At 37.0% G+C, this 72,089-nt stretch overlaps 3 protein-coding genes and 1 pseudogene across 3 annotated transcripts; all 4 read right to left on the bottom strand.

Moving 5' to 3' along the window:
- Positions 1-19,918: 19,918 nt before the first annotated feature.
- LOC102395821 (olfactory receptor 52N4-like) lies at positions 19,919-20,902 on the bottom strand. Its single transcript, XM_006053586.3, has one exon. It carries the CDS (start codon positions 20,900-20,902, stop codon positions 19,919-19,921), a length of 984 nt encoding a protein of 327 aa, XP_006053648.2.
- A 13,699-nt stretch (positions 20,903-34,601) lies between these two features.
- Positions 34,602-35,567, bottom strand: LOC102391401 (olfactory receptor 52N4). The gene has a single exon (XM_006053574.3). The coding sequence runs from the start codon at positions 35,565-35,567 to the stop codon at positions 34,602-34,604; it is 966 nt and encodes a 321-aa protein (XP_006053636.3).
- A 14,432-nt stretch (positions 35,568-49,999) lies between these two features.
- On the bottom strand, positions 50,000-50,975 carry LOC102396140 (annotated as a pseudogene).
- A 16,041-nt stretch (positions 50,976-67,016) lies between these two features.
- LOC102391729 (olfactory receptor 52N4) lies at positions 67,017-67,982 on the bottom strand. The gene has a single exon (XM_006053575.2). It carries the CDS (start codon positions 67,980-67,982, stop codon positions 67,017-67,019), a length of 966 nt encoding a protein of 321 aa, XP_006053637.1.
- Positions 67,983-72,089: the final 4,107 nt, after the last annotated feature.

Here is a 72,089-nt window from a genome sequence, read left to right as displayed (position 1 = left end):
GAGAGGGAGAGGGTGGGAAGATTTGGGAGAATGGCATTGAAACATGTAAAATATCATGTATGAAACGAGTTGCCAGTCCAGGTTCGATGCACGATACTGGATGCTGGGGGCTGGTGCACTGGGACGACCCAGAGGGATGGTATGGGGAGGGAGGACGGAGGAGGGTTCAGGATGGGGAATACATGTATACCTGTGGTGGATTCATTTTGATATTTGGCAAAACTAATACAATTTTGTAAAGTTTAAAAAAAAAAAATAGGCAGAAGACCTAAACAGACCTTTCTCCAAAGGAGACAAAGATGACTGTAAACATATGAAGAGATGCTAAATATCACTCATTATTAGAGAAATGCAAATCAAAACTACAATAAGGTATCACCTCACAACAGTCAGAATGGCCATCAACAAAAAAACTACAAATAATATATGCTGGAGAGGGTTTAGAGAAAAGGGAACTCTCTTGCACTGTTGTTGGGAAATTAAATTGGTACAGACACTATGGAGAATAGTATGACAATTCCTTAAAAAACAAACAAACAAAAAAAAAAAAAACAAAAAACTAGGAATAAAACTTTAGAGGTTAAAACTTAAGGCCCTAAAACACCTTAAGACCCTAAAACACCTTAAGACCCACAATCCCACTGCAGGGCATATATCTTGAGGAAATGATAATTGAAATAAACACAGGTACTCCGATGTTTGTTGCAGCACTATTTACAATATCTAGGACATGGAACCCACTCCAGTGTTCTTGCTGGAGAATCCCAGGGACAGGGGAGCCTGGTGGGGTGCTGTCTATGGGGTTGCACAGAGTCGGACATGACTGAAGCGACTTAGCAGCAGTAGCAGCAGGAGGACATGGAAGCAACTTAGATGTCCATTGACAGATGAATGGATAAAGTAGTTGTGACACATAGATACAATGGAATATTACTCAACCATAAAAAGAACACGTTTGAGTCAGTTCTAATGAGGTGGATAAACTTAGACTCTATTAAACAGAGTGAAGTAAGTCAGAAAGAGCAAAATAAATATCATACACTAAAGAATATATATGGAATCTGGAAAGATGGTAATGATGACATTTACTCAGGGCAGCAGGGGAAATGCAGACATAGTGAACAGACTTGTGGACACAGTTGTGGAAGAAGAGTGTGGGATGAATTGGGAGAGTGATATTGAAAAATATATGTTACCATATGTAAAATAGTTAGCCAGTGGGAATTTGATCTGTGATGCAGGGAGCTCAAACCTGATGATCTGTAACAACCTAGAGAGGTAGGATTGGGTGGACGGTGGGAGGAGGTTCAAGAGGCAGGGGACATATGTATACCTATGGCTGACTCATGTGGATGTATGGCAGAAACCAACAAAATATTGTAAAGCAGTTATTCTCCAGTCAAAAATGAATTTAAAAAAGATGACTGAAGTGGGTTGACATTTCCTTCTCCAGAGGATCTTTCCAACCCAAGGATTGAACCAGCATCTTCTGCATTGGCAGGCAGATTCTTTACCACTGAGCCACCAGGGAAGTCCAAAGCTTGATTAGGAATGTGCTAGATCATGTTTCATTCTGATCTGTTTGCTCTTTCCAATTTATATCAGATTAATAGTTTTAACCTTGTGATTTACCAATCAACCCTGTATTCTGTCTTATGCCTTTCCACCAACAAATCTGACTTCCATCTGTGCTTCTTTAGAACAACTCATTTTCATAGAGGACAGAAACCCACTTCTTGAATCTTTTTAGCATGATATCATTGGAACTGTGGCAGGCATTGTAGGGAGGGAATAAATTTATTGATGCCGCCTATATATATCTCTGTGTGTGTGTGTGTGTGTGTGTGTGTGTATTTTAGTTTTAATGCCATAGTAATATAAAAACCCTTTGTATTTTTTAATCAACCACAGTTTATCCAAACCCTTAATATTTGGATGTATTGTATTTATATTTACAATATCTAGCAAGACATCATGGATATATTAGAATACAGTCCTTGTAAGAGAATAAATAGCATTCTTAAATTTTATAATATCAATGTAACAATGCATTTCATATATATGTGCCTATATATTGTGTTTTGACAAAAACTTTAATCATATGATATTAAAACATAAATTTGGCTATTTTCAAATGACATAAAATTAGTCCATTCTAGCAAGGATTATTTAGCATTCAGTTCAGTTCAGTAGCTCAGTCGTGTCTGACTCTTTGCGACCCCATGAACTGCAGCACACCAGGCCTTCCTGTCCATCAACTCCCGGTGTTCACTCAAACTCATGTCCATCAAGTCAGTGATGCCATCCAGCCATCTCATCCTCTGTCATCCCCTTCTCCTCCTGTCCCCAATCCCTCCCAGCATCAGAGTCTTTTCAAATGAGTCAGCTCTTTGCATCAGGTGGCCAAAGTATTGGAGTTTCATCTTTAGCATCAGTCCCTCCCATGAACACCCAGGACTGATCTCCTTTAGGATGGACTGGTTGGACCTCCTGGTTGAATAAAAGTTCATAATATGTATTTAACAAGTTTTTCACAATTTTCCTCTTCTGTGAAGTTACTTTTATTTCACAGGAAATGAAAGAATAAATATATATTTAAATAATATTTTAGCAATCAACTTTTGAACTTCTTTTTAAAATTATATTAACACAACATAAAATTAATAATTTTAACCGTTTAAGTTGTACAACTGAGTGGTTTAAAGTACATTCACAATGCAATTAAAACATCATTGCTATATAATTTCAGAACATTTTCACTATCTCAGAAAAAAATACTACTAAACATTAAACAGTCGCTTATGATTGCCCCATTCCTCAGCTCCTAGCAACAGCTATTTTCTTTATATTTCTATGGATTCACCTATTATAGACATTTCATAGAAATGAAATGATGTAATACATATCCTTTGTGTCTGGATTTTTTCCCTAGCATAATTATTTCAAAATACATTTATGCTGCAGCATGTATAAGTATTTCTTTTCTTTTCCTGGCTGAATAATGATCCGTCTTATGGATAGGCTTCATTTTCTTTATCCATTCAGCAGCTGATGGACATGTAGTTTCTTTGTACTTTTTGGCAAATGATGCTACAAGTGATCCTCTAAATTATCATATAAATGATTAAATATGTACCAAAATAATATTTATTATAACATCTGTTTTCAATTATTTTGATTCAATACTTAAACACTAGGTGGCTACACCACTCAGTAATTTTATATGCAACTTCTGAAAAACTGCCACATTATTTACCACACTGGTTGCAGCATTCTACATTTTCACCAGCAATGTATGAGAGTTTCAGTGTATCTACATCCTTGCTAACTCTTGTCATTTTATATTTTTTTAAGTTATTGTATCCATTCTAGTGGTGTATTATTATCTTATTTTGGTTTTGGTTGACATTTGCCAAATGATTAACAATATTAATCATTTTATGTATTTATTGGCTATTTGTATTATTATTCTTTGGAGCATACTTACAAAAGTTATTTGCTCATTTAAAAAGATAAGAAACATACTAGCCAAGCCAACAGCAAAATGACAGAAGTCAGTCCTTCCAGAGAGTAATCACATTGTATGTAAATGGGGTAATGTTTATATGTTTATATATAAAAGGGGTAATTTAATGGGGTAATGTCTTTTATACTAAGGAAGTATTAAATTTGTGCACTGATGACCAAAAAATTATGAAAAGAATTTAAAAAACCTAACTAAATGGAAAGACTTCCCATGTTTATGAATTATAAGACAATATTATTAAAATGACAATATTATCCAAAATATCTATAGATTCAATGCAATTCTACAGTTTCAAGAAAATGTAAATTGCCAAAACAATCTGAAAACAGAATAAAATTGGATGACTCAAACTTTCTAATTCTAAAACTTAGTACAAAGCCATGATAAGAGGGATGGTACGGGGAAAGAGGAGGGAGGAGGGTTCAAGATGGGGAACACATGTATACCTGTGGCGGATTCATGTTGATATATGGCAAAACCAATACAATATTGTAAAGTTAAATAATAAAATAAAATTTAAAAAGATGAAATATTGGCATGAGGATAGGCACTTCTGGTGTAGAATTAAAAGTATAGAAATAAACTCATACATCTAAGGTATACTTGTTAGACTCTAGCCCCTAGACTTTTTTATGAGGCAAGTATTGTCTCCAACAGAAATGCTGGGGTGGCAGGATCCCCACATGCAAAAGAATGAATTTGGACCTTGACCTCACACCACATAGAAAAATTTACACTAGATCAAATACTTAAATATAAGCTAAAACAATAAACCAATTACACACACAAAAAAAGAGAGGTAAAATGTCATGACCTTAGATTTGGCAGTAGCTTATTAGATATGAACATATTGCTTGAGGACCAAAAGAAAAAAAAATAAATTAAACTTTATCAAAATTAAAAAGCAAAGTTTTTTTTTATATCAAAGAATACAACCAAGAAAAAGACAAATCACAGGATAGAAGAAAATACATGCAAATTACAGATCTGAAAAGGATCTAGCATTCAGAACACGTATGAGTTCAGTTCAGTTCAGTCACTCAGTCATGTCTGACTCTTTGCGACCCCATGAATTGCAGCATGCCCGGCCTCCCTGTCCATCACCAACTCCTGGAGTTCACCCAAACTCATGTCCATCGAGTCATTGATGCCATCCAGCCATATCATCCTCTGTCGTCCCCTTCTCCTCCTGCCCCCAATCCCTCCCAGCATCAGAGTCTTTTCCAATGAATCAACTCTTTGCATGAGGTGGCCAAAGTATTGGAGTTTCAGCTTTAGCATCAATCCTTCCAAAGAGCACCCAGGACTGATCTCCTTTAGAATGGACTAGATGGATCTCCTTACAGTCCAAGGGACTCTCAAGAGTCCCATACCATACCAAGTCCCAACACCATAGTTCAAAAGCATCAATTCTTCGGTGCTCAGCCTTCTTCACAGTCCAACTCTCACATCCATACATGAACACGGGAAAAACCATAGCCTTGACTAGATGGACCTTTGTTGGCAAAGTAATGTCTCTGCTTTTGAATATGCTATCTAGGTTGGACATAACTTTCCTTCCAAGGAGTAAGAGTCTTTTAATTTCATGGCTGCAATCACCATCTGAAGTGATTTTGGAGCCCCCCAAAATAAAGTCTGACACTGCTTCCACTGTTTCCCCATCTATTTCCCATGAAGAGATGGGACCAGATGCCATGATCTTTGTTTTCTGAATGTTGAGCTTTAAGCCAACTTTTTCACTCTCCTCTTTCACATTCATCGACAGGCTCTCTAGTTTTTCTTTGCTTTCTGCAATATGGGTGGTGTCATCTGCATAACTGAGGTTATTGATATTTCTCCCAGCAGTCTTGATTCCAGCTTGTGCTTCCTCCAGCCCAGTGTTTCTCATGATGTACTCTGCATATAAGTTAAATAAGCAGGGTGACAATATACAGCCTTGATGTACTCCTTTTCCTATTTGGAACCAGTCTGTTGTTCCATGTCCATTTCTAACTGTTGCTTCCTGACCTTCATATGATTTTCCAAGAGGCAGGTCAGGTGGTCTGGTATTCCCATCTCTTTAAGAATTTTCCACAGTTTATTGCGATCCACACAGTCAAAGGCTTTGGCATAGTCAATGAAGCAGAAATAGATGTTTTTCTGGAACTCTTTTGCTTTTTTGATGATCCAATGGATGTTGGCAATTTGATCTCTGGTTCCTCTGCCTTATCTAAAACCTGCTTGAACATCTGGAAGTTCACGGTTCATAGACTGTTGAAGCCTGGCTTGGAGAATTTTGAGCATTACTTTACTAGAGTGTGAGAGGAATGCAACTGTGCAGTAGTTTGAGCATTTTTTGGCATTGCCTTTGTTTGGGATTGAAATGAAAACTGACCATTTTCAGTCCTGTGGCCACTGCTGTGTTTTCCAAATTTGCTGGCATATTGACTGCAGCACTTTCACAGCATCATCTTTTAGAATTTTAAATAGCTCAACTGGAATTCTATCACCTCCACTAGCTTTGCTCATAGTGATGCTTCCTGAGACCCATTTGACTTCACATCCAAGATGTCTGGCTCTAGGTGAGTGATCACACCATCGTGGTTATCTGGGGTCATGAAGATCTTTTTTGTATAGTTCTTCTGAGTATTCTTGCCACCTATTCTTAACATCTTCTGCTTCTGTTAGGTCCATTCCATTTCTGTCCTTCATTGATCCCGTCTTTGCATGAAATGTTCCCTTAGTATCTCTAATTTTCTTGAAGAGATCTCTAGTCTTTCCCATTCTGTTGTTTTCCTCTATTTCTTTGCATTAATCACTGAGGAAGGCTTTCTTATCTCTCCTTGCTATTCTTTCGAACTCTGCATTCAAATGGATTCTACTTTGTTTTTTGCTTCTCTTTTTTCTCAGCTATTTGTAAGGCTTCCTCAGACATCCATTTTTGCTTTTTTGCATTTTTTTCCCTTTGGGAATGTTCTTGCTCCCTGTATCTTGTAAAATGTCATGAACCTCCATCCATAGTTCTTCAGGCACTCTGTCTATCAGATCTAGTCCCTTAAATCTATTTCTCACTTCCACTGTATAATCGTATGGGATTTGACTTAGGTCATACCTGAATGGTGTAGTGGTTATCCCTACGTTCTTCAATTTAAGTCTGACAGCTCCTGGTCTTGTTTTTGCTAACTGTATAGAGCTTCTCCACTTTTGGCTGCAAAGAATATAATCATTCTGATTTCGGTGTTGACCATCTAGTGATTTCCATGTGAAGAGTCCTCTTGTATTGTTGAGGGCAACATAACCAGGGGGGGGAAAAAAAACCCACAGAATACTTGCCTAACTACACTCACAGCAGAGAAGTAGCCCAGATGCTCACATCCACCACTAGCGAGAGGGGGCTGGACAGGGAGCCTCGAGTTGCATGTTTAGGGTAAGAACCGGGCCTGAATGCCCTTAGGACAATCTGAGGGAGCTAGCATGAGTTAGCAACCCAAACTGTGGGATAGCCAGAGATAGAAAAAATAAAGTAAAAAAGAGAGACAGAGAACTTTTCCACGGAAAATTCTAACCTAAGGTGCATCCTGGCATGCTCACAGAACAAAGGATTGAGTGAATACCAAAGGAGAGCTAGCCAGCTGCAGACTGGCCCCTCCTCCTACTGGAGGCAGAGAAGCAGGCATGCGACAGCCCAGAAGGTAAGGGGCAATCTCGGCCCCAGAGACCAGCATCCTCCACCAAACTGTGAGCAGGCTCCCAGTTGCTAACCAAGTCTTTCTGGTATCCTGGATGGTTGACATCTGCCAGGAGGGTTACAGCCAGAGATCAGCTCCCCAGAGGAGACACACGGCACACCTGAGATGGCGCTCCCATGGTTCACCCTGAAAACAAAGCAGCTGGGACTAGCATGATAAATGCCACCAAACCAAACAAAAGAGGGGGAGATAAGGAGTCTACCTGAAAAAAATTCAGGATAATGGGATAATGATAGCAAAGATGATCCAAAATCTTGAAAACAAAATGGAGTTACAGGTAAATAGACTAGAGGCAAGGATTGAGAAGATGCAAAAAATGTTTAACAAAGGCTTAGAAGAAATAAAAAAAAAAGTCAATCAGTAATGAATAATGCAATAACTGAGTTCAAAAGCAGTCTGGAGGGAAGCAACAGTAGAGTTACTGAAGCAGAAGATAGGATAAGCAAGGTGGAAGATAGAACGATGCAAATAAATGAAGGAGAAAAGAAAAAAGAATGAAAAGAAATGCAGACAACCTCCAAGACCTCTGGGACAATGTTAAACTCCTCAACATTGGAATCATAGGAGTCCCAGAAGAAGAAGACAAAAAGAAAAGGCATGAGAAAACACTTGAGGAGATAATAGTTGAAAACTTTCCTAAAATGGGGAAGGAAATAGCCACCCAAATCCAAGAAACCCAGAGAGTCCCAAAAAGGATAAATCCAAGGCAAAACACCCCAAGACACATATTAATCAAGTTAATGAAGATCAAACTCAAAAAGCATAGATTAAAAGCAGCAAGGGAAAAGCAACAAATAACCCACAAAGGGATCCCCACAAGGATAACAGCTGATCTTTCTATAGAAACCCTTTAGGCCAGAAGGGTATTGCAGGACATATTTAAAGTGATGAAAGAGAAGAACCTACAACCCAGATTACTATATCCAGCAAAGATCTCATTCAAATATGAAGGAGAAATCAAAGGTTTTACAGACAACCAAAAGCTGAGAGAATTCATCACCACCAAACCAGCTCTTCAACAAATGCTAAAGGATCTTTTCTAGACAGGAAACACAGAAAGGGTTTATAAAGTCGAACCTAAATCAACAAATTAAATGGCAATGGGACCCCCCTTATCAATAATTACCTTAAATGTAAATGGCTTGAATGCCCCAACCAAAAGACAAAGATTGGTAAGATTGAACAAAAATAAGACCCCTATATATGCTGTGTATAAGTACCCACCTCAAGCCAAGGGACACATACAGACTGAAAGTGAAGGGCTGGAAAAAGATGTTTCATGCAAATGGAAACCAAAAGAAAGCAGGAGTAGCAATACTCATATCAGATAAAATAGACTTTGAAATAAAGGCCATGAAAAGAGACAAAGAAGGACACTACATAATGATCAAAGGCTCAACCCAAGAAGAAGATATAACAATTATAAATATATATGCACCCAACATAGGAACACCACAACATGTAAGGCAAATGCTGAAAAGTATGAAAGGGGAAATTAACAGTAACACAATAATAGTGGGAGACTTTAATACCCCACTCACACCTCTGGATAGATCAACCAAACAGAAAATTAGCAAGGAAACACAAACTTTACATGATACAATAGACCAGTTAGACCTATTAATATCTAGACATTTCACCTAAAAACAATGAATTTCAGCTTTTTCTCAAGTGCACACGGAACATTCTCCAGGATAGATCACATCCTGGGCCATAAATTTAGCTTGGGTAAATTAAAAAAAAAAATGAAATCATTTCAAGCATCTTTTCTGAGCACAATGCAGTAAGATTAGATGTCAGTTACAGGAAAAAAGCTTTTAAAAATATAAACATATGGGGCCAAACAACATGCTTCTGAATAACCAACAAATCACAGAAGAAATCAAAAAAGAAATCAAAATATGCAAAGAAACAAAGGAAAATGAAAACACTACAACCCCAAACCTATGGGATTCAGTAAGAACAGTGCTAAGGGAAAAGTTCATAGCAATACAAGCCTACCTCAAGAAACAAAAGAAGAATAAAATAAATGGCCCAACTTTACACCTAAAGTAACTAGGGAAAAAAAAAAAAAAGAAATGAAGAACCCCAGGGTTAGTAGCAGGAAAGAAATCATAAAAATTAGGGCAGAAATAAATGAAAAAGAAAACAAATGAGACTATAGCAAAAATCAACAAAACTAAAAGCTGGTTCTTTGAGAAGACAAATGAAATAGACAAACCATTAGCCAGATTCATCAAGAAAAAAAAGGATGAGAATCAAATCTACAAAATTAGAAATGAAAATGGAGAAATCATAACAGACAACATGGTAATACAAAGGATCATAAGAGATACTATCAGCAATTATATGACAATAAAATGGACAACTTGGAAGAAATGGACAAATTCTTAGAAAAGTATAACCTTTCAAAACTGAACCAAGAAGAAATAGAAAATCTTAACAGACTCACCACAAGCACAGAAATCAAAAATCTTTCAACAAACAAAAGCCCAGGACCAGATGGCTTCACAGCTGAATTCTACCAAAAATTTATAGAAGAGCTAACACCTATCCTACTCAAACTCTTCCAGAAAATCGCAGAGGAAGGTAAACTGCCTAACTCATTCTCTGAGGCCACCATCACCCTAATACCAAAACCTGACAAAGATGCCACAAAAAAAGAAAACTACAGGCCAATATCACTGATGAACATAGATGTAAAATTCCTCAACAAAATTCTAGCAAACAGAATCCACAACATATTTAAAAGATCATATATCATGACTGAGTGGGCTTTATTCCAGGGATGCAAGATTCTTCAATATTCACAAATCAGTGTGATACACCACATTAACAAATTGAAAGATGAAAACCATATGTTTATCTCAAGAGATGCAGAGAAAGCCTTTGACAAAATTGAACATTAATTTATGATAAAAAAAAAAACCCTCCAGAAAGCAGGAGGAGAAAACATAATAAAAGCCATATATGACAAGCCCACAGCAAGCATTATCCTCAATGGTGAAAAACTGAAAGCATTTCCCCTAAAGTCAGGAACAAGACAAGGGTGCCCATTCTCACCACTACTATTCATCATAGTTTTGGAATTTTTAGCCACAGCAATCAGAGAAGAAAAGGAAATAAAAACAATCCAGATTGGGAAAGAAGAAGTAAAACTCTCATTGTTTGCAGATGGCATGATCCTCTACATAGATAACCCTAAAGACTCCACCAGAAAATTACTAAAGCTAATCAATGAATATAGTAAAGTTGTAGGATATAAAATTAACACACAGAAATCCCTTGCATTCCTATAACAAACAATCAGAAAACAGAAAGACAAATTAAGAAAACAACTATATTTACCATGTGACGAATATAAAATCAGATCAGATCAGTCGTGTCCGACTCTTTGTGACCCCATGAATCACAGCACCCCAGGCCTCTCTGTCCATCACCAGCTCCTGGAGTTCACTCAGACTCACATCCATTGAGTCAGTGATGCCATCCAGACATCTCATCCTCTGTTGTCCCCTTCTCCTCTTGCCTCCAATCCCTCCCAGCATCAGATTCTTTTCCAATGAGTCAACTCTTCACATGAGGTGGCCAAAGTACTGGAGTTTCAGCTTTAACATCATTCCTTCCAAAGAAATCCCAGGGCTGTTCTCCTTCAGAATGGACTCGTTGGATCTCCTTGAAAATAAAATACTTAGGAATAAATCTACCTAAAGAAACAAAAGACCTACATATAGAAAACTATAAAACACTGGTGACAGAAAACAAAGATGACACAAATAGATGGAGAAATATACCATGTTCATGGATCAGAAGAATCAATATAGTGAAAATGAGTATACTACTCAAAGCAATGTATAGATTCAATGCATCCCTATCAAGCTACCAATGGTATTTTTCACAGAGCTAGAAAAAATAATCTCACAATATGTATGAAAATACAAAAAACCTCGAATAGCCAAAGCAATCTTAAGAAAGAAGAATGGAACTGGAGAAATCAACCTGCCTGACTTCAGGCTATATTACAAAGCTACAGTAATCAATACAGTATGGTACTGGCACAAATACAGAAATATAGATCAATAGAACAAAATAGAAAGCCCAGAGATAAATCCATGCACCTATGGACACCTCATCTTTGACAAAGGAGGCAAGAATATACAATAGAGAAAAGAGGATCTCTTTAACAAGTAGTGCTGAGAAAAGAGGTCAGCCACTTGTAAAAGAAGGAAACTAGAACACTTTCTAACACCATACACAAAAATAAACTCAAAATGGATTAAAGATCTAAATTTAAGACCAGAAACTATAAAACTCTTAGAGGAAAACATAGACAAAACACTCTCTGACATAAATCACAGCAAGATCCTCTCTGACCCACCTCCAACAGTAATGAAAACAAAAGCAAAAATAAACAAATGGGATCTAGTTAAACTTAAAAGCTTTTGCACAACTAAGGAAACTATAAGCAAGGTGAAAAGACAGACTTCAGAATTGGAGAAAATAATAGCAAATGAAGCAACTGACAAAGTAATAGTGAAGTCATTCAGTCATGTCCAACTCTTTGCAACCCCATGAACTGTAGCCTATCATGCTCCTCCCTCCATGGGATTTTCAAGGCAAGAGTACTGGAGTTGGCTGCCATTATCTTTTCCAGAGTATCTTCCCAATCCAGGTGTTGAACCCAGGTCTCCTGCATTGTAGGCAGATGCTTTACCATTTGAGCTACCAGGGAAGTAAGTGACAAAGAATTAATCTCAAAAATATACAAGCAGCTCATGCAGCTCAATTCCAGAAAAATAAACGACCCAATCAAAAAATGGGCCAAAGAACTAAACAGACATTTCTCCAAAGAAGACATACAGATAGCTAACAAACACATGAAAAAATGCTCAACATCACTCATCATCAGAGAAATGAAAATCAAAACCACAATGAGGTACCATCTCACGCTGGTCAGAATGACTGCTATCAAAAAGTCTACAAATAATAAATGCTGGAGAGGGTGTGGAGAAAAGGGAACCCTCTTACCCTGTTGGTGGGAATGCAAAATAGTACACCACTATAGAAAACAGTGTGGAGATTCCTTAAAAAACTGGAAATAGAACTGCCATACAACCCAGCAATCCCACTGCTGGGCATACACATGGAGGAAACCAGAATTGAAAGAGACACGTGTACCCTAATGCTCATTGCAACATTGTTTACAATAGCTAGGACATGGAAGCAACCTAGATGTCCATTGGCAGATGGATGGATAAGGAAGTTTTGGTACATATACACAATGTAATATTACTCAGCTATAAAAAAGAACACATTTGAGACAGTTCTAATGAGATGGGTGAAACTGGAGCCTATTATACAGAGTGAAGTAAGTCAGAAAGAAAAACTCCAATACAGTATATTAATGCATATATTTGGAATTTAGAAAGATGATAATGATGACCCTACATGCCAGACAGCAAAAGCGACACAGATGTAAAGAACAGAGTTTTGGACCCTGTGGGAGAAGGCAAGGGTGGGATGATTTGAGAGAATAGCATTGAAACATGTATATTACCATATGTGTAATAGATTGCCAGTCCAGGTTCGAAGCATGAGACAGGTCGCTCAGGGCCGGTGCACTGGATGACCCTGAGGGATGGGATATGGAAAGAGGTCGGAGGGAATTTCAGGATGGGATACAAATGCACACCCATGGCTGATTCATGTTAATGTATGGCAAAAACCACTACAATATTGTAAACTAATTCACCTCTAATTAAATATATTAATTTAAAAAATTTAAACACAGAATTACCATCAGTTCAGTTCAGTTCAGTCACTCAGTTGTGTCTGGCTCTTTGCAACACCATGAATCTCAGCATGCTAGGCCTCCCTGTCCATCACCAACTCCTGGAGTTCACTCAGACTCAGGTCCATCAAGTCAGTGATGCCATCCAACCATTTCATCCTCTGTCGTCCCCTTCTCCTCCTGCCCCCAATCCCTCCCAGCATCAGAGTCTTTTCCAATGAGTCAACTCTTCGCATGAGGTGGCCAAAGTACTGGAGTTTCAGCTTTAGCATCATTCCTTCCAAAGAAATCCCAGGGCTGATCTCCTTCAGAATGGACTGGTTGGATCTCCTTGCAGTCCAAGGGACTCTCAAGAGTCTTCTCCAACACCACAGTTCAAAGGCAGCAGTTCTTCGGTGCTCAGCCTTCTTCACAGTCCAACTCTCACATCCATACATGACCACAGGAAAAACCATAGCCCTGACTAGATGAATCTTTGTTGGCAAAGTAATGTCTCTGCTTTTGAATATGCTATCTAGGTTGGACATAACTTTCCTTCCAAGGAGTAAGCATCTTTTAATTTCATGGCTGCAGTCTCCATCTGCAGTAATTTTGGAGCCCCCCAAAATAAAGTCTGACACTGTTTCCACTGTTTCCCCATCTATTTCCCATGAAGTGATGGGACCAAATGCCATGATCTTCATTTTCTGAATGTTGAGCTTTAAGCCAACTTTTTCATTCTCCACTTTCACTTTCATCAAGAGGCTTTTGAGTTCCTCTTCACTTTCTGCCATAAGGGTGGTGTCATCTGAATATCTGAGGTTACTGATATTTCTCCTGGCAATCTTGATTCCAGTTTGTGTTTCTTCCAGACCAGCGTTTCTCATGATGTACTCTGCATCTAAGTTAAATAAGCAGGGTGACAATATACAGCCTTGACGTAACTCCTTTTCCTATTTTGAACCAGTCTGTTGTTCCATGTCCAGTTCTAACTGTTGCTTCTTGACCTGCATACAGATTTCTCAAGAGGCAGGTCAGGTGGTCTGGTATTGCTGAAGCCTGGCTTGGAGAATTTTGAGCATTACTTTACTAGCATGTGAGATGAGTACAATTGTGTGGTAGTTTGAGCATTCTTTGGCATTGCCTTTCTTTGGGATTGGAATGAAAACTGACTTTTCCAGTCCTGTGGCCACTGCTCAGTTTTCCAAATTTGCTGGCATATTGAGTGCAGCACTTTCATAGCATCATCTTTCAGGATTTGAAATAGCTCAACTGGAACTCCATCACCTCCACTAGCTTTGTTTGTAGTGATGCTTTCTAAGGCCCACTTCACTTCACATTCCAGGATGTCTGGCTCTAGGTCAGTGATCACACCATTGTGATTATCTGGGTCATGAAGATCTTTTTTGTACAGTTCTTCTGTGTATTTTTGCCATCTCTTCTTAATATCTTCTGCTTCTGCTAGGTCCATACCATTTTTGTCCTTTATCGAGCCCATCTTTGCATGAAATGTTCCCTTGGTATCTCTGATTTTCTTGAAGAGATCTCCAGTCTTTCCCATTCTTTTGTTTTCCTTTATTTCTTTGCATTGATCGCTGAAGAAGGCTTTCTTATCTCTTCTTGCTATTCTTTGAAGCTCTGTATTCAGATGCTTATATCTTTCCTTTTCTCCTTTGCTTTTCGCTTCTCTTCTTTTCACAGCTATTTGTAAGGCCTCCCCAGAATTACCATATGATTCAACAATTCCGCTGTAAGATATTGTTTTATTGTTCACGTCTCTCAGTCATGTCTGACTCTTTGCAACACCATGGACTGTAGCATGCCAGGCTTTCCTGTCCTTCAGCATCTCCAGGAGCTTGCTCAAACTCATGTCCATTGAGTCAGTGATATCATCCAACCATCTCATCTTCTGTTGTCACCTTCTCCTCCTGCTTGAAAACAGATATTCCCAAAAAATGGTATATAAATTTTTATATCAGAACTTCTCAAAGAGATGCAGTTTGTCTCTCATATCTAACCACTGTCCCCAGCTTCTGTATCTGCTTCTACCCTATGGGATGACTCTTCAGGGCAGGCTGGACCCTTGTGGTTTTTCTGCCTATATGGGGGCACAGGTGTGAGTTGTTGTAGAGTGGCTATTGTGGGAAGTCTTGGCTGCTTCTGGGGTCCCACTTGGATAAGTGTCAGCAATGGCCAACACCACCTCACCCAGACTCTGCCCCAGGAATGGGTTGCATCTGCAGCCTGGTCAAATCTTTTCTCTGGTTCTGGCCACCTCAGATTCAGCACCATGTTGCAGCTCGAAATGAGTCAGTCCAGACAGTTCACCAGGCCTGGGACTGGAGAACGTGACAAGGCAGTTGCAAAAATCCCAATGGCTGCTAGGACAGACTTTTTCTGCCCTTTCTGGGGAAAAACCAGTAGGCACATGCTTTTCAGGAGCAGAGTCCAGGCTTCTCCAGCCTTTCTACCTGTTTCAGTCATTCTCTTATCCAGCCAAGAGGGTTTGTCTCCTCAGCATAGGACCTCAACAAATGACACTGGGAAAACTGGATATTCTCATTTACAAAAAATAAAATTGGACCATTACCTTATGCCATATACAAAAATTAATTTAAAATTAGTTAAATACTGAAACATAAGAACTGAAAAATAAGACATAGGGAAAACTCTTCATGATAATTGTGTTTGAAAATGGTTTCTTAAATATTACAACAAAAACACAGACAACAAAAGCAAAACCTAGAAAAATGGATTATATAAAAGCTAAAAACTTGTCTGCAACAAAGGAAACAATTAATAGAGTAAAAAGGAAATCCATGGAATGTGATAAGTTCTGTTATTTGCAAAGTATATATTGATAGGGGATTAATATCAGAATATATAAAGAACCCCTTCATCTCAACAAAAAAAGACAATCTAATTTTAAAATTGTTAAAAAAAAAACTTGAAAAATGTTTCTCCAAAGAAGATATACAAATAAACAGCAAGCACACAAAAATATGCTCAACATCATTGATTGTTGTTGTTCAGTTGCCAAGTCACGTCCAACTCTCTGCAACCTCATGAACTGCAGCAGGCCAGGTTTCCCTGTCCTTCAATATCTCCCTGAGTTTTCTCAAACTCATGTCCATTGAGTCAGTGGTGCCATCAAACCACCTCATCTTCTGTCCCTTCCTTCTCCTCTTGCCCTCAGTTTTTCCCAGCAACAGAGTCTTTTGGAGTAAATTGTCTCTTTGCATCAGGTGTCCAAAATATTGGAACTTCAGCTTCAGTATCAATCCTTCCAATGAATATTCAAGGCTGATTTCCTTCAGAATTGACTGATTTGATCTCCTTTCTGTCCAAGGGAGTCTCAAGAGTCTTCCCCAGCACTGGAGTTTGAAAGCATCAGTTCTTGACTAGGAAAATACAAATCCAAACCACAATATGATATCACTTCACACATGGTATAGTTGCCAATATAAAAAACAAACAAACGTAAAATAACTAGTGCTGGTGAAGATGTGGAGAAATTGATACCCTCATGTATTCTTGTTGAGAATGTAAAAGGGTGTGGCATCCATGGAAAAAGAAGAGATTTCCTCCAAAAGTTAACAATAGAATTAATATGAAATTCAGTAATCACAGTTCTGGATGTATATCCAAAAGAAGTAAAAACAAGATCTTGAAGAGATATTTGCACAGCAATGTTCATTTCATCACTATTCACATTAGCCAAAAAGTGGAAGCAAGCTAAATGTCAGTAGACTGCTGAAAGAATAAATAAAATATGGTATATACATACAATAGAATGTTATTCAATCTTAAAAAAGGAAGAAATCATATCATATGTCACAACATGAATGAACCATGAGGACATTATGCTGTGTGAAAAAAGATAGTCATAAAAAGACACACAAGAATTACACATATATGAGGCATCTATAATAATGAGACTCATAGAAACAGAAAGTAGAATGTTGGTACAAAGTGATGAGAAGAGGGAGAAATGGAAAAACTGCTGTTCACTCTGTAAAGAGTTTCTTCTTTGTAAGATGAACAAGTACTAGAGTTCTGCCATACAGCATTGTAAATACATTCAACTCTGCTTAAATGTACCTGTAAAAATGGTTTATATGGTAAATCTTATGTTGTGTGTATTTACTACCCTTAAAATAATTTGTTTAGCAACCAAACTCTTAGAAAGGGGAAATAGAATGGTGGTTACCAGACATGTGGAGAAGGAGAAAAAGGGAATAGTTCAATAGGTATATAGTGTTGGTGTTGCAAGATAAAAGAAAGTTCTAGAGATCTGTATACAGCAATGTGCATATAGTTAATACTACTATGTGTGTACATGTGTGTGTGTGATCAGTTGTGTCCAACTCTTTGCAACCTCATGGACTGTAGCCTGCCAGGCTCATCTATCTATGGAATTTTTCGGGCAAGAATAATGGAGTGGATTGTCATTTCTTCCTCCAGTGGATTTTCCTGACCTAGGGTTCAAAACCACGTCTCCTGGGTCTGTAAATTGAAAAATCCTTTAAATGATCATTTTTTTTTTTTTTTCTTCGTAATTTTTTTATTTTTTTTTATTTTTTTTTTTTAATTTTATTTTATTTTTAAACTTTACATAACTGTATTAGATTTGCCAAATATCAAAATGAATCCGCCACAGGTTTACATGTGTTCCCCATCCTGAACCCTCCTCCCTCCTCCCTCCCCATTCCATCCCTCTGGGTCGTCCCAGCAAACTAGTACAGCCACTATGGAGAACAGTGTGGAGATTCCTTAAAAAACTGGAAATAGACATGCCTTATGATCCAGCAATCCCACTGCTGGGCATACACACTGAGAAAACCAGAAGGGAAAGAGACACGAGTACCCCAATGTTCATCGCAGCACTGTTTATAATAGCCAGGACATGGAAGCAACCTAGATGCCCATCAGCAGATGAATGGATAAGAAAGCTGTGGTACATATACACAATGGAGTATTATTCAGCCATTAAAAAGAATACATTTGAAGCAGTTCTAATGAGGTGGATGAAACTGGAGCCTATTATAAATGATCATTTTTATGTTATCTTTCTTTACCACAATAATATAAAAGAATGGGTTTAAATTTTGTCATCCTTTTCCCTTAACAATTGTATGATAACATGATGGTTATTATTTAACCTGTTAATGTGGTTGATTTTTGAATACTGAAACAATCTTGAATGCTGAGAATAAAATCCACTGGACTAATTATTTAATAATGGTATATAATTTTTGTGCATTTTTGAATTTTATTTGTTGGGTATTTTTTAGGAATTTTTCCATCTGGAGTCATGAGAGATATTGTTTTATAGATTTTGTTGCTGTTGTTCTGTCTTTCTCCAGTTTGGGTATCAGAATAACACTAACTTAATAGAAAGAATTGTGAAGTATTCCCTTCTTTTCTATTTTCTAGAAGATATTGCATAGAATTGGTGTTAATACTTCAAAAGTTTGGTAGAATTCTGCAATGAAAATACATGGCTCTGGAGATTACTTTTTTTAATAAAAATTCAATGTCATTAATGGTAACAGAGCTATTTAAATTGTATTTTTCATATTGAGTACATTTTTGTGTGTTTTCTGAGCAATTGTCAAGAATTTGTTTAATGTAGTATTTCCATGTTACCCTTTCATTTTTTCAGAGTCCAACATGATATTCTGTTTCATTCCTGGCATTGTGTATTTGTTTCTTCTCTTTTTTTCCTTATCAATATTGGTAGAAGTTAGTCAGTTTAATAGTCAAGTTAGTTAATGATATTTTCAAGTAGCAAGCCATATGCTTCATTGATTTTAACTTTATTTTTCTGATTTTAATTTCATTATCTTCTCCTCTTTATCATTCACTTTCTTCTACTAATGAAATAGTAGTCATTGTAGGAGTTATCAGTTCAGTTCAGTTCAGTTGCTCAGTCATGTCCAGCTCTTTGCTACCTCATGGACTGCAGTACACCTGGCTTCCCTGTCCATCACCAACTCCCGGAGCTTACTGTCATTCTTTTTCTAGATTTGGAATATTGCTTGGATATTTTTCCTCTTTTATAATGTATGTATTGAGTGCTCTAAATTACCTTTCAACAATACTTTAGTGTGTTCCAGAAATTATGATACATTGAATTCTATTTTTAGTCAATGTATTTTTTTAATTTTCCTAGAGACTTCCTCTCTGACTCATGGATTATTTACAAGTGTCTTGCTTACTTTCCAAATGTTTATAGGTTTTCCTGTCCTTTTAAATTTTTTTATTTATTGTCAGATTCTGTTGTAACTGGAAAATGCACAGTATATGCTTTTGATCTTTTTGAAATATTTAGGTTTCTTTTATGGCTCAGGATAATTCTTGTTATAGGTATATGTTTCATGTACACATGAAGAAAAGAATGTATATTCCAGTATTGTTGGGGAAATTGTTTTATAAAGATCTACTAGATACTGTTAATTGAACTTCTATTGGGTTTTATATTCTTGTTGGTTTTCTGTATAGTTGTTATATCCATTGTTGAGAGAGGTATGTTGAGATGTCCAACTGAAATTTTCAATCACTATTTGAAAAGAAGACTGGTATCTACGGCAGACATCTGTTCCTAAATTATTCATTTCTTAATGATTATCCTGATTTCCACTATGTTTTTATCATTGTAACTTGGGCTAATGAGGAGACTAGTCTTTCACAGAGGTGAGGAGATAAAATAATCATAAGACAGTGTGTGTGCGCATGGGGCAGGGGTGTGTCAAGGCTTTGGGCATTCTGAAGACATTGCCTCAATCAGCACCTTCACTTGTTATAACCCAAATGTTACACTTAAAAAGATAGTTTTAGATCCTGCCCAAACATCCAACTGAAATATCACTTTGTTTCTTTCCCTTTGGCCTTTCATCTTTTCCCTGAAAGATATGTGATATAGGATTTTGTATTCTTAGAATCTGAAAGGATCCTTAGGACACAATCTCGTATCTGCTTGGTTTTCACCCCGTAGACAATAGGGTTCATAGTGGGAGGTAGGAGCAAGTAAATATTGGCCACAATGATGTGACAAGATGAAGGAATTGTATGGCTCCCAAAGCGATTAAAAAAGAAACAGAAGAAGGCTGGGCTGTAGGAGAAAACTATAGCACAGATGTGGGCAGTGCAGGTGCTGAAGGCCTTCCGCCGAGCTTCTGCTGATGATAGACTGACCACTGCCCGGAGGATCATGGTGTAGGAGATGGCAATGCACAGGATGTCAAAGCCTCCAATTAGGAAGGCAGCCATCAGACCATAGACAACATTGATCTTGATATTTCCACAAGATAGCTTGGCCACAGATAGCTGGTCACAATAGGTATGGTGTATTAGGTTGCCTCTGCAGTAGGGTAGTCGCTTGGTGAAGAAAACCAAGGGAATGATGAGAAATACTGCTCTCAGGAAAGTGGCAACCCCAACTTTTGCAATGACAGGATTGGTGAGGATAGTTGAATAGTGCAGAGGGTAGCAGATGGCCACATAGCGGTCCAGGGCCATAAGCATGAGCACCCCAGATTCCATCCCTGTGAAGGTGTGAATAAAGAACATCTGGACCAAACATTCTTCAAAGCTGATTTCCTTGAGTTGAAACCAGAAGATGCAAAGAGCTTTAGGGGTGGTACTAGAGCACATGACAAGGTCAGTTAGGGAAAGCATGGCCAAGAAGTAATACATGGGTCTGTGTAGTGAGTCCTCATAGCGAATGAGGTAGAGGAGTCCACAGTTCCCTACCATAGCTACAACATACATGGAGCAGAATGGGAAGGAAATCCACATGTGCATGTCCTCCAGTCCTGGGATCCCATTAAGAATAAAACAGGCTGGTGTCACATCTGTTTGGTTCAGCATTATCATGATCAGGCTGGTATAGTCACTAAGAAGCTTATATGGTTTCACGTTTATTTTTTGTTTTGCTTTGCTTTTTTGATCCTTCTAGATTTGGAAAAAAGAAAAATAAATCTCAGCTGCGGTTCCTCTGTCTGTTCCTTGTCTCTGCTAAATTTGCATTTTAAATCAAAGAATCAAATATTTTAATGCCAGGAAATATTTGTTTACACATAGCTTAAACCAGGTATATAGTCTTTGTTAATTCATTAAATGATAAATTCATTCAACAAATATATATGTATCACCTATTATATGCCAGGCACTATCACATATATTGCAACAACATTATTTTAAACAAAAGAAAAAATTCCTATAATTGATAAATAAGAATCTCAAAATAGATAAATCTTCATAAATTTTTAATTAATTGGTTGCAGTCTTTCTAACTAATTTTTGTTTAATCCTATTTAAATGTTAATTACTGTACACATCTCCTTTTGGATGTTTTCTTAAGGAAAATTTCATTAATTACTCATCAGTGACACAATAGACATGGTTAGGATGCATTTAATATTGCTCTTATTTCTAACAAAGTTCATATCTATGCTTACTGTAAACCAGGCACAGTTCTAGGATTTTACAAAGATTAACTCATTTAGTCCTCACTACAAGCTCAGAAAGTAATCTTTTATTAATCTGTACTTTGCTGCTGTTGTTATTCAGTCTCTAAGTCGTGTCTGACTCTTTGTGACCTGATGAACTGTAGCACACCAGGCTTCCCTGTCTTTCACTAACCCAAGTTTGATCAAACTCACATCCATTGAGTTGATGATACCATCCAATCATCTCATTCTCTGTCAACCCCTTCTCCTCCTGCCCTCAATCTTTCCTAGCATCAGGGTCTTTTCCAATGAGTCGGCTCTTTGCAGCAGGTGGTCAAAGTTTTGGAGCTTCCACTTCAGCATCAGTCCTTCCTATGAATATTCAGGGTTGATTTCCTTTAGGATTGACTGGTTTGATCCCCTTGCTGTCCAAGGGACATTCAAGAGTCTTCTCCAGTACCAGAATTCAAAAGCATCAATCTTTTGGCTCTTAGTCTTTTTAATGGTCTGTATTTTATAAATGAGTAAATGGAAACCCTTGGTAGAAATTTTCTTCATACATAAATGTCATAGGTTTTGTTCAGATTCTAGCCTCAGGTATAGGTATTAAGAAGATTTTGATCCTTTTGACATGTATACCTCTCCTTCCTTTGTTTTTCTTCATTTACTTACTTTCTGGCTCTGAAATAGTTAAGAAAATTTTATAGTTTCTGTGCTTTCAAGTTTAGTGCTGATAATGGTGATGATAGATGAATAAAGGGAATATTTCATCCAAAGATGAGCACAATAAAGGACAGAAATGGTATGGACCTAACAGAAGCAGAAGACATTAAGAACAGTTGGCAAGAATACACAGATGAACTATAAAAAAAGGGATCTTCATGATCCAGATAACCACAATGGTGTGATTTCTCAACTAGAACCAGACATCCTGGAATGTAAAGTCAAGTGGGCCTTAGAAAGCATCACTATGAACAAAGCTAGTGGAGGTGATGGAATTTCAGTTGAGCTATTTCAAATTCTAAAAGATGATGCTGTGAAAGTACAGCACTTAATATGCCAGCAAATTTGGAAAATGCAGCAGTGGCCACAGGACTGGAAATGGTCAGTTTTCAATCCAATCCCAAAGAAAGGCTATACCAAAGAATGCTCAAGCTACTGCACAGTTGCACTCATCTCACACACTAGCAAAGTGATGCTCAAAATTCTCCAAGCCAGGCTTCAGCAATACGTGAACTGTGAACTTCAAGATGTTTAACGTGGATTTAGAAAAAGCAGAGGAACCGGAGACCAAATTTCCAACATCCACTGGATCATGAAAAAAGCAAGAGAGTTCCAGAAAAACATCTACTTTTGCTTTATTGACTGCCAAAGCCTTTGACTGTGTGGATCACAACAAACTGTGGAAGATTCTGAAAGAGGTGGGAATACCAGGCAGATGGAAATATCTGCCTCTTGAGAAACCTATATGCAGGTCAGGAAGCAACAGTTAGAACTGGACATGGAACAACAGACTGGTTCCAAATAGGAAAAGGAGTATGTCAAGGCTGTATATTGTCACCCTGCTTATTTAACTTATATGCAGTGTACATCATGCAAAATGCCAGGCTGGATGAAGCACAAGCTGGAATCAAGATTGCCAGGAGAAATATCAATAATCTCAGATATACAGATTACACAACCCTTATGGCAGAAGGCGAGGAAGAACTAAAGAGCCTCTTGATGAAAGTGAAAGAGGAGAGTGAAAAAGTTGGCTTAAAGATTAACATTCAAAACACTAAGATCCTGGCATCTGGTCCCATCACTTCATGGCAAATAGATGGTGAAACAGATGAAACAGTGGCAGACTTTATATTTGAGGGGTCCAAAATCACTTCAGATAGTGACTGCAGCCATGAAATTAAAAGATTCTTGCTCCTTGGAAGAAAAGCTATGACAAACCTAGACAGCGCATTAAAAAGCAAAGACATCACTTTACTGACAAAGGTCCATCTAGTCAAAGCTGTTGTTTTTCCAGTAGTCATATATGGATGTGAGAGTTGGACTATAAAGAAAGCTGAGCACCGAAGAGTTGATGTTTTTGAACTGTGGTGTTATAGAAGACTTGTGAGTCCCTTAGAGTTCAAGGAGATCCAATCAATCTATCCTAAAGGAAATCAATCCTGAATATTCTTTGGAGGGACTGATGCTGAAGCTGAAACTCCAATACTTTGGCCACCTGATGGGAAGAATTGACTCATTTGAAAAGATCCTGATGCTGGGAAAGATTGAAGGTGGGAAAAGAAGGGGACGACAGAGGATGAGATGGTTGGATGACATCATCAACTCAATGGACATGAGTTTGAGAAGGCTCCTGGAGTTGGTGATGGAGAGGGAATCCTGGAATGCTGTAATCCATGGGGTCCTAAAGAGTCGGACACAACTGAGCTACTGAACTGAACTGACTGATACCTTGTTTTGTGAAGTCATTTACTGGGCATTGTGAATCTGGAAATCTATGGCCATGAACTTTCATTTTGGAAATTTTCTTCTATTAACTTTTGATCATTTCTTCCCATCCATGGTCCTTGTTATTTTACTACAATTACTTTTTGCCAGATATTGAATCTTCTGGGCTTTTTCTTCTCTTTGTGTTTAAAATTTTTTCTCATCTTGAGTCAATTCATTTTTTGGATTCATTTTCTAGAAAATTCAACTGTATTTTCCAAAATCACACTAACACTACACCACTGTGTAGTGCTGTTGTTGATGGATTTTACAAGATCTTACTTTCTCTGAGTTTTGTGACTCTGAGAACAATATTTTTATATATACTTAATACACATATGTTATATATTTGTATATTATAATATATGCTTCAAATGTATTATTTCGATAATGCCTGTCTCAATTTTTATTTTTAAAGATTTTTTGCCTTTCATTTGAAAGTGTTACTGAAATGTATGATAACCATTGACTATTAATTTACGCTTAAGAAAGAGGTTGTGGAAAGTTTCTGATTCTAAATACCAGTGATTGGTGAGTCTCATCAACTGGTAGCATTTATTTTGAGTCCTCAGGTTGGAACCTCTGCTTCGTTGGAGACAGTTATCAGGTTCATAGCTTTTTTCCTGAGGAGCTTTCATGTTTTGCTGAAAAAAATCCAGTAATCTACACCCTGGAGGGTTACATAACAGGCTGCCAGTGATCTTGAAGTGACATAATGGAAAGACTGAGGCTCTCACACTTCAATGTGAATATGAGATTCAACCTTCCCATATTTAATGATGCTTCATTCTTGACCTTTGTCACACCTGAAATATATGCATTTATATTACCTGTTAAACTTTCTTCCCAGAATAAACTTCCAGTCACCATAAAATAAAAGAACCAATGTTTAAAATGGTAGATGTATTAGAGCTATCAGATTGTTCCTTAGTCAGTTTTTCTGCCTACATTTTGGTTTTATCTTCGTGTATTCATACAAAGATGACAGGTTAAACCACTGCAAAAGGAAAGTTTTGGGAAATAGTAAATCAATATAGGATAATCATGTTTCTTAAAGCACTCTTTAAATTACTCTTCCTATGCCATTGTGAAAACCTTCAGTTCAGTTCAGTCTCTCAGTTGTGTCCGACTCTTTGCAACCCCATGGACTGCAGCACGCCAGGCCTCCCTGTCCATTGCCAACTCCTGGAGTTTACTCAAATATGAAAACCTTACACTAATATAAGAGCACATAGAAATGAAAACTAAGTAAACTTAGAGTTACATCAAGAAAACTTTCTAGGAGAAATGGACAATTTCTCTTAGACCTGAAGCAAGCTTATATTTCTGGCAGACCAAACAGGTAGAGCAATATTTTCTCTTTTTTGCTTTTGCTTTTTCCTATTCAAGTCATACTGACATTTTTAGCTTTGTGAATTTACAGTTTTCTCTCCTTTTTTTCACTCCCCCATCCTTTCCAAAATAACCTCTAAATAACATTTTTCATGAGGATTCAACTCTCTTGGACAGGTTAGAGTGCCAATCTCTAAAGCCTCTTAATATGATATAATAGCAACATACTTGGCTTATAGTCACAGAATGAATTTGTAGATGAAATCATTTTTTCCACTAGCTTAATATCATGATATTTATAAAATCTTATTATATTCTTGAGTCATACACAATATAATAAAATCCATAATACTAATATTTTACTTCATACTTGCATTGTATAGCAAGACAGTACATATTAGATGTCAATATTTTTAATGAATTAACATATTATGAATTATACTTTTATACTTGACTTTAAACATTGTTAAACTAAATGCTGTAGTCCAAACATTATTATTTGGAAAATATAAAGTAACCACCAGAAGAAACAAAATATAATATGTATCTAATGTGAGTGAAGTTGTTCAGTCCTGTCTGACTCTTTGAAATCCCATGGACTGTAGTCTACCAGGCTTCTCTGTCCATGGGATTTTCCAGGCAAGAGTATTGGAGTGGGTTGCCATTTCCTTCTCCAATATGTATCTAATAAATCACCAGAAATGGTACATGCCCAAAACATACATAATAAAGTGGAGAAAACAAAAGAAATCTCAAGAAAGCAAGAAAAATAATGTAATAGACAAAATAAACATATTTGTTTCCAAATAGGATCAATCGTTTAAACTAAAGCTTTATTTTTTAAGATGCATATATTTAAAAAGAGGCATGTCAAAAAGAAAACCATGCTGAAAGTATGCACAAAAGTTTTATGGGAAACAGAAAACACCAAAATAATATAAACACATCAAGAAATTTGGGAGGAAATACTGATTTCAGGCAATGCTGAAATGTAAGCAAGAAAATGTTGGATTAAGATCACTTTTGAGAAAAATAGACAAAGGCTTGATACAGAGCAGTTAATGTATCAAACTGTTCCCTCTTGAGGTACTAAAATAAATTCTCCTGCTCAGTTTGTTGAGCCACTGGCGAAGTTTCAAAATTGGGCATCATTTAAATCATGTCACAGGCAATGGCAGCCCACTCCAGTACTCTTGCCTGGAAAATCCCATGGATGAAGGAGCCTGGTAGGCTGCAGTCCATGGGGTCGCTAAGAGTCGGACACGACTGAATGACTTCACTTTCACTTTTCACTTTCACGCATTGGAGAAGGAAATGGCAACCCACTCCAATATTCTTGCCTGGAGAATCCCAGGGACGGGGGAGCCTGGTGGGCCGCCGTCTATGGGGTCGCACAGAGTCGGACACGACTGAAGCGACTTAGCAGCACAGCTTATTAGCTTATTAGCTGATCCTCCATTTCTTATTTTAGTGCCATTGATGTTGCTTTAAATTATTAAGACCGAGAGTTGTAAAAGCTTTACACGTCACACTTTGGAAATAAAGAATACTATGGATTTACAATATAAGAGTTGTGTTTTCATGAATACCAAAATTTCAGTCAACTTTCCTTCTGTCAGGCTTGTAAAAGTACATTTTATGTTTGAATATGATATTATATATTTTCAGATTACTTTCACAGATGTTACTAAAAGAAATAAAAATGCTATAAAAATCACAGGTATGTATATATGTCCACATATATATAATAACCATTGAAATAAAATAGACACTGAAATTTGTTTTTGATAAATATTTAGCTAGTGTGTACTAAATTGCCATAAAATGTTGGAAAAATAGTATCAGCATTCATTTCTGTTTCTTAACACATTTGAATAGTAGAGAAATCAGGAAGAGTATAAATATTCATAACTGAAAAATAAACAGTGTATTACTGACTTGCTGTATTCTGAAGACTATTTTCCCTAAATATCAGGTAAATATCCTGTTTTAACTTTTGTGTGTTCTTTACAAAGATATGTGTTTTTAATTACCAAAACTTTCTTGTTACAATTAAAAATTGAGTCCTGTCTTCAATACATCTGCAACACTGTCAGATTCACACTTATATCAAAGTAATATAGTATTAGCCACAAACTAAATAAGACATTTTCCAAAACAAATATTAAATTATTTCAATGCATCATAATTTATTTTTCCTCGTAAGGAAAATTAACTAATATTATGCTGTGAATGTAGACAGATATATTGATAGTAACTTAGCACATGAATACCTGTTGTTTCTTCTCTATCCCAAGCCCTGTAGACAATTAGATTGCTTTCTCACTAGCTAGTCCTCAATCTTTAAAACCCTTATTTTCTCTCCATATGACAGTGGACTCTTCCAGGGATATGTTGTTATCTAAATTGATTGAAATATCATCATAACTAAGTCTTTATAAAAAATGAACCAAGAAAAATTAGATGTTCATTTGAGAACGAGGAGAGAGAAGGTAAAAAGCTAGACTGTTCTGACCATGACTGAGTAATACTCTCAACCTATTTCCCTATTTCTTCTTGTTGTGAGGGTGATTTATACCTGATTTCTAGTGCAACTGAACAAATCATTCCTATAGATAAGCTATTCATAAACATGATGGAAGTTTACATTGAAGTGCAATCTGAGAATTGGAAAAATAAACATTTTCCAGCCTCCCAACCTTCAGAATAATTCTGCTTTCAAATATTGTTATCTGCATTTCTAAAAGTATCGTAAACCATTTATATGCATTCAAAACTCTCTCCACTTTATCTTATTACCCTAATAATATCCTATCACTACTCCCACTGTTTATTTCCTTATATACCTTAGCTCTGGATAGCAGAACAGTGAACTGAATATGAACTAGTCCAGGTGTTCAGAATCCTGGTTAAAAAATATCATGACTGTACAATATATGTACATGCATAGTCTTCAACTTCTAAATCCCTTGATATCTATACTATTGAACTATGGGCGTTTAAGAAAAATATGTGCTATATGTCTCAAGGGGATATTTCAGAACATTGAAGGCAGGGATGCTTGTATAGCAATCAAGCTAACCTAATGGAAGGAGGAAAAGAGTAAAAGTTTTCCACTCTTATAGCTACATGATAATAAATAAAGGGTTTATTCCATAGATTTGTATCTATGCATGTGTTTATGTATAATAATGTATTCAATGGAGAGGAATTACAATGAACATAAATCAGTTTTAGTAAAAGTGAATGATTTCAGTATTGTTTCTTTCCCTGGAAGTCATTCTAAGACACAAGTCAAAAGCTCTTCAATACAGAATGTTTCAATCACTCACATATTCATTAATTTATTCTTTTATTTGCTTTTTTTTTGTCAAGTCTAAACCATGAGGATCTAGTACTCCCCAAATAATACTGGGAACTCTGCAAAAAGCAGATAACATGCACCCTGATTTTCAAGACGTTTTCTTTCAACAAAATTTGTTGTCCAATTGCTAAGTCATGTCCGATTCTCTGTGACCCCATGGACTACAGTACACCAGGCTTCCCTGTCGTTCATCATGTCTCAGAGTTTTCTCAAACTCATGTCCACTGAGTTGGCGATACTTAAGGTGATCAATATTATGGCTTTCTAAAATGACATCAAAAGTTCTGGCTTGTTATGCATATGTGTTAGGTTAGGAATAATTAAGTATAAAATTGATGATTAAGATAGTAGCAATAATAAAATACAACAATTGATTCTAGATTTACACTCCTTCAATTAGACAATAAAGGTAATATCCATATATTTTGATTAGTATGTAAAAATAAAATGACTTTGGAAGGAGATTAAAAACATCATTAAATTCTATAAAATGGAGGTAACATATTTCTCTTCTGATAAATATTTCTCTATCAAACTTCTTAATATACATTAGTCTATGTGTTTTTAACAAAAACTTGGATGACAGCATATTAAATATAAACACTGCTATTTTCTTGGGCAACTAAGATTTTTTATACAAGAAATGATAATATTAAATATACATATAGAAAAAATATTTTGCTTAATGTTTTTACTTTTATTTTTTAAGATGAAACACATAAAATAAATTATTTTGACAATTTTAAAATGGACAATTCAGCACTTGTTAATACATTCACAATGATGTGTAACTGCTACCTCTCTACCCAATTGTAGAATATTTCCATTACATTAAAAGCAAGGCCTATACTCTTTAAGCATCATTTTCTATTGCCTCTTCCCTTCAGAATAGGACAAACACTAATAGGCATTTATTTCTATGACTTTTATTCTAGCCATTTCATGTACATGGAATGACAAAATATGAACTATTTTTATCTGACTTTTTTCATAGGATGTTTCAAAATTCATATTTTGCATGTGTTAATTCCTTTCATTGTGGCATTTCATTTTATGTGTCAACATGATTGCCATGGTGTGCCTAAATTAAACGTTACTTCTGGGTGTGTTTGGAGATTGCACTAACTGGTTAGCTAAGCTGTCTCATAGTATCTCTGCCTCTGCATCCATTTGTTTGGTTGTGGGGTCCTCACAGTAACACTACATCCCCGTGTGGTTGCATGCCCTAGATAACTGCTCACCAAGTCAAAAACAATTGTAAGTTCCTAATGTGATTTTTCCAAAAGTTCTGTGACCAAATCTCTCCCACTTCCCAGGACCTGCCACTGTTCACTCTTAGATAAGACCCCTGTAGAGCTACAAAACTTCTTCTTTATGGTAAAACTGACTGATATATGCATCTGCATATTATTTTGGAAAGAACTGATATCTTCACATTCATGAGCACTGTATATTTTTTAATTTAAATATTTATATTTTATTTCATCAATATCACATAGTTCTTTATATATTATAATATACATATTATTATATGATAACAATCATTGCAGATGGTGATTGCAGCTATGAAATTAAAAGACACTTGCTCCTTGGAAGAAAAGCTATGACAAACCTAGTCCACTTAGTCCACCAGGCTCCTCTGTCCATGGGATTCTCCAGGCAAGAATACTGGAGTGGGTTGCCATTTCCTTCTCCAGGGGATCTTCCTGACCCAGGAATTGAACTGGGGTTCAAGGAAGTCAATCCTGAATATTCATTGGAAGGATTGATGCTGAAGCTGAAGCTCCAATACTTTGACCACCTGATGAGAAGAGCTGACTCACTGGTAAAGACATCTGATGCTGGGAAAGATTGAAGGCAGGAGGAGAAGGGGATGACAGAGGATGAGATAGTTGTATGGCATCATCACTTCAATGGACATGAATTTGAGCGAACTCCAGGAATTGGTGAAGGACAGAAAAACCTGGCATGCTGCAGTCCATGGGGTCTCAAAGAGTCAGTCATGACAGTGACTGAACAACAGCATATGATCATAACATATAAGCATAATCACCATTCTACTTTCAGATTCTTTGAGAAGTACATTAGGTACTTCATATAGTAAATCATGACTTCCCTGGTGGCTCAGATGGTAAAGAATCTGCCTACAACACAGGAGACCTGGGTTCAACTCCTGGGTCGATATACCCCCTGGAGAAAGGAAGATTCCATGGAAAAGGAAATGGCTACCCACTCCAGTATTCCTGCCTGGAGAACTCCATGGATAGAGGAGCGGTGGGCTACAATCTATGGAATCACAGTTAGACACGACTAACAAGGGCTTCCCTGGTGATTCAGATGGTAAAGAAACAGCCTGAAATACAGGAGACCTGGGTTTAATCCCTGGGTTGGGAAGATCCCTTGGAGAAGGGAATAAATACCCACTCCAGTATTCTTGCCTGAAGAATTCTATGGACGGAGGAGCCTGGCAGGCTATAGTTCATGGGGTTGCAGAGTTGGACATAACTGAGGTACTAACACTTTTTCTTAAACATAGTGGAATCATATTTGTCCTTCTGTGACTGGCTTGCGTTTATGCCTGAATATTTCATCATGTATATAAACTACATTGTTTGTGTTTTTGTTTATTTTATTTTTTTAAATTTTATTTTTTAACTTTACAATATTGTATTGGTTTTGCCATATATTGAAATGAATCCGCCACAGGTATACATGTGTTCCCCATCCTGAACCTTCCTCCCTCCTCCCTCCCCGTACCATCCCTCTGGGTCGTCCCATTGCAGCAGCCCCAAGCATCCAGTATTGTGCATCAAACCTGGACTGGCGACTCATTTCATATATGATATTATACATATTTCAATGCCATTGTTTGTTTATATTTAAATTTTTATTTAAGTATAGTTGGTTTACAATGTTGTGTTAGTTTCAAGTGTACAGGAAAGTGAATCAGTTATATGTGTTTGTGTATGTATATATATATATATGTATATATATGTGTGTGTATGTATGTATATATATGGGCTTCCCCTGTGGTTCAGCTGGTAAAGAATCTGCCTGCAATGCAGGAGACCTGGGTTGGGAGGATCCCTGGAGAAGGGAAAGGCTACCTACTCCAGTCTGACCTGGAGAATTACATGGACTCTATAGTCCATGGGGTCACAAAGAGTCGGATATATATATATATATATATATATATACACACACACACATACATACATATATATGTATGATATATCATGTATATATATCAATTCTTTTTCAGATTCTTTTCCCATGTAGATTTTTATAGAATATTGAGTATAATCATGAGTAGAGTTCCCTGTGCTATACAGTAAATCCTTATTATTTATCTATTTTATACATAGTGAAGTGAAGTCGCTCAGTCCTGTCCAATTCGTTGTGACCTCATGGACTGTGTAGCCCACCAGGCTCCTCCGTCCATGCAATTTTCCAGGCAAGAATACTGGAGTGGGTTGCCATTTCCTTCTGCAGGGGATCTTCCCGACCCAGGGATTGAACGCGGCTCTCCCACATTGCAGGCAAACACTTTACTATCTGAGCCACCAGGGAAGCCCACTTTTTATACATAGTGGTGTGTATATGTTAATTCCAATCTCCTTATTTATCACTTCCCCCCACATTTCTCCTTTGGTAACCAGAAATTTGGTTTTGAGATATGTGAGTCTATTTTTATTTTGTAAATGAGTTCATTTGTACAGTTTTTATTAGATTTCACATGTAAGTGATATCATATGATATTTTACTTTCTCAGTCTGACTTACATCACTTAGCATGATAGTCTCTAGGACCATCCATATTGCTGCAAATGGCATTTCATTCTTTTATTTATGGCTGAGGTATTTCATATAGTGAAATCATATTTGCCCTTCTGACTATCTTTTTTCACTTAACATAATTTTTTAAGGTCTGTCTATGATGCAATCTATGACAGGATGTCTTATTTTCATGTATACAAACCATATTTCCTTACTTAGGCATACATCCATGTACATTTAGCTTTTTTTTTTTACATCTTAGATACTGTGAATAATTCAGTGATGAACATGAAAGTGTGTATATCCCACTGAGATCCTATTGTCAGTTTTGGGGGGGTAAATAACCAGAACTGGGATTGTTCTACCATGCAATAATTCTATTTTTAATTTTTTGAGGAACCTACTCTTTCTGTAGTGGCTGCACAATTTTATATTCCCACAGAGGAGTTCACAAGAGTTTCAATTTCTTGACATCGTCACCAACAAACGTTTGCTAAATTTTATGATTGCCATCCTAACGGGATGTGAAAAGATATCTCATTGTGATTTTGATTTGTCTTTTCTGATAATTAGTGACATTGAGCATCTTCTTATATATCTGTTGGCCATTTTTATGTCTTCCTTCACAAGAGTGAAGAAAATCATAACATGTATTGTGCATCTGTAGTTTTAAAATGGTAGTGTTTTGCTAATTGCTTTACATTTACATGTATGTTTTCACCATACATCAACACGAATCAGGGTGTACATGGTTTGGTGTTTCAAGATACTGGAAATGCAGAATTGCATTCTTTATTCCTGAGAGGTAACATTAGATGAACCCATAAAGAACTTGATTTGTTATTGTGGAAGTCCTTAGTGAGATTGACAGAAGCAATTTCAGTTAATGGAAGGGATGACATAAAGAAAAACTAGGGAAAGAGTGATTTCAAGTTGAGGGTGAAAAATGGAGAGAATGTTGAAAACTCGTTTTAGAAGTTTTGAGGTCAAGGCGAACAGAGAAATGAGATGATACAGGGAGGATAATTGCAGTTTGGGGGTAGAGTTGTTCTGTAGGATTTTACAAGATAGTAAAGAAAAACAATTAAATAATTCAATGCAATTTTGTGTGTGTGGTTAACTGAACTGGGGATAGACAATGTATGCTTTTTTTAGTTGAAAAGGGAGATAAAAGTAAAGATTCAGTTTACTCTAAAATTCTTATATATAATTGACTAAGTTCTGAAGAAACTAATAAAAAGTACCATGTCCTTTAGTCCCTCACTTGTTTATCAATTTGGAATAATCTTAATGATTAGTCCCTCACTTGTTTATCAGAATTTTAATTATCTGAAAGATTTCATTTTATTAGTTTTACAATTGGAGATAAGATGAAAACAGTCAATTTTGATCCAATCTCATGCCATTCTTATAAAAATAAGTTATGCTCTTTTTGTAGATTTGCTTGAGACTTATCTACCTCACCTTCCAGATTGTGTGCTTTCAAATACACTTTCAAAGGAAAATGAACACCAAATTAGTCTGTAGTATAATAGTGTGTGTAGTCTGGCTAAGAAAGATCATTCAGTGTAAGTGAAGTGAAGTGAAGTGAAGTCACTCAGTCATGTATGACTCTTTGCGACCCAACGGACTGTAGCCTACCAGGCTCCTCTGTCCATGGGATTTTCTAGGCATTTTATTCAGTGTCAAGTAAGATTCTAATAAAATTCCCAGAACCTTTAAATTCATCATAGGATACTTTCTACCTGTTCCTTGGAAAGAAAGAGATATTTTGTTAGTGATTAAAAGTAGAGAGTATATATTTTCAGGGGAAAGTCACAACTGGCTATCTGATTATTAAATTCACTATTTAAAACAAAATCATGTCCTCCCATTTTATTCACCTTTTTATGAAAAATGGTCTAACTTGTTTGTGTTCAAGAAAACTTGTGTTAGTTATTAGACTAATCTTTCACAACAATGAGAAATAAGAAATTCTTAGAAAGATTGGTGGGTGTGCAGGTGATACTGAGATTCTCATGACAGGACGTGCATTTGGAGATGCACTTACTACTTGATAAGTCCCATTTTAGGGGCCCAAATAGAACTTGCAAAGATTTTGCCAACTCCCACCTAAACAGGTAACTAAAAGTCATCTTTCTCTTTTCTTTCCTGGGAATGCCCACTCATATGTTTTGGGATTTGGTATTCTTAGAACCTGAAAGGATTCCTAAAACACAATCTCTTATCTGCTTGGTTTTCACCCCATACACAACAGGATTCATAGTTGGAGGCAACAATAGATAAATATTGGCCATAATGATGTGACAAGAGGGAGGGACTGTATGGGCCCCAAAGCGATGGGAAAAGAATGAGAAGAAGGCTGGGCTGTAGGAGAAAACTATAGCACAGATGTGAGCAGTGCAGGTGCTGAAGGCCTTCCGCCGAGCTTCTGCTGAGGAGAGGCTGACCACTGCCCTCAGGATCATTGTGTAGGAGACTGTGATGCACAGGATGTCAAAACCTCCAATCAGGAGGGCAACAATCAGACCATAGATGGCATTGACCTTGATATCTCCACAAGACAACTTGGCCACAGACATGTGGTCACAGTAAGTGTGGGGGATTACATTGCCTCTGCAGTAGGGTAGGCGCTTGGTGAGGAAAGTGAAGGGAATGATGAGCAACACCCCTCTGAGAAAGGTGGAGAGACCGGCCTTTGCAATGACGGGATTTGTGAGGATAGTTGAGTAGTGCAGAGGGTAGCAGATGGCCACGTAGCGGTCCAGGGCCATGAGCATGAGCACCCCAGACTCCATCCCTGTGAAGGTGTGGATGAAGAACATCTGGATCAGGCATCCATCAAAGCCAATCTTCTTGAGATGAAACCAGAAGATGAAGAGGGCTTTAGGGACTGTGCTAGAGCACATGACAAGATCAGTTAGGGAAAGCATGGCCAAGAAGTAATACATAGGTTTGTGCAAGGAGTCCTCACAGTAGATGAGGTAGAGGAGTCCACAATTCCCTGCCATAGCTACAACATACATGGAGCAGAATGGGAAGGAAATCCAAATATGCACATCTTCCAGTCCTGGGACTCCATTCAGAATGAATGAGGGTGGGACCCACTCCGTTTTATTCAGCATTAGCATAATCAAATAGATGTAAACTTTATGTGACTTTTCCTAGAGTAAGATAAAGATAAGAGAAAATATAGTTTATGGTTACTTTATCTTTTTCTATGTTTTAAAATTCTGTAGTTTATTTGATCAAACAGTCAACTTTCTTGAGTGACAGTGAGTATATTTTCTGTTTGTTTACTGATTAGTTCATTTATTCACTCAACAAATTTTTATTAAGCAATTTCAAGTTCACATCACAGACACTGATTCAAAATTGTTTTTTAAAATTAGTTTTTCACCCTCAGATTTATAATAAAAAGTAATTCTGTTATATCTTCTCTAAAGAGATTTTGGATAGAAAACTTCATTTGTTAATAAATATATAAATCTCCCTGTGGGTGTGATCTTAGAGTCCTTTGGTCACTATACCCATGAACCGAAAGATATGAGTACTTTAAAAATTCTTATTCTTGCTTAATAGCTGATTGTTGATATTTAATTATTAAGGCACTGTATGAAACCTTTTGTAAATATTAAATTATGTATTTCTCAATGGAGATCGGGGTCTCACAAATCAGAAAAATTGTGTTTGGTCCTTTAACATTTAAACTGACTCATTTTTGCCTTTCCTTATCATGGTCTATGTGCATTTATTAGAATGCTTTTATTTTTTTATTTTTTTTTTATTTTTTTTTTAATTTTATTTTATTTTTAAACTTTACATAACTGTATTAGATTTGCCAAATATCAAAGAATGCTTTTAATTTCTAATCAGAATAAGCTTTCAGTAATAGGTTGTAAGTGGCTAAAATTGTTTGGGATGCATAAATATATCAATGGTAATGAATTTTTTTTTATTATGTCTTTCTACCAATCTTTCTACTTTACCTTTAAACATTGTCCTCTGAGGTTATCTGGTATTTATAGCAAAAACAAAACAAAACAAACTAGTTTTACATTATTATACTTCACTAAAAGAATTTATGTTCTTTGCCTTGATTATGCTTGTTACTCTAGTAATATTTATCATTCAGTAAATACACTGACATCTCTAATTTTTATTGTTTTCTCATTGGTTGTCTCTGATCTTTTGAATGTACATTTTCATATATTTCACAACGGAACACATGTTAGTCGAGTTCTAGTAGGAGACAATATAAATAAATTCAACTTTACATTTGATATTTCTTCAGTTCAGGTCAGTCGCTCAGTCATGTCTGACTGTTTGCGACCCCATGAATCGCAGCGCCAGGCCTCCCTGTCCATCACCAACTCCTGGAGTTCACTCAGACTCACATCCATCGAGTCAGTGATGCCATCCAGCCATCTCATCCTCTGTCGTCCCCTTCTCCTCCTGCCCCCCATCCCTCCCAGCATCACAGTCTTTTCCAATGAGTCAACTCTTCGCATGAGGTGGCCAAAGTACTGGAGTTTCAGCTTCAGCATCATCCCTTCCAAAGAAATCCCAGGGCTGATCTCCTTCAGAATGGACTGGTTGGATCTCCTTGCACTCTAAGGGACTCTCAAGGGTCTTCTCCAACACCACAGTTCAAAAGCATCAATTCTTTGGTGCTCAGCTTTCTTCACAGTCCAACTCTCACATCCATACATGACCACTGGAAAAACCATAGCCTTGACTAGACGGACCTTTGTTGGCAAAGTAATGTCTCTGCTTTTCAATATGCTGTCTAAGTTGGTCATAACTTTTCTTCCAAGGAGTAAGTATCTTTTAATTTCATGGCTGCAGTCACCATCTGCAGTGATTTTGGAGCCCAAAAAAATAAAGTCTGACACTGTTTCCCCATCTATTTCCCATGAAGTGATGGGACCAGATGCCATGATCTTCAGTTTCTGAATGTTGAGCTTTAAGCCAACTTTTTCACTCTCCTCTTTCACTTTCATCAAGAGGCTTTTTAGTTCTTCTTCACTTTCTTACCACACATAAAATTTATTTCTCATTTAAGAGCAAAATTAATTAATTCCAAATTCCATGTTTGTGGCTAAATCTCATTTTCAATTTAAGGATTTGAGATAAGTAAATGCTACCTCATGCTTTTATTAATCTTTTAACTTCTCATATATATGTATTGAACATCTAAAATGTGACAATGTGGAGAACAAGGGTTTCACTCATTAAGGACATCAGAGTTAATGGACAAAGATGCAAACAATTTATCACAGTAAATGTAATAAGAATTAAAATAAAAGTATGTTCAGCCTCCTAAATGAGCACTAGACTATTAAAGTGGATGTTTATTGTTGTTGATGGGGTGTTGAAGGAGGAATTGGTGATTATAAAGAAAGACTATGTTGAAGAGAAGGTGTTTGATACCTATTCAGAAGGAAAAACATGCTGTAAAGGAGACACATTTATAAAAGGAATTCCAGAGAAAAGAATCAATAAGCAAAAGTATGGAAATCAAATGATCAAGTCTGTGAGAAGTCACTGGGGTTGAGGGGACAAGTGATAATTTAGATGCTTGGCCAGGAAGTAAACCACAAAGAATCTTGCAATTATCAGATAATAGGAACTTCACTGATGCTAAATAATAAGTGATAAATAATTCATAAATATCCAGAGAGCCATTAGTTAACTTCATGATTCTTGGAAAGCATTGGGCAGTGAGGAAGCGAGAATCCTCTCCTACCCCTTCCTTAAGAAATACGATCTGCAGTGTCCAGGAGTTAGGTCAGAAGAAGGAAGGAAACAATTTAGTGCTATTGTAGTCTCTGCTAAACAGGTAAGAAAAATGAGCTGCATGCAAGCCTAAGGCTGATTGCAAACAACAGATAATAATTTAGCCAGTGGGTTCTAAATCACCAAAAATGGATGTAAGCTTTATACTTAGAATTAAAATAATTTTGTGACCTATTTTCCAAGAAAAAAATATTGGTTCTATTAAACACCTTCTTAATAACCCTATAATTACCAGAATATGAAACAGTTTATCTGATTTTTCATAGAAACATGGTCAACTATCATGATGGAAAAATCCCACTAATTTATAGGCTAGAAAATTGGATTCTATAATTGATTTTTGTAGTTCACTTAATCTCTTTGAAATTTTATTACATCTCAATTTTTCCAAGATCAGGTAGTACAAGAAGAGCAGTATAGAAGAGAAATATATAGATTTTAGCCTTATCTTTCCATTTCTTAAAGATATGTATGAGGATAATTTCTATAACTTCCTTAAAAAACAAATTACTCATCCCTTTAAATGTGATTAAAAATACTATATAAGAAGTACAGAATCCAGAAACCAAATTCTGAAACACACATTAGGGCCATTTAATTTATGACAAAGGAAACACTATAGCCCGGCTCTCACAACCGTACATGACCACTGGGAAGACCATGGCCTTGACTATATGGACCTTTGTTTACAGAGTAATGCCTCTGCTTTTCAACACACTGCCAAGAAGCAATCATCTTCTGATTTCATGGCTGCAGCCACCATCCACAGTGATTTTGGAGCCCAAGAAGAGGAAATCTGTCAGTACTTCCACCTTTTCCCCTTCTGTTTGCCATGCAGTAATGGGGCTGGATACCACGATCTTAGTTGTTTAATATTTAGCCTTAAGCTGGCTCTTTCACTCTCCTCCTTCACCCTCATCAAGAGGTTCTTTTGTTCCTCTTCACTTTCTGCCATTAGAGTGGTATCATCTGCATATCTGAGGTTGTTGATGTTTCTCCCTTCTGTCTTGATTCTAGCCTGTAACTCATCCAGCCCAGCATTTCTCATGATATCCTCAGCATATAGGTTAAACAAACAGGGTGACAGCAGTCAGTCCTGTCGTACTCCTTTCTGGATCTTAAACCAATCCGTTGTTCCATACAGGGTTCTAACTCTTCCTTCTTGACCTGCATACAGGTTGATCAGGAGACAAGGAATATGGTCTGGTATTCCCATCTCTCTAAGAGCTTTCCACGGTTTGTCGCGATCCACACAGTCAAAGGCTTTAGCATAGTTGATGAAACAGGGATAGATTTTTTTCCCCTGAAATTCCATTGCTTTCTCTATAATCCAGCAAATGTTGACAATTTGGTCTCTAGTTTCTCTTCCTTTTCTAAACCCAGCTTGGACATCTGGAAGTTCTTGGTTCGCATAACGCTGAAGCCTAGCCTGCAAGATTTTATGCATGTCCTTATTAGCATGAGAGATGAGTGTGATTGTCTGATGGTTAGCACATTCTTTGGTACTACCCTTCTTGGGAACTGGGATGAGGATTGACCTTTTCCAGCTCTGTGGCCACTGCTAGGTCCTCCAGATTTGCTGACATAATAAATGAAAAACTTTGAACTGTATATTGCATTGTAAATAGCAGTGCACAATGCAACATTGCAGCTTCTCTTGGAGTAAAAGGGTCTCTTGACAAGAATGAACAATGTCACTTCAGTGCCTTAATAATTTCTCTGCAGAAAGAATAATTACCTGTGTTGAAGAAAATAGGGTACTGGGGTGTGGTCAGAGTTACTGGAATAATAATACAAACACAGGACTATGGCCACTTATAAAATACATCTTTAATATATCTCTTGCTTATATTCATCCTTAAACTTAATAGGTAATAGATGTACTTTCATTAGACCAGTTTAATCCTTGGATTCATATTTTTCTTTTCATTTGAGGTCTGTTTATTCCATGTAATTTTTTCTATCCAAAATCAATGAAACAAAAGTCATAGGTCTGTCTCTGTAGTACATAATCAAGGCAAAATTACATTATAATTTTGAGCAATAAGAAAAGAATCAGGGAAAAATAAGAGCATTTTTACCATCAGACTGAGATGGTAAAAATCAGACATTATGATTTTGAGGAATAAGAAAAGAATCAGGGAAAAACAAGAGTATTTTTACCATCAGACTAATTTTACCATCAGATTGAGAAACACTTTTCTAACTATTCCCCTATTTCTCTTTGTCACAGGAGTGATTTACTTCTAATTTCTCTTTTGATAGAGAAATAACAGAAATACTCATAACCACAATGTTACACTTGGGGAAATGCACATTTTTCATAAATGCCCAATATCATACAACACTTCTACCTTAAAATTGTGTGACTAGAATCAAAGATTTATTTCTGGAAAAATAATAAGCAATTGCTATGTATCTATAGACCTTCTCTACTTTGTCTTACTGCCTACAAGAAAAAAAGAGAGAAAAGTAATCCTGCCATTATCCTTTCTTTTGTATATATTCATTACCTTATGCTTTGCTTTCACAGCAAAACAGTGAGATGAAGGCAATCTGGTTCAAGTATTCAGGGTCTTGGTTAAAAAAGTTCAAATCTTAGAATAAATGTGCTTGCATAGCAAGCAACCTCTTGATTCCTTGCTATCTGTACTATCAAACTGAGCCTTTAAAGGAAAATGTGTGTTAAATGTCCCAAAGGGATATTTCAGAGTATCAAGACACAAGTGTTGATGTGAGAATCAAAACATCCTTTATAGAAGGAAGAAACAGAGTAAACACTTTCCACTTTCAGTGCTGAAATAATGATATACAAATATGTGAATACTCTCATATGTGTGTTTGTGCATTAGCATGTATATTTGTTAGGGGAGAGATTGAAAGTAAACACAAGTTATTTTAATGAAAACTAAGATTAAATATTTTCTTTTAAATACTTTATCTCAAATGTATATTTCCCTTTTGGGTTTTCCTGGTGACTCAGCAGTAAAGAATAGCCTGCAATGCAGGAGACACAGGAGACATGGGTTCAATTCCTGGGCCAGGAAGATCCCCTGGGGGAAGAAATGGCAACCCACCCCAGTATTCTTGACCGTGAAGTTCTATGAACAGAGGACCCTGGTGGGCTACAGTCCCTGGGGTCACAAAAGAGTTTAACACAGCTTAGTAATTAAACAGCAAGCAATATTTCCCTTTTACCCACTGCCCTTTGGAAAACATATCAAAAGCAATTGAGTATGGACTCTCATTCATACCTTGATTTATTCTTTAAAATTTCTTCTTTTATTCATGCATTAATTCATCTCCCCATTTAATAACGTTTATTGAGAATTTTCTACTCTCCAAGCAAAGCTAGGAAGTATATGAACACGGCCCCTGGTTTATAAAGTTTACTTTCAAGTAAGGGAAGTGATAATATGGTGGTCTAGAAAATAAAGTCTTCAACAGTTTAAGCTTATTATTCTTACATATTAAGTTAGGAAAAATTAGATTAATATATGTCCTTAGCGGAGAAGGCAATGACACCCCACTCCAGTACTCCTGCCTGGAAAATCATATGGACGGAGGAGCCTGGTAGGCTGCAGTCCATGGGGTTGCTAAGAGTTGGACACAACTGAGCGACTTCACTTTCACTTTTCACTTTCATGCATTGGAGAAGGAAATGGCAACCCACTCCAGTGTTCTTGCTTTGAGAATCCCAGGGACGGGTGGGCTGCCATCTCTGGGGTCGCACAGAGTTGGACACCACTGAAGCAACTTAGTAGCAGCAGCATGTCCTTAGAATAATAATCATGATAATAGCAGTAATTTTAAAGATAACTGATTCAATTTTTACCTACTTAAAATAGATAATAAAAGTAATGTCAGCATATATTGAATAAGATATTAAAAAGCACCCATAGTCTACAACTTAGAGGAAACTTCTTATGTATTTTATCCTGATTTTTAAAAAATGCATGCATAAAATATAATTATATATATATTTATTATCTATATTTTAACAAAAAAATCATAATATGCTTCAGTATACACTGGTATTTTTATTTAACATTTATGAGTCCATTTTCATCAGAATTATTATAATTGAATAAAAGTTCATAATTTACTTAAAGATACTGTAATCTCATATTATAGATCCTTTTTAAAAACTCTATAGCAATTGACCCATATGTAAAACTTTTGCATTTCTGATCTGATTATTTCCTCAAGACAAATTCCGGTTTTGTATTGGAGTTCTCCTCTTCCATTCCAAAAGTTATGTGCCAATTTGATAAGAAACTGCTGTCTTATTGTCATTTAATCATACTCTTGGTTACTTATTAAAAATGCTATTTTAAAATTTTATATTACTAGTTTTGATTCACTGTGATGAGAGTTGCTTGTTTTATTTCTCTCTACAGGGCTTGCTGATGGGATTGTGTAATCTCCTTTACAAGAGCATGATATTTTGTTAATTTTTCACATGCCCCTGGGAAGAATGAATATTTTCTGTTATTGGGGTATATGTTTATAAATATTTCATTTATTGGGCTTACTTTTCTTGTGTACTCTTGATTTGTCTTGGAAAAAAAATAGTGTATTCACATCTTCCACTTTTAGTTTTTCTGTTTATTTCTTCCTGCAACTGTGTTAAGCTAGAAAATAAAATGCAATGATGATAGTTATTTAATCCTCAAGAAGGCAAAAAAAAAAAAAGAAGAAGAAGCAAAGGTAACAAAGAACACATGATAAATAAATAAAGCAAGTAAAAGATGATAGACTAAAGTTAACCATTTCAATAATCATTTTTAATAGTTAATGTTGAAGTAAAAAGACACAAATAGATTAAAAGTTAAAGGATGAAAAAAGTTACGCAATGCTAGCACTAGTCAAAAGGGCTTCCTAGGTAGCGCAGTGGTAAAGAGTCTGCCTGCCAAGCAGGAGATGCAGGTTTGATCCCTGGATTGAAAGGACTTCCTGGAGAAGGAAATGGCAACCCGCTCCAATATTCTTTCCTGAGAAATCCCATAGACAGAGGAGCCTGGTGGGCTACAGTCCATGGAGTCGCAAAGAGTCAGACATGACTTAGCAACTAAACAACAACAACAACACTAGTCAAAAGATAGCTGAAGTGACTATTTTAATATCAAATACTCTTAGAGAAAATAATTTTACCAAGGGGATAAAGAAGGTCAATTTCATAATGTTTATGAGTTTAATAAGAGAAATTCAGAATGTATGGAGTAAAAACATACAGATCTGCCAGAAAAATAGACAAATCCAAAAATACAAATGAAAATTTCAATTTCCTCTTTCTGTAATGAATAGAACAAGTACACACAAAATCACCAAGAATGTAGTAAACTTGTAAAATAATACAAACCATTCCAACCCTGGAGAAAGCTCTAAATGAGTACAGTTGCATTTTCCACTTGAATCATTACTATTTCTGACCCCCTCCTTTTTTAAATTAAAATAGTAAATAATTCATTTACCAGATCAGTTGCTGCATATCATGTACCTGGGACTTTGTTAATCTGTTCTAGCATATATACACTCTCAGACCCTGCAATTGCAACTGCAGCTGCTGCTTGATCGAACTTTCAGTAGCCTACAGCCATTCTCCAGGATCTATCTTTTTTTCTGCAAGGGCTAGACTGGAGACTTAAACCAAAATAGGATAGGGACAAGGTAACCCTACTCCAGTACTCTTGCCTGGAAAATCCCATGGACGGAGGAGCCTGGTGGTCTGTCGTCTATGGGGTCGCACAGAGTCGGACACGACTGAAGCGACCTAGCAGCAGCAGCAGCAGGATAGGGACAATCACTAATTTTAGGTACTTTAGATCTTTAGTGCAGCTCTGAGAATGTCTCAACCAGGCTACAAGGGAGTTCACAAGCAAAGTTGGATCATTAAAAAAGCTCCATTTTTGGCAGGAAGGACCTAGCTCAAGTTCCTCTACTTTGTTCAGTCTTGTCTTGGAACAGCCAAGGGAAGCATGATCTTGGTGTGAGTGTCATGGCACATTCCAAGGTGCAGCAATCAGCTGTCATCAACAGGGCTACACAAATCAGCTTCTCTTGAAGACACATGTCCAAGGCCACCACACTATGAGAAAACACCAGTCAATCCCAAATCTAGGGATGTTTTGCAAATGTCTACCATATCTCTTATAAAATATAAAGATCCAAAGTAAGGTGAGGAAATCCTATATCAAAATGAAAACACAGAGAAATCAACTAAAATGTTTGGGATTTTATCCCAAACCTAGAAAGATTTGCTACAAGACCATTGACAAAATTTGGATGTGTACTGTGGATTAAATTATTGTAAAGTATCAGCATAATTTACCTGATTCTGTTGTATGTGTTATGGTTATGCAAGTAAATGTCTTTATTCTTAGAAATACACACTAAAATTTGTAAAAGTAAACAGTCATAGTCTCTCCAACTTACTTCAAAACTGCTCAGAAAAAAAAAAGTATATAAATGTACACACATACAAATGGAAAGAGAGAAAATTGAAAAAAAAAAATTGGTGCAAAATGCAACCTATTGGTGAATCTCTGAAAGAATATGCAGAACTTGTTTTACTTTTACAACTACTCTATAAATATGAAATTATATCAGCAAAATGTATATCTAAATGTTATTGATATTTACCTGGTAATAATTATATTTTTCAAAAATCTGTAGTCTATGTGGAATTTCAGCTATTAAATTTGTGTTACTAATTCTTTCTTAATTGTAAGTAAATATTTATTTTGTGGTTAATTTTTAAGTGGATTCTTAAATTTGCATGTGCTTCAGAATCCGCTGCTGCTAAGTTGCTTCAGTAGTGTCCGACTCTGTGCAACCCCATAGACGGCAGCCCACCAGGCTCCCCCGTCCCTGGAATTCTCCAGGCAAGAACACTGGAGTGGGTTGCCATGTCCTTCTCCAATGCATGAAAGTGAAAAGTTAAAGTGAAGTCACTCAGTTGTGTCCAACTCTTAGCGACCCCATGGACTGCAGCCTACCAGGCTCCTCTGTCCATGGGATTTTCCAGGCAAGAGTACTGGAGTGGGTTGCCATTGCCTTCTCCGGCTTCAAAATCTAGAAAACCTGAATGTACCCCTGGCCACACTCATAAAGAAGTAGAGAAAACTGACCTACATGAAGAGAAAATTGGGCCAGTTCTCTTTCTATGTCTCTCTCATAGGCACAGGGAAGGTAAGAGACCATACTGCTTAAAGGCAGAAAATACTTAATACGGGAATTCAAATTTCTGTATTGGGAAGCCCAGTTTCACTTTCTCCCTGGCTTCTGTGATAAGCCTCTGTACCCTCCTAAGTCACATACTTTTGGCTGATGTTGGTTTAAGGGAGATTCTGCTTCCTAAAACCAAAAGAAACCCTCTTGATTTCCAGTCTCAAGAGTCTACATTTGTATAGAATAAATGCTCATTATATCTTTAATGCATTTGCTTGACTTTCTTTTCTTTATTACATAAATCCTTTATTTTAAAGTAATGCATTGCTGCCAAGTTACCTCAGTATTTAGAGTTAGAGTACCATCATGATTTTGAAAACCACAGCTAACAGCTTGACAATGCAAAAGTACATTAGGTCCTACATATACCAGGTGGCTCAGATGGTAAAGAATCTGCCTGCAGTGTGTGAGACCCGAGTTAGATCCCTGGCCAGGAAGATAATCTGAAGTAAAAAATGGCAACCCACAGCAGTATTCTTGCCTGGAGAATTCCAGGGACAGTGTAGTCCATGGGGTTGCAGAGTCAGGCATGACTGAAGCAACTCAGCACATATGTACATGCAGCATACTTGACTGCTGTACCATGTTTGAGTCTGAGCATAGTCTTGCCTCAAAAGTGTCATGTTCAACACCATTTCAAATTTGAACAGAGTTTGATGACAAAGTTTTAAAATGAATAAGCATGTATCAAATCAAGTATTTTGGAGAAATTATGTCAATTATTTACACTTTGGGTATGAGAGGAAAATGCACATTTAAGGTGCTCTTTTTTCTCTATAACATACATTTTTACTTACTTTTTACATGCCATGCCAAGTTGCTTCTGTTATGTCCGACTCTTTGTGATCCCATGGACTGAGCCCGCCAGGCTTCTCTGTCCATGGAATTCTCCAGGCAAGGATACTGGAGTGTGTGGCCATGTCCTCCTCCAACTTCTTACATAATTGTATGCTTTTACTTATTTACTTTTCCCTTTTAAAAAGTAGGAAAATCTGCACTTATTTAATGTAATAAAATATTGTTAAAGGAACAAAAAGGATCAGGCAGATAGAATATTGTAAAAGTCCACTGATTTTAAGAATTAAAGACTATAAAGAGCTTGCATTATATTCTTCATAGTTAGTGACATTGGCAAATTTTTACTGCTATAACAATAAGCAAAGGACACTCATATCCACATACCCTCTGATCAGGGCTCTCAAGTAAAAAATAGAACACTGTATGGCAATCAAAATTGCTGTCTAATAATATTCATATCTAATCATCTAAACAAGCTCCAAGAGACAGACAATCTAACAGGGAAAATGATATATAGAGATAAAATACAGGCCAATGTAAAGGGCAGCAATTTAGAAGGAGAGCATAAAGTGATTCCTTCACTGGCAGCTCTGAAGATCCTGAGTGCAAATCCATTCTTCCCTGTTAATTGCTTTGTGGGAGATGTCAATTATCACTACTTTTTACCTCTTGGAAAATATAAATAAATTTGTCAAAACATATCTTCCCATACTTATTCAAAAAGCTGCTATCCAACATAGAATTTTGCATAATTTCTGTCATTTAATATCCTGGTATGGCATATTGGCTTCTTTTAGCTTAAGGAGTTCACAGTCACAAATGAATCCATTGCTATTGAGGTCAACTACTGCAAATGACTCTTCAAGTGCATCAAATCTGAGTGGGAATCATCTTGCCCAGTTTAAGAAGGTCTATGACATTGAAATGCCACCAAAGATGAACAACTCTGTAGATAAGTTGGGTAAAAACAACTTTCAGAACTGCTCAGGATGTAGTATCACAGAGTACCAGTTTTGGCCCAGCAGCCTCTGACCAATGCACCAAGACAACTTCTGCTGCTCAAAATCTCTGCAGCTGATTCATTTTCTTTTTTGTAACAAAGTTAATGGGTTATTTTGAAAATTCATGGTCTGCACTTCTTACTATTTCTCATAAATTTTTCTTCATTTTTTAAATGTCTTTGGAAATTCTCACTGTTATTCTTGCATAAATTCTTGACATTTAAATTCTGTTAGACTGTAATGTGTAGGTTATCTCTGTTGGAATGACATGTAATTTTTGTTTTCTTTCATTACACTTTGATGGTGTCATGGTTATTTAACAGAAATACCATCTTCTTGCATCTTTATTGAAAATATCAAGCATGTGTTTACTTAAATTATTTTAATGCTCTGAAATATGTTATTATTAAAGAACGTAGTTTTATGAGTGCATGGAACATTGGGTTTTCTCTTTGTCAGACTCTAAATGAATATAAATAAATGCAAGTTTATGTGAAAAGCCAGATTAATAATGAAAAATATTCCATGCTGTTTTCAGAATACTCAAGAACTGATAGAATTTACTTTTTAATTTTAGCTATAAAATGAGTGACTATAACCGATGTGAAGTAGAATTACTAACATCTGGTGGGCCTTCATACAAATTAGACCTCATTTTTCAAGTGGTGACCCACAACATATCTCAGCAAGTTAAGGAAACATTCTAAGCATGGGCTAATCTAAACCAGTCCAGATCATAATAAAATACATGATGCAAAAAGCCATTTCACTGGAAAAGATTGTGATCTTGGAAAAGATTGAAGGCAAAAAGAGAAGGGGGTGACAGAGGATTAGATTATTAGACAGCAAAAGAAAAAGGGGATGAAACAGGGTGAGTTGGTTGGATGGCCTCACCGACTCAGTGCACATGAATTTGAACAAACTCCAGGAGATCGTGGAGGACAGAGGATCCTGGCGTGCTGCAGTCTATGGTGTTACAAAGAGTCAGACAGGACTTGGCAACTGAACAACAATGACAGCAAGCCTGAGCTCAATGTAAACCAGCCCAGAACGTAATGAAATATATGACACTAATAGCCTAAGCTTTGTTTCTGCTATTCTTTGGTTGTAAGATCATTAAAAAAAAAAAAAAAAAGAATTCAGGGCAAGATTTTTCACTGGGATGAAAATTCTGCATCTGTTTCCTGCCTTACAGATATTTCTAGTTTGATCATCTATAAATTCCTCCCTTACTCAAGCAGCCTATATCCTTGTGTGACTGTTGTCATAGAGGCTGAGAAGTAGCTTCTAGCAGAGGTGTGGTGATAGAGGTAAAGCTGATGAATCAGTCACAAAAATAAACAAAAGACTCACAAACAATGTGAGTCAGAAAAGAATTCAATGAAGTTGATATTAACAGAGTTGTAGGAGGGAGTAAGGAAACAAAAAAACAAATGTTGAGAAAACAATAAATACTGGACTGTTGTTGTTCAGTTGCTCGGTCATGTTTGACTCTCTGCGATCCATGGACTGCAGCACACAACACACAGTCCCGCACCATCTCCCAGAGCTTGCTCAAACTCATGTCCATCGAGTCAGTGATGCCATCCAACCATCTCGTCCTCTGTTGTCCCCTTATACTGCCTTCAGTCTTTCCCAGCATCAGGGTCTTTTCCAATGAGTTGGCTCTTCATATCAGGTGCCCAAAGTATTGGAGCTTCAGCTTCAGAATCAGTCTTTCCAGTGGATATTCAGGGTTGATTTCCTTTAGGATTGACTGGTTGGGTATCCAGAGACTAAGATCATGAGAACTTAATCACTCCCTTGCCCTTAAGGGGAAAAGAGAGGGAAAAAAGGTGTTCTTGAGTAAAAACCATAAGAACTGTAGCCGCAAGCAGATGGTCGGCAAGGCGAGACCTTAAGGGACGCATCAGAGCCCTGATGTCAAAGCAGGCTAAGAGTAAAAGAAAAACAAAACAAAACAAAACAAAAACCCCAAACTCTTTCAACTCATGAACAGTAATCTCCTGCCAGTGAGCTCAATCCAACTGAATGCTAGACAACAAAGGACACTGGGTCATATGGTATATGAGCTTCAGACTTGTAGGGCACAGAACAGTGTAGAAAGGGCAGAGAGCAGATGTGGAGAAACAAATGGAGCAAAATAATGATCCTTTTGAATATTTCTCTCTCTCTCCCTCTCTCTCTCATGCATTCATCTACTGATCTACAACTTTCTCCTCGGTTTGGTCATCTAGCCATATTCTCCCCAAACCTCATTATAGTACAGTTGGGCTTTGCTCATCTGAAGTATTTTCTACCAATGCATCTGCATTCATATTACTGGAATGATGCTTGTTCAGCCAGATTGACTTTGCTACCAAGTCACAGCTATCAGCAAACAGGCAATATTTGTAATTCACATCCCATTCACTTTTATTTATTTGATTGCAAATGTGTATGTATGTGTATACCATTATTATATCCTATTTATTATAGGGGGAAGAGCTAAATCATTAATTACAGTTTTTTTTTTTTCATTTGATTTGTTTGTTAGAAAGTGTTTCCTTTCCTCACATATATTTAGCTCTTGTCCATAATTAGGAGCTACTGTGAAGCTTTCTTTTTTTTTCTTTCAAGTAATTCCATGGTTGTTTATATGAAAATGTGAGAAAGGTATCTCAAAGGCATTCACATTTCCCATCATCTCTGAATGTCTAATATCTACTCTTAAAGATGTTGAAGTACCTAATACATCATGGAGAAGGTCTCGGGTGCCTTATTTTCTTTTCTAAACTCAAACGAAACCCCTTTTGGAAGCCTGCCCTAAGTTTCTTAGTCCTAAGTGAATACACCATAGGGTTGAGGGAAGGGGGCATAATATTGTGCAGCACATTTAGTAGAACTGGAATCAAAGTAGCTTTTGTCTCTGCCAGGTGAGTTACTCAAATTGCTACAACTGTATAAAGGAAGAGGATGAGGATGAGATGAGAGCTACAAGTGCTCAATGCTTTAGATGCAGCTTCAGTTGAGTTCAGTCTAAGTACAGAGTGCAAATCAAAGTGTATGACAATGAGACTTAGATCATTCCCCATTCCAAATGCCAAAACCATTTGGCAAATGCTGTTTGGCCTCCTGCCATCACAAGCCAGGCTAGTGACCACAAGATTAGAGCATAGGCAATGCTCAGTCTCATTCTTGGAGCAATAATTATGCTGGGCAGCAAGCACAGGTACTGGAATGACAAGCAAGCCATTCTGAAGCACCATGAACAAGGCAGATTTGAAGATTAAGGATTGGTGACAATTGATGGATAGTGAAGAGGGTGACAAATAGCTATGTATCTATCAAAAGCCAGGCAGAGGAAGATACCAGACTCCATGCCAACAAAGCAGTGAAAGGCATAAATTTGAGCAAAACACTTAGGGAGGCTAATGACCTTGGACTCAAACCAGAAAATGGCTAGAATCTTGGCATGACAGTTGTGGCCAAACCCATGTCCAACACAAACAGGATGCCTAAGAGTGGTACATGGTACATGGGCTGCTGAAGAGCAGGGTCCTGGCAGCTGGTGATGAGGATGAGGATATTAGCACCAATTGCTGAGAGGTAGAGTAACGCCAATGGTAAAGAAAGCCAGTATTGCCAAGTGTGAATTCCTGGGAATCGCACCAGGATGAACTCAGAGATATGGAATTTAGAGCTATTGGAGACTTTAGGAGATGCAGACATATTTTCCTAAGAGTAAAACAAATATATTTTTAAAGTTGCATTCTCTGAGCCTAATTATATTGAACATCATTTTGAAATGGTCTCTGCATAGCATAGTTTGTAGTTTGCTATTAATGAAATGATTCTGTAGTCCATCTCACAATAAATTACAATGAAGTTCTAGAACTTTAGAAGTGGAAAAGTGAAAGTGAAAGTGTTAGTCGCTCAGTGGTGGCTGACTCTTTGTGATCCTATGGACTGTAGCCTGCCAGGCTACTCTGTCCATGGAATTCTCCAGGCAAGAATACTGGAGTGGCTAGCCATGCTCTTTTCTGGGGGATCTTCCTGACCCAGGAATCAAAGTGGAAAGTAAACATAAAAATAGCAATTATCAATATTGGTTACTCAGAGAAAATTCTTCATGAATCTCAAATTTTTATGTACATTGTCCTCTGTTATTTCAGATTGGGACCAACACATAAATATAGTTCTAGGGTTTGATGTTGGTGTTGTTGCTGATTTGATTTTTAAATCTTTCATTTCCTTTTCAAAAATTCTGTGAAATCAAGCAAATGTGTTTGTTTTCTTCATATTTATCTTTCTTGTTTCAGACTATCATTAAGTGACATTAAGTAGATTTTGTAAATTCAGATTTATTTCCTTTATGTATCTTTTTGGAACATTAGCTATGTTTTCTTACTGTACACTTGAACTTGTAACCGATATTCATTAATATTTTATATACCATTCCAATACTTTGGTATTACAGACTTTTTTCTTTTCTTTTTTATTTTAATTGGAGGCTAATTACTTCACAATATTTTATTGGTTTTGCCATACATCAACATGAATCCACCACAGGTGTACACGTGTTCCCCATCCTGAACCCCCCTCCCACCTCCCTCCCCATAACATACCTCAGGGTCATCCAAATGCACCAGCCCCAAGCATCCTGTATCCTGCATCAAACCTGGACTGGCTATTCATTTCTTATATGATATTATACATGTTTCAGTGCCATTCTCCCAAATCATCCTCCCCCTCCCTCTCCTACAGAGTCCAAAAGACTGTTCTATACATCTGTGTCTCTTTTGCTGTCTCACATACAGGGTTATCATTACCATCTTTCTAAATTCCATATATATGTGTTCAGTTCAGTTCACTTCACTTCAGTCACTCAGTCGTGTCCGAATCTTCGCAACCCCATGAATTGCAGCACACCAGGCCTCCCTGTCCATCACCAACTCCCAGAGTCCACTCAGACTCACATCCATCAAGTCAGTGATGCCATCCAGCCATCTCATCCTCTGTCATCCCCTTTTCCTTCTGCCCCTAATCCCTCCCAGCATCAGTCTTACTGTATTGGTGTTTTTCTTTCTGGCTTACTTCACTCTGTATAATCTACTCCAGTTTCATCCACCTCATTAGAACTGATTCAAATGTATTCTTTTTAATGACTGAGTAATACTCCATTGTGTATATGTACCACTGCTTTCTTATCCATTCATCTGCTAATGGACACCTAGGTTGCTTCCATGTCCTGGCTATTATAAACAGTGCTGCGATGAACATTGGGGTACATGTGTCTCTTTCAATTCTGGTTTCCTCGGTGTGTATGCCCAGCAGTGGGGTTGCTGGGTCATATGGCAGTTCTATTTCCAGTTTTTTAAGGAATCTCCACACTGTTCTCCATAGTGGCTGTACTAGTTTGCATTCCCACCAACAGTGTAAGAGGGTTCCCTTTTCTCCACACCCTCTCCAGCATTTATTGCTTGTAGACTTTTGGATCGCAGCCATTCTGACTGGCATGAAATGGTACCTCATAGTGGTTTTGATTTGCATTTCTCTGATAATTAGTGATGTTGAGCATCTTTTCATGTGTTTGTTAGTTATCTGTATGTCTTCTTTGGAGAAATATCTAATTAGTTCTTTGGCCCATTTTTTGATTGGGTCGTTTATTTTTCTGGAATTGAGCTTCAGGAGTTGCTTGTATATTTTTGAGATTACTTGTTTGTCAGTTGCTTCTTTTGCTATTATTTTCTCCCATTCTGAAGGCTGTCTTTTCACCTTGCTTATAGTTTCTTTTGTTGTGCAGAAGCTTTTAATTTTAATTAGATCCCATTTGTTTATTTTTGCTTTTATTTCCAATATCCTGGGAGGTGGGTCATAGAGGATCCTGCTGTGATGTATGTCGGAGAGTGTTTTGCCTATGTTCTCCTCTAAGAGTTTTATAGTTTCTGGACTTATGTTTAGATCTTTAATCCATTTTGAGTTTATTTTTGTGTATGGTGTTAGATAGTGTTCTAGTTTCATTCTTTTACAAGTGGTTGACCAGTTTTCCCAGCACCACTTGTTAAAGAGATTGTCTTTAATCCATTGTATATTCTTGCCTCCTTTGTCAAAGATAAGGTGTCCATAGGTGCGTGGATTTATCTCTGGGCTTTCTATTTTGTTCCATTGGTCTATACTTCTGTCTTTGTGCCAGTACCATACTGTCTTGATGACTGTGGCTTTGTAGTAGAGCCTGAAGTCAGGCAGGTTGATTCCTCCAGTTCTGTTCTTCTTTTTCAAGATTGCTTTGGCTATTAGAGGTTTTTTGTATTTCCATACAAATTGTGAGATTATTTGTTCTAGCTCTGTGAAGAATACTGTTGGTAGCTTGATAGGGATTGCATTGAATCTATAGATTGCTTTGGGTAGTATACTCATTTTCACTATATTGATTCTTCCGATCCATGAACACGGTATATTTCTCCATCTATTAGTGTCCTCTTTGATTTCTTTCACCAGTGTTTTATAGTTTTCTATATATAGGTCTTTAGTTTCTTTAGGTAGATATATTCCTAAGTATTTTATTCTTTTCATTGCAATGGTGAATGGAATTGTTTCCTTAATTTCTCTATTTTCTCATTATTAGTGTATAGGAATGCAAGGGGTTTCTCTGTGTTGATTTTATATCCTGAAATTTTACTATATTCATTGATTAGCTCTAGTAATTTTCTGGTGGAGTCTTTAGGGTTTTCTATGTAGAGGATCATGTCATCTGCAAACAGTAAGAGTTTTACTTCTTTTCCAATTTGGATTCTTTTTATTTCTTTTTCTGCTCTGATTGCTGTGGCCAAAACTTCCAAAACTATGTTGAATAGTAATGGTGAAAGTTGGCACCCTTGTTTTGTTTCTGTATTCCTCCACCATCTTAGGACCACCTCAGTATTACAGACTTTTAAAGATTTGTAGACATAAAGCATGTTGCAGATTGAAAGGGGAAAGCTTTCTTTGATGTTTGACTTTGTATGGACTTCTGAGGTGGCCACAGAAGAATAGTTTAAAAGAAGTTAAATGATAATGATTAAATTTGTTAATATAAGTATTCATATAGGAAGCAACCTTAGCAAATTATTATTTTTTAGTTGAATCTTAAAGAACATACGAAGACATGTAAAACAGGATTTAGGGTCAGGGAATAAGGTGCTTTTGATTTTACTTAATGAATAAGAATGATTTATCTTCACAGCGGCCACTGTAGATTTAGAATCATGTTTAAAACTAGACTCATTGGCTTTTCTCAGACTCTATTGTTTTTCACGTACTTTTAAAAAATTGGAGTATAATTGCTTTTCAATGTTGTTTTAGTTTCTACTGTTCAACAGCATGAATCAGCTATAGGTATACATATATCCCCTTCCTCTAGAGCCTCCCTCCCATCGCCCCTCTACCCCACCCCTTTAGGTCATCACAGAACACTGAGCTGAGCTCCCTGTGCTATACAGCAGCTTCCCACAGTCTATCTCTTTTACACATGGTAGTGTGTATATATATATATCAATGCTACTCTCTCAATTCATTTCTGCCCTCTCCTTCCTGCCATGTTTTCTATGTCTACATCGTGCCTACCACAGAGTTCTTAAAGAAAAGCCCTGACAGGACTGCTCCTCATGAACTTTTATTCTGTCCAAGGGCCCAACAGGATAAGCTTAAAATTTACTAACTGGGCTTTCCTTTCCACAAATAATTGCTTCCTTACTCTGTTGTTGATATCTTTCTTTTGTTTCACTCATACACCCCTTCTCTTCAGTATTATTGCTTCTATCATCTCACCTGGTCACACCTTCTCTCCCCATGCTTCTCTCTTTTTGTCAACAATCTTACCTTTCTAAAATTGATATTCCCTTGCTTAAAACAATGTATGCCCTTGCATTGTCTTTCAAATATAATTCAAATTCCTTTATAGTGCAGAATGCACTCTCTGACATGAACAAGTCAACTGAGATCATTTCTTGGTTTTACCTCTTTGTATCTTATACTTCAGACAAAATACTTGCTTTTAACTAAATTTTTTTATTTTGCAACACATTTAATTATCAATATTTGACCATGTGAAATGCTATTGCAGATTTATGAGTAAAAAAACAGAGACTGGAAAATTATGTTTTAAAACATTGTATGAGAAAGTTTTGAAATAAAATATTTAAAGTAATTTTAGTTAACCATTTGGGCTTCCCAAGTGGTGCTAGTAGTAAAGAACCCACCTGCCAATGCAAGAGGCATAGGAGACATGGGTTTGATTAGGAAGATCTCCTGGAAGAGGGCAGGGATTCCCACTCCAGTATTCTTGCCTGGAGAATCCTATGGACAGAGGAATCTGGTGGACTACAGTCCATTGGGTGGCAAAAAGTTGGACATGACTGAAGCGACTTTGCAGTACGCATTAACAATTTAGTTAAATTACCTATACGTTTATTCTTGACACAATTGCTTTTAAATCAGAAAAAAAATTCTAAAAAGAAATTAAAATTCCCCTTCTGGCATTACCAGCAAAAGAAGATTCATATTAAAAACTAGATGAATTATTTTCAGATTTTTTGCTACTTCTCTGAATAAGCATACATGGCCTAATCATGATACAAATCACCCTTTTTAAATGAAGGCTATGATTTGATGAACATTAAAATCATCTAAATTTTTTTTTAGCAAATTTTAATGGATATGACAAGTAGATTTGGAGATAAAACTAGTTTGACTGTGGACTTTTAGATTAGAGTTCTGAAGGATCCCAGTACAATACCTCCATTATGAGAGTTTGGAGGTTTATAGCTCATTTGGTCGTTCAAAGTCTGGTATTTTTGTCAAACACTCATTTATTACCATGCATTCTTGTAATCATTCTTGTAGCTTTGACATTTTTCCCATTTTCCTTAGATTTTTTCCTTTGATTGATATTTGCTTGTACAATACATTTAAGAGACGGAGCGAGTCTGAGATCACAAAAAGAAAATAATTTTTTCAAAAAATTTTCAGCAATTTGAGGTTAGCAATTAATATATGAATCTTGAAGATAATCTGGCAATAGTTTTTAGAAGAGGTAGTTTCTAGAGCAACCATTGTTCAGTCTCTAGGTCGTGTCCGACTCTTTGTAACTCCTGCTGCCCCCTTCTCCCCCCACCATGGATTGTAGCCCATCAGGCTCCTCAGTCCATGGGATTTCCTGGGCAAGAATACTGGAGTGGGTTGCCATTTTCTGCTCCAGGGGATCTTTCTGACACATTGCAGGAGGATTCTTTACCTCTGCACCAAGGTGGGGGCAACCATACAAACTTAATGTTTTCTAACTCTAGCTCTCAGTTCAGTTCAGTTCAGTTGCTCAGTCATATCTGACTCTTTGCAACCCCATGGAGTGCAGCATACCAGGCTTCCCTGTCCATCACCAACTACCAGAGTTTCCTCAAACTCATGTCCATTGAATGCTGATGCCATCCAGCCATCTCATCCCTTGTTGTCCCCTTCTCCTCTTGCCTTCAATCTTTTCCAGCATCAGAGTCTTTTCAAATGAGTCAGTTTTTCACATCAGGTGGCCAAAGTATTGGAGTTTCATGTACAACATCAGTTCTTCCAATGAATATTCAGGACTGATTTCCTTTAGGATGAACTGGTTGGATCTCCTTGCAGTCCAGGGACTCTAAAGAGTCTTCTCTAACACTACAGTTCAAAAGCATCAATTCTTCAGTGCTCAGCTTCCTTTATAGTCTAACTCTCATATCCATGCACGACTACTGGAAAAACCATAGCCTTGACTAAACAGACCTTGTTGGCAAAGTAATGTCTCTGCTTTTTAATACACTGTGTAGGTTGGTCATAACTTTCTTTCCAAGGAGTGTCTTTTAATTTCATGGCTGCAGTCACCATCTGCAGTGATTTTGGAGCCCCAAAAACAAAGTCTGCCACTGTTTCCCGGTCTATTTCCCATGAGTGATGGGACCAGATGCCATGATCTTAGTTTTCTGAATGTTGAGCTTTAAGCCAACTTTTTCACTCTCCTCTTTCACTTTCATCAAGAGGCTCTTTAGTTCTTCACTTTCTGCCTTAAAGATGGTGTCATCTGCATATCTGAAGTTATTGATATTTTCCCAGCAATCTTGATTCCAGCTTGTGCTTCATACAGCCCACCATTTCTCATGATGTACTCTGCATATAAGTTAAATAAACAGGGTAGCAATATACAGCCTTGATGTACTCCTTTTCCTATTTGGAACCAGTCTGTTGTTCCATGCCCAGTTCTAACTGTTGCTTCCTTACCTGCAGATAGATTTCTCAAGAGGAAGGTCAGGTGGTCTGTTATTCCCATCTCTTTAAAAATTTTCCACGGTTCACACTGATCCACACAGTCAAAGGCTTTGGCATAGTCAGTAAAGCAGAAATAGATTTTTTTCTGGAACTCTCTTCCTTTTTCAGTGATCCAACAGATGTTGGCAATTTGACCTCTGGTTCCTCTGCCTTTTCTAAATCTAACTTGAACATCTAGAAGTTCACGGTTCATGTACTACTGAAGCCTGGCTTGGAGAATTTTGAGCATTAATTTACTAGTGTGAGAGATACGTGCGATTGTGTGGTAGTTTGAGGATTCTTTGGCATTGCCTTTCTTTGGGATTGGAATGAAAACTGACCTCTTCCAGTCCTGTGGTCACTGTTCAATTTTCCAATATTTGCTGGTATATTGAGTGCAGCACTTTCACAGCATCATCTTTTAGGATTTGAAAGAGCTCAACTGGAATTTCATCACCTCCACTAGCTTCGTTCGAAGTGATGCTTTCTAAGGCCCACTTGACTTCACATTCCAGGATGTCTGGCTCTAAGTGAGTGATCACACCATCATGATTATTTGGGTCATGAAGTTTTTTTTGTATAGTTCTTCTGAGTATTCTTGCCACCTCCTCTTAATATCTTCTGCTTCTGTTAGGTCCATACCATTTCTGTCCTTTGAGCCCATCTTTGTGTGAAGTGTTCTGTTGGTATCTTTAATTTTCTTGAAGACATCCCCAGTCTTTCCCATTCTGTTGTTTTCCTCTATTTCTTTTCAGTGATCAATGAGGAAGGCTTTCTTATCTCTCCTTGCTATTCTTTGGAACTCTGCATTCAGATGGGTGTATCTTTTCTTTTCTCTTTTGCTTTTCCCTTCTCTTCTTTTCACAACTATTTGTAAGGCCTCCTCAGACAGCCATTTTGCTTTTTTGTATTTCTTTTTCTTGGGGATGGTCTTGACTCCTGTCTCCTGTACAATGTCATGAACCTCTGTCCACAGTTCATCAGGCATTCTGTCTATCAGATGTAGGCCCTTAAATCTATTTCTCATTTCCACTGTATAATGGTAAGGGATTTGATTTAGGTCATACCTGAATGGTCTAGTGATTTTCCCTACTGTCCTCAATTTAAGTCTGAATTTGGCAATAAAGAGTTCATGAATTGAGCTGCAGTCAGCTCCCAGTCTTGTTTTTGCTGACTGTATAGAGCTTCTCTACCTTTGGCTGCAAAGAATATAATCAATCTGATTTCGGTGTTGACCATCTGGTGATGTCCATGTATAGAGTCTTCTCTTGTGTTATTGAAAGAGGGTGTTTGCTATGACCAGTGCATTCTCTTGGCAAAACTCTATTAGCCTTTGCCCTGCTTCATTCCATATTCCAAGGCCAAATTTACCTGTTACCCCAGGTGTTTCTTGACTTCCTACTTTTGCATTCCAGTCCCCTATAATGAAAAGGACATCTTTTTTGGATGCTAGTTCTAAAAGGTCTTGTAGGTCTTCATAGAACTGTTCAACTTCAGCTTCTTCAGCATTACTGGTTGGGGCATAGGCTTGGATTACTGTAATATTGAATGGTTTGCCTTGGAAATGAACAGAGATCATTCTGTCATTTTTGAGATTGCATCCAAGTACTGCATTTCAGACTCTTTTGTCGACTATGATGGCTACTCCATTTCTTCTAAGGGATTCCTGCTCACAGCAGTAGATATAATGGTCATCTGAGTTAAATTCACCCATTCCAGTCCATTTTAGTTCGCTGATTCCTAGAATGTCGATGTTCACTCTTGCCATCTCCTGTTTGTCCACTTCCAATTTGCCTTGATGCTTGGACCTAACATTCCAGGTTCCTATGTAATATTGCTCTTTACAGCATCAGACCTTGCTTCCATCACCAGTCACATCCACAACTGAGTGTTGTTTTTGCTTTGGCTCTGTCTCTTCATTCTTTCTGGAGTTATTTCTCCACTGATCTCCAGTAGCATATCAGGCATCTTCCAAGCTGGGGAGTTCATATTTCAGTGTCCTATCTTTTTGCCTTTTCATACTGCTCATGGTGTTCTCAGGGCAAGAATACTGAAGTGGTTTGCCATTCCCTTCTCCAGTGGACCACATTTTATCAAAACTCTCCACCATGACCGGTCTGTCTTGGGTGGCCCTACACAGCATGGCTCATAGTTTAATTGTGTTGGACAAGACTTCGTCCATGTGATTAGATTGGTTAGTTTTCTGTGATTGTGGGTTTCATTCTGTCTGCCCTCTGATGAAGAAGGATAAGAGGCTTATGTAAGCTTCCTGATGGTGAGACTGACTGAGGGGGAAACTGGGTCTTCTTCTGATTGTCAGGGCCATGCTCAGTAAATCTTTGATCTGATTTTCTGTTGATTGGTGGAGCTATGTTCCCTCCCTGCTATTTACCTGGTCCAAACTATCCTGGAGGTAATGAAAATAATGGCATTGCCCTCAAAAGATCCCATGCATGTATGGCTATACTCAGTGCCCCAACCCTGCAGTAGGCCACCACTGACCCACGCCTCTGCTGGAGACTCCTGGACACTCACAGGCAAGTCTGAATCAGTCTCTTACGGGGTCACTGCTTCTTTCTCCTTGGTCTTGGTGCACACAAGTTTCTGCTTCTGTCCTCCAAGAATCTAGCTCTATGATGGGGTTAATGGTGACCTCCTCCAAGAGGGCTTATGCCATACCCAAGTCTGCTGCACCCAGAACCCCTGTCCCTGTGGCAGTCCACTGCTGATGAATACTTCCACAGGAGACATTCAAAAATAATTCTAGCCATAATTCCCTTGAATAGGTTCTCCAAGCTTCTATGTCCTCCTAGGGTAGAAGCAAGGGTCACTTTCTTGTCCACAGTATTTCCAAAAACAGAATAAGAAAAGATTAATAATAGCCATTGAATGCTCTGGTATTCAACCAATGTGACTATGTCAAGGCTTAGTACTTACTGTGGTTATATGCTGAGACTCACAGTCTAAGTTCCTAGGAAGAGGAGAGGTTTCCAGCAGGAAGGGAAAAAGCACAACTATTTAAAAAAGATTTCACGTAAGATGAAAAAATGTTCTCAGATGACTCACAGCACAGAAATTATGAGTTTCTGGAATTTATGGGAGGTAGTACTAGCTTAGTGACCTAAGGATAATGGGTCTCCTTTGGAGACTTGAGAAAAGAATGGCCCATAGAGAAACTGAATTCCCAAGATATTAAATCCTGAAAGGTTGGAAAGGAGATTAACTTAGCGATGTTCCCAGTAACTTAACCTGAGAACTTCCATAAGCAAACAAACAAACAAAATCTTCAGTGATGAAACCAAGATGATTCTATAGAGGCTGATAATTTTATTAGAGTGTCTGAATTGTTGAGTACAAAAATTCACATGTTCCTAAATTCTGTAGTTAGGATGTTGCACTCAAAAGAAAAAAATACTCTTAAAGTAGAAAGTACTCATTGACCCCAAAATAGATACTGAGTTGCTATTGTACTGAAAACACATGGTTTTGGAGGAAGATGCTTGAGAGTCCCTTGGACTGCATGGAGATCTAACCAGTCCATCGTAAAGGAAATCAGTCCTGAATATTCATTGGAAGGACTGATGCTAAAGCTGAAACTCCAATACTTTGGCCACCTGATATGAAGAACTGACTCATTTGAAAAGACCCTGGTTCTGGGAAAGATTGAAGGTGGGGGGAGAAGGGGACAATGGAGGATGAGATGGTTGGATGGCATCACTGACTCAATGGACATGAGTTTGAGAAAACTCCGGGAGTTGGTGATGGCCATGGAGGCCTGGGATGCTGGAGTCCATGGGGTCACAGACTTGGAGACGACTAAGTGACTGAATTGAACTGAAAATGCATGGTAGGGATAAAATGACCAATAAACCTGTCACAGTCCCTGTTCTCATGGAAATTGTGATCTAGCTGGGACCGAAGGATAAAATGTTAGGTAAATAATGAAGCAAACATTATTAAATTAAAGAAGTGCTTTGAAACAAAAGTACCCAGAGATCTGAGAACTTAAAATGAAAAGAATTAACTTAGTTTTGGTGTCAGAGAAGGATTTCCTGAAGCAATACCAATTTATGTTGATGACAAATATTTCAATGTGAGTTTAAAATGGCATGTTTTTAGTGGGAGAAAAAGGAAACAGATTAAATTCTAGGAAGTTTCAGATGCCCAAATGAGAAGGATCTTGGCATATTTAATGTAATAAAAGAGGATAAATATGGCATTAGCTCTGAGATATAGTGGAGAATGAGATATAGTGGGAAATAGTACTTTTAAGATAACAGAGGCCAGAAACTTACAAGCAAATTAATGTTAAAATAGTAAGGGACCACTGAAAGTGGAGGTTTCACAATAGCAGCTGTGTGAAGATGAGATTAAATGTAACAGGGATACAGATTAGATAGGCAACAGTAATCCAAGGGAGAGATGACTGTGTCTTGAACCGGGATAGGGGAAGTGAAAATGAATAAAAGCAGATAGATTTGGAAGATATGTTAGAGATAAAATTGATCATTTTTATACCTGAAGGGCAGTTCCCAGGTGGCACTAGTGGTAAAGAATTTGTCTGCAATGCAGGATATGCAGGAGACGTGGGGAACAATTTTAATTTCCTGGTATATGCAGTGGGATGACAGGTGATGCTATTCACATTCTTAAAGAAAACGGGAAAAAGAGCAAGTTACAGAGGCAAGAGAGTTCAAATTACGTTATGTCACACATGAGGTGCCTCTGAAGCATCCATGTGAAAACTGTTTAGCCAGCACATGGAAAAGTGGTCCCACAAATGGAGAAAGTAGCATGTAAACATATACACTAACATACGTAAAATAGATAGCCAGTGGGAATTTGCTGTATGACTCAGGGAACTCAAACCGGGGCTCTGTGACAATCTAGAAGGGTGGGATGGGGTGGGAGGGAGGTTCAAGAGGGAGAGACCGTGTGTATACCTATGGCTGATCCATGTTGATGTACGGCAAAAGTCAACACGATATTGTAATTATCCTTCAATTAAAATTTTTTCCAAAAAGTGGTCCCAGAGAGCAAAGAAGCATTTTGAATATAAAACAATAAATGGTCTGTATATTATTTGATCATCTAGCTTATACAATTTGTTGGCATATAATTGTTCATAGTTATTTCTTATGATTCTGTGTATTTTGGTGATATCAGTTGTGATAGCTCTTTCTTTTAGGATTTTACTTTTTTGAGTCCTCTCTCTTTTTTCTTAGTCTAGCTAAAGATTTGTCAATTTTGTATATCTGTTCAAAAACTTAGTTTTGGTTTCTCATGTTTTTTTTCTGGTTTCCATTTTATTTATTCCACTCTGATTTTTGTTATTTTATCCCTTCTAACTTTGCATTTAATTTTTTTCTTCTGCTGGTTCCTGGAAGTATACAGTTAGGTTATTTATTTGAGATCTTTTTTTAAAAATCTGAATTTATTGCTACAATCTTTCCTCTTAGAACTGCTTCGGCAGCATCCCCTAGGTGTCAGTGTGCTGTGTTTCCATTTTCATCTGTTTCATGTCTTTGAATATCAAATGTATTTTATTTCCTTTATTTTGTTCCATTGCTGGAACTGTAGTACAATGTTGGATAGAAGAGTGAACAATTGATGTTTTTGTCTTATCATCCTTGCAGAGAATGATTTTAACATTTTATCAATAAATAGGATGTTAGCTACAGGGATTTTTTAGTATCAAGTTAAGGAAATTCCCTTCCAAATTTAGCTTACTTTGTTTTTATCAAGAATGGATGTTAAATTGAACAATTTTTTCTTTGTCTATTGAAATAATCTTATGATTTTTTTTCTCTTTTAATTCTAAATTGAAAACATTTTGTATTCTCACTAAGCTTGAATTCCTAGAATAAATCCTACTTGGTTTTAATTTATTATCATATAACCCCTGGTACATACATGTACACACACACAAACACAAATGCTTATGGGGATTTTTATGTAACTGATTAAATTTCTTGATAGGTCTATAACTACTATGACTTTACACTTCTTCTTAGATCAATTGTATTGTTTTAAGTATATATTAATTTCATCTACATTTTAAAAAGCACTAGCATAAATTAGTTTCTAATATTCTATTATTGTTTATTTTGGCAAATGTATTTGCATTTAAGAAATAAAAACTACTTTAGAACTATTGTATATTATTTTCTGAATTGACCAATTGGTTTAAGATGCTTATCTTCTTCAGACCTTCTGCAGCCATTTAGAGCTTTCTAGCTCTTTGTTCTTCACGTACTGAGAGCACATGTTGAAAGATCTATAATTTCACTGTGGATTAGTGATTTCTCCTTCTAGTTCTAACAGTTTCTTCTATGTGTGTGTATATAAGCATCAGATCAGATCAGATCAGTCGCTCAGTCGTGTCCGACTCTTTGCGACCCCATGAATCGCAGCATGCCAGACCTCCCTATAAATCACCAACTCCCGGAGTTCACTGAGACTCACGTCCATTGAGTCAGTGATGCCATCCAGCCATCTCATCCTCTGTCATCCCCTATAAGCATAGATGTCTGTAATTATATTAAGTACTTGTGAATTTAGTTATTTTATGTTTTCCTGTTGAATTGTTACTATAAATATTACAGGATGCTCCACTTTATTACACCTAATATTTATTGTGTTAAAATCTACTTTGCTATAGCCACACAAACTTTTCCTGTATTTATACATACATGTTTTTAAGTCATATATATTTTTATTGAGTATATTTTCTTATCTTTCATTTCATTTTCTTTCAATTGTTTTGTCAAAGTACATTATTGTAATTGTTGCCTTTTGTTTTCAAATGTACTGGTGTACCATGCTCCTACTGTTTTAATTTAGTCTCACCTGTGTTCTTTTTCCTTTGTTCTTCTTGCTACTTTTGGACCAATGAAACAGGTGTTATTATTTTTATTGTTGCAATTTTCTCCAACTTTGGTTTTTGTTATGTATTCCCTTATGTTGGTGCAAAGATTAACTTAGATTTTTCAATATACATCTTTTAATTATCAATGTATGTTAAAACAGTACACTTATCACTTTAACTGTGCTAGCATATATCAAGATTTTAATTCCATTAACCTCTTTCCTGCCATTTGTGTAATTATTACTATATATATTTTACCTCTACATTTGTTTAGACTTTATGTGTTATTTTCCCTGTTTTAAAGAGTAAATGTTCTTAAAATTACTCTCACTTTTTCTGTTGGTTTTATTAAATTCTGTCATTCTATCTTCCATGAGTAATCACTATTCTATGTTCTGAATAACATACTTTTGCTATATTAATAAACATTTATCTTCTTTTTAAGGATATTTTCATCAGATTATAATTTTAAATTGAAAATGATTTTTCAGTACTCCAGAAATATAATTTCATTGTCTTCTGGCTTCCATAATTTTTATTGAAAAGATGGCCACCAATCTAAAGACTGCTTCATTAAAGGCAATGTGCAGAGATTATGATAGGAAAACCCACTTCTCTGCATATATTTGAAATAAAATATCACATTCCATGTTTCACGAATATGTACACATGTGTATATATGCGTGATACATGTGTGCATATGAGAAAAATGTTCATCATAGCATTATTTCTGGTGACAGAGAGAAGAAAAAAGCTTAGATATCCATAGTCAGGAAATGATTAAGAAAATAGTGTTGGTTGCATGTTATGAAAGTCTATAATTAGAAGCAAGAAATGAAGTACAGATAATAGCAAAAGTACATTTCAAAAATTCAGTTAAAAGTAAGTCGTGACATTTAATACAGTAAAAATGGATATGTTTCTAAATTTAACATTCAGTAAATGGCTGATTTGTAAGTCATTTACAAATCAAAGAACATGTCAAACACACCATAGTGATTTCTATGATTGACAGGCCTGAGGATTAGGACTGAAATAAGCACATTAAAGTAAAAACAAAACAGGAAATGGTCCCAGAAATGACACAGTTAATGTGCCATGAATAAAAAGGTATCATGAAGCTTACTTCACTTTGAACACACACCTGAGCTTTAATAAATTTATTACTGATCTATCAACTTGGGAGTCATCAGCATGCAATGATATTTATAGCCAATTATACTGAAAGGCCTAGGGAAAGAGTACAAAGTGGAGAGACCTGAAACCATGGTAAGTCCAGAAGAAAAGAACAGGCAAATGACACGGTTGAAAATGTTCAGTGATAATGAAGAACAACCTGGGATGTGTGGCACTTGAGAAATCAAGCAAAGAAAGTGTTTCTAGACAAAGAGATGAATCAATTATATTCAGTAGAGATGAAAATTATGACAAGGTTGAAACAGAGAAAGACCTACTAGGTTTAATATAAAATCATTGGTGAAACTGACAAAAACAATTTCATTGAAATGCTGAGGTGGAAGGAATTCTGGAGAAAGATAGAGATTGGGAAGAATATTTTGGGATGAGCAACTGGAGAGAATGAGTACCGTCAATCTTTGATACATTTTACTATCCAGATGAACACAGAAATTAAATATTCAAATAGGATGATTTTGTGATTTTTAATGCATTTATAAAAAGAAAAATACTAAAAGATAAATTAGAGAATGGAAACAAATTAGTGTAAGTTAGTAGCATCAGGGGAAAGTAATGTAGAATTTTGGAAGTTGGTTAAGGAGAATCAACTTTGAAATTCTTTTTTTGATATCTGTGACAATGCTATAAAAATACATTCATAATATCTCACCTTCATTTTAATTTAGGAAGAAAAGCAAAAAGGTAAACATTGCTGTGTATAACCCTGTACTCATAGAAATACATTTATTATATTATAAATCTCATTACTCTACTTCTCCCTCCAATGTGTGCAAACTTTTAAAGTGTTTTTGAAAAAAAGAGACAAAACATTCATTGAGGAGCAAGCAATTATGAGAAAAACTCATGCAAGAGACACCTGGTCAGATTCCAGGTCACTATGTTTCTCATAAGACACAGAAAGGCTTACAACTTATAATATTATTGACCCTGTGGTATATATTTTACAGTCTTGTCTTTAAGAAGTTGTTGAGAAAACAGAAGATTTTATGGAATAAAGTAAATATATTGTGATTTTTCCACAGTTAAATCAGTTATTATATTGAAATTTCATTCACAATTAAAAACAGCAGTTTCAGTCATCTGGTTCCAGATCATTGCTTTCGCCTAATTCAGTTTTCTGGATAATTGCACCAGTTTCCATTAGTATTTTTTCATTCTTGGAACTTGACATTATTGAGATCTGAGTTACACAGAGAACCTAGACATGAAAAACTCATGCGGATGGTGATTTGACATGAAAAATTTTGGAATTCTGCAAAAAAGCAAAAAAATAAGGAGATGGATTATTATCCACTCACTTGGCAAATTCAGATACCTATTCTTGGAAAGCTTTCTCCTTAGACAAACAGACAGGAGCATTCTTTCCTTTCACATCTCATCATAGGCAAACAGCTCTTTCATATACTATGGGATTTGATATACTTGGAACCTGAAAGAATCCTTATGACGCAATCTCGTATCTGCTTAGTTTTCACCCCATAGACAACAGGATTCATAGTGGGGGGTAGGAGCAGATAAATGTTGGCCACAATGATGTGGCATGAAGGAGAAATACTGTGACCCCCAAAGCGGTGGGAAAAGAATGAAAAGAAAGCTGGACTATAGGAGAAAACAATGGAACAGATGTGGGCAGTGCAGGTGCTGAAGGCCTTCTGCCGAGCATCTGCAGAGGAGAGGCTGACCACTGCCCTTAGGATCATGGTGTAGGAGACTGTGATGCATAGGATGTCAAAGCCCCCAATCAGGAGGGCTACCATCAGACCATAGATAACATTGACCTTGATGTTGCCACAAGACAACTTGGCCACAGACATGTGATCACAGTAAGTATGGGGGATTACATTGCCTCTGCAGTAGGGCAGGCGCTTGGTGAGGAAAGTGAAGGGAATGATGAGCAACACCCCTCTGAGAAAGGTGGAGAGACCCGCCTTTGCAATGACAGGATTTGTGAGGATAGTTGAGTAGCGCAGAGGGTAGCAGATGGCCACATAGCGGTCCAGGGCCATGAGCATGAGCACCCCAGACTCCATTCCTGTTAAGGTGTGGACGAAGAACATCTGGATCAGGCATCCATCAAAGCTGATTTCCTTGAAATGGAACCAGAAGATGCTGAGGGCTTTGGGGATTGTACTAGAGCTAATGAAAAGGCCAGTTAGGAAAAGCATAGCCAAAAAGTAGTACATGGGTCTGTGCAGGGCATCCTCATAGCGGATGAGGTAGAGGAGTCCACAGTTTCCTACCACAGCCACAGCATACATGGAGCAGAATGGGAGAGAAATCCACACGTGCATGTCCTCCAGTCCTGGGATCCCATTAAGAATGAAGGAGGCTGGTGTCATGTCTGTTTGGTTCAGCATTATCATGATCAGGCTCGTGGAGTCATTAAGAAAAGTGTATGTTTTTAGTTTTATGCCTGTATTGCTTTTTTTTAACCCTCCTAGATTTGGAAAAACAGAAAAAAGTCTCAGTTGTGGGTCTTCTCTCTGTGTCTTTTGTCTCTGTTCAGTATTGCACTTTAAATCATGGAACCCAAAAATTTAAATGTCAGGAATTTACAATAGAAACATAGTTTAAACACATTCTTGGTTCATACTCATGCTTAATATACACCAACCACAGCCTTAGAATTTCATAAATATTAACTCATTTAATCCTCACTACAAGTTCATGAAGTCTTTTTTCTATTAATCTGCACTCTGTAATTGAGTAAATGGGGATCCGATGTATGTGAGGTTTCTTCACGTACAACTTTCAAAGGCTTTCTCAATCTCTTGGCCTCAGTTAGAGGTATTAAGAGGACCATTCCAATTTTGATCCTTTTTATTTTTTATTTATTTTTTTTTAATTTTATTTTATTTTTAAACTTTACATAATTGTATTAGTTTTGCCAAATATCAAGATGAATCCGCCCTTTTTAAACTATTCTTTTTTAATTTTTAATGTGGGCTAATTACTTTACAATATTGTAATGGTTTTTGCCATACTTTGACATGAATCAACCATGGGTGTACATGTGTCTCCCATGCTGAAATCCCCTCCCACCTCCCTCCGCATCCCATCCCTGAGGTTATCCCAGTGCACCGGCCCTGAGCGCTGTCTCTCATGTATTGAACCTGGACTGGTGATCTATTTCACATATGGTAAATACATGTTGCAATGCTATTATCTCATATCATTCCACCCTCGCCTTCTCCCACGAAGTCCAAAAGTCTGTTCTTTACATCTGTGTCGCTTTTGCTGTCTTGCGTGTAAGGTCATTGTTATCATCTTTTAAAATTCCATATATATGCATTAATATACCGCATTAGTGTTTTTCTTTCTGACTTACTTCACTCTGTACAATAGGCTCCAGTTTCATCCACCTCATTAGAACTGATTCAAGTGCATTCTTTTTAATAGCTGAGTAATACTCCATTGTGTATATGTACCACAACTTCCTTATCCATTCATCTGCCAATGGACATCTAGGTTGCTTCCATGTTCTGGCTATTGTAAATGTGCTGCGACGAACAATGGGGTACACGTGTCTCTTCCAATTCTGGTTTCCTTGGTGTGCATGCCCAACAGTGGGATTGCTGGGTCGTATGACAGTTCTATTTCCAGTTTTTTAAGGAATCTCCACACTGTTCTCCATAGTGGCTGTGCTAGTTTGAATTCCCACCGACAGTGTAAGAGGGTTCCCTTTTCTCCACACCCTCTTCAGCATTTATTGCTTGTAGACTTTTTGATAGCAGCCATTCTGACCGGTGTGAGATGGTATCTCATTGTGGTTTTGATTTGCATTTCTCTGATAATGAGTGATGTTGAGCATCTATTCATGCGTTTGTTAGCCATCTGTATGTCTTCTTTGGAGAAATGTCTATTTAATTCTTTGGCCCATTTTTTGATTGAGTCATTTATTTTCCTGGTATTGAGCTGCATGAGCTGCTTGTATATTTTGAGATTAATTCTTTGTCAGTTGCTTCATTTGCTATTATTTTTTCCCATTCTGAAGGCTGTCTTTTCACCTTGCTTATAGTTTCCTCCATTGTGCAAAGGCTTTTAAGTTTAATCTCCTTATGCTATTTACTTTTTGACTCTGGAAATATCTAATACCATTTTAAAATGTCTGCTTTCAAGATTAGTGCTGATGATGGTGATGATAGAGATATAAATATGCATTGGCATCTTTTATTGTACAGGTACTTACTGGGAATTTTGAATCTGGAACTCTATGATCTTTGGTTTTGGAAATTTTCTTCTGTTAACTTTGGATTATTTCTTCCCAACTGCGGTCCTTGTTATTTTCTTATATTTATTTTTAGCCAGATACTGTCTATTCTGGTTTTTTTTTTTTTCCCTGCTGGTTTATTTAAAAAAAATTTTCCCCTTGAACCTCAACTCTCTATTTTTTTGGATTCTTTTTCTTAAAAATTCATCAATCATATCTTCCATATATATTAGCATTTTTAAAGTCTGATCTATTTGACCTTATTTTCCCTGAAATTTGTGAATTGACAATAATATTTAATTATACATATATATTACACAAATATGTGTTTTATATACATTATTTTATATTGTAGAAGTTTCAATGTTTTATTTTTATATCTTTTTGTAATCTTTTACTTTGGAGTTATTTCTCAAATGTATGGTAACCCTTGGCTAGACTATTACTTTACACTTATGTGTGTTAGTCACTCAGTTGTGTCCGACTCTTTGTGACCCCATGGACTGTAGCCCACCAGGCTCCTCTGTCTATGGAATTCTCCAGGCAAGAACCCTGGAGTGGGTTGCAGGGACTTCCCTGGTAGCTCAGCTGGTAAAGAATCCACCTGCAACAAGGGAGACCTGGGTTCCAATCCCTGGGTTGGGAAGATCCCCTGGAGGAAGGCATGACAACCCACTCCAATATTCTTGCTTGGCAGAATCTCATTGACAAAGGGAAGCCTGGTGGGCTACAGTCCATGAGTTCCATGGGGTCACAAAAAGTTGGACATGACTGAACGACTAAGTACAGCACAGCAAGAGACTATAGGGACTTTCCAGGTAGAGCTAAAGAATTGGCCTGTCAATGCAGAAGATGTGAGACACAGGTTCAAGCCCTAGGTCTGGAAGATACCCTGGAAGAGGGCATGGCAACCTACTCCAGTATTCTTGCCTGGAGAACCTCTTGGACAGAGGAGCCTGGTGGGCTAAAGTCCATAGGGTCACAAAGAGCTGGACACAAATGAAGCGACTTATCATGTGCGTGCACACATGCACGTGCACACACACACACACACACAAGAGACTACAGAAAAGTAATTCAAAATTCCAGGTGATGAGTGAACCTCATCAATTGGTTTCATTTACTTTAAGTGGCCAAGTAGGGACCTCTGCCTCTTTCGAGGCATTTTAGGTATCAGATTCAAAGTTTTGTTTTTCTTTTTATTTAATGACTAAATTTCTCTGGGAAGGAAAAATACAATAATCTGTATCCTAAAGGATTATATAATTGGTTGCCTGTGTCTTTGGAGATAAGTAGTAGGCTAATGAAGATCTCACACTTGAATATGAATACTGGATCCAGCCTTCACATATTTAATGATGCTGATATTTGACCTTTGTCACATTCTGTATATATGTATTCATCAGTTCAGTTCAGTTCAGTCACTCAGTCATGTCTGACTCTTTGCGACCCCATGAATCGCAGCATGCCAGGCCTCCCTGTCCATCACCAATTCCCGGAGTTCACCCAGACTCATGTCCATCGAGTCAGTGATGCCATCCAGCCATCTCATCCTCTGTTGTCCCCTTCTCCTCCTGCCCCCAATCCCTCCCAGCATCAGAGTCTTTTCCAATGAGTCAGCTCTTCTCATGAGGTGGTCAAAGTACTGGAGTATTCATAGAACATGTTAAAATTTCTTCCCAGGATAAATTTCCAGTCAGTATAAGAGGAGAAGTAATATTTAGAATAATGTGTTAATCAGAGGTATCAAATATTTCCTTAGTCAGTTTTTCTGCCTGTGTCTTGGTTTTATTTTCATGTATTTGCACATAGGATGACAGATTAAATATTGCAAAAGGAAACTTTTTTGGAAACAGTAAAGCAACATGGAATAAACATCTTCATAATAGAGTTCTTCAAAGACCTCTTCTTATGCCATTACAGAAATCTTAGAGTCAAATAGGAGCAGGTAGAAATGAAAACTAAGTAAATATTGATTTATATTAGGAAAATTTTCTAAAAGAAATTTACCATTTCTCTTAGATCTGAGTCATGCTTATATTTCTACCAGACCAAAATAAGCAGAGCAGTGTTCTTTCTTGTTGCTGTTCACTATTTCCTACTCAAATCATACTAACATTTTTCGCTTTGTGAATTTGCGATCTTCTCTCCTTTGTTGACATTCTCCTTGTCACAGCCAAAATAGCCTCTAGAATAACATTTTTCAGGAAAATTCCAGTCTCTTGATCAGGTTAGAGTGCCAGCCTCTAAGTTTATATAA

This window comes from Bubalus bubalis, chromosome 16 (assembly GCF_019923935.1).
Source record: "Bubalus bubalis isolate 160015118507 breed Murrah chromosome 16, NDDB_SH_1, whole genome shotgun sequence".
NCBI classification, from domain to species: Eukaryota; Metazoa; Chordata; class Mammalia; order Artiodactyla; family Bovidae; genus Bubalus; species Bubalus bubalis.
The sequence above is the reverse complement of the archived record's forward strand: the minus strand, read 5'-3'. Positions and strand labels throughout refer to the sequence as shown.

Bases quoted from the DNA above. Each gene is read 5' to 3' on its own strand.
- LOC102395821 (XM_006053586.3), bottom strand. From the start codon at position 20,902: ATGATAATGCTGAACCAAACAGATGTGACACCAGCCTGTTTTATTCTT.
- LOC102391401 (XM_006053574.3), bottom strand. From the start codon at position 35,567: ATGCTAATGCTGAATAAAACGGAGTGGGTCCCACCCTCATTCATTCTG.
- LOC102391729 (XM_006053575.2), bottom strand. From the start codon at position 67,982: ATGATAATGCTGAACCAAACAGACATGACACCAGCCTCCTTCATTCTT.